Below are 72089 nucleotides of genomic sequence, written 5' to 3'. Positions count from 1 at the left end.
CGCCATCTCAGTAGAAGTAAAAAAAAACTCCAACCAGAATAACCGCAGTAGCACCGCGTGGAGTGCGTTCGTTCTTTTATGTTTGTGCGTTGTCGGAACTGCGCTTAGCAGGTTGTCGAAATCTCACTAGGTCACGGTTGAACCAATCACGTGAAGTAGACGCCGCTGGTAAAATGTTCTTCCGGTAACATTACCTCTCCATGCTTGCTCAAGAGCGGACCTTGTGCCTATGTTTGCTTGAGTTCGGAATGGTGCAGGAGGTGTTCCTACCTTCACCATTGAAAATTAGGCGGCAAGTTGTCGCTGACACGACGCGGCGCGTGGTATTATGTGGTGCTGCCTAGTCGGATAATGCCATTGCCCCGCAGGATTTCCACAAACCTTTCCTTCTGGTTTGCGCTCATGGTCCAAATTCTTAATTTGTAATAGGAAAACCAGTGAGGCGTGCACACAAGACCAACTTGCATTCGATTTATGACAAAAAAGGGAAGGCTTTTAAGCACAGTGCTCATCCAGTCAGAACTATCTGGTAAAGAGGATGATTTGAAATTGAAATGCAGTGCACGTCATCCCTGTGTACGCGACTGCATTACTCACCTGCTTGCAGTAAGTATTTTTTCACAAATACTTACTAACGCACCCAGAAAACACTGTGTTGCTTTATGGGAGGAATACACGAGAGCTTGGGCTTAATTCAATATGCATGTTTGCAGGGTGTTCCTAATGTTTCGGAGACGAGGACATCTATCAGAACTGTAATCGAGCTGAGGTGAAACAGCGCGAAAAAGACGAGGACACAAGGAAACAAATACCACAGACAAGCGCTGTCTGTGGTATTTTTTGTCTGTGATCATTAGATCTTACTAATGTAATCGAGCGTTTTGTGAGGAACGCAAACATTGCTTTCGAGACATGTATGTCTCGAAAGTAATGTAAATATCAAGCAAGCAATGTATGTCATCAATGAACACAGAACAAATGTTTCTAACTTAACTGGTAATGAACCAATATATGCATATCGAAATGTGCAGAAGTCATTGAGAAGTGTTTTATGCTATTCCTTTATTTCTCTAGCATCACTGACTGATATTGTTTATGTTATCGGAATATTTCGAACTGGGAGACTCAATCCGTTTGCTACATTTAAACAATTTTCTTGACGTGATGGTGGACACGCACCCATTTCTTTAGGTGCGTATAAATTACAACAGAACATCCGTTTGACTTTTGCACAGGCGACCTCTGGATTCAGCATATAAACATCAAAGTATTGAGAGTGCTGAAATCTGTGATTTGCAGTGCCTTTCTTGTGAAAATCAGTTTTGCAGGTTTTCACCGAAATGGAAGTGCTCTTATGGAGTACTGCGAATAAATAAGGTCTCAAAAGGCGTGATGGCCTCTTTTAACTGCAAGGAGCGGATACAAAGTGTATGTTGCAGTTACTTCCTTTGTGCAGTGCTATTCGACATCACCCCTACCACGCTCCCCTTCTGCTTTACGAGAGATACAACAAACTAGTAAATGAAGTGAATGAAGTGAATGGTCGCGCGATATTGTGAGAAGTTACTTGTGGATGCTTTATTAGGTCTCTACAAAAGATGGCTGTAAAACTTGCTGGCTAAGGAGCGGGTAATCGGTTTAATGTTTGCATCTTATAGAGGTTTCTTCTCAAATATTTAGCGTAGAACCACAAATGCAATCAAATTCTCCAACCATTTCATCGCCGCCTGCACTGGAGCCGTGCCTCTATTGCCTTTAGCAATATGGCCACCGCGGCTTCAATTGCTCTCGTAGACGCTTGTGGGGACTTCCACTCCACAAGTTTTATATAAACGCCGTGGAAAAATTATAACAGGAAAATGTGCCCGCATTTTCATACTTAGAAAAAGTGCAGCAATGCATGCGCTATTAGAAGGTACCATGATCAGTAACTATTGGGTTTTCATGACTTTGCCACATGGCTCGCCAAACAAAATTTTTCTCTTTTTTTTGCAACGCAGTCTCGTTTTATTCCATACGGTAGGCAGCCGTTCCATCAGTGGGATTTACATGATTCTCATTTTGAGATGTTCTTTCTTCATTTACATATATGTGGTGCTTCCCTTGCATGCATCTCGCATCAAAATTTTTCCCTCAACAAGCATCACGATGTATGTCACGCATTATACTAACATTTATAGGTGACGACACCATGCTTGTGTCGCACACCGCTGCTTCTTCTGCGACAAAATAAATAGCCATTTTGTCATATAGATTCGAACATTGCGTTAGATATGCAACTTCTAAATGAAGCACTTTTTGCCATTCATCATTTGTTGACGTTTTCCTAGCTCAGCCCGTCAGCTGGTGGTGAGGCTCTAGCGGCGTTTATTCCTCCGTACAAGTTAGAAAGAGTACATTGATCCACGAACGAGATTCGTACCTAAGCCCCTTTGCACAGCAGTGCAATGATCTAATAGCTGGGTCATCATCATATGCACGCTTCGCGCAGTGCAACATCGACTTGCTCTTTTATGTGGTCGCCCCGTGTTGACAATGATTTCCGTAGTATGGCACACTCCCACAACTGCGGATTGACCCAGAAACGTAACTGTCGCGAAGCTGCGTAGCTTCGTGTTCAGGGTATTTAGATCAGGATAAAATGCATCATATCCGACGAACTGCTATCTATATACAGCCACAGCCACTGGATAAAAATAAACAGGTGCGGCCTGCCGCGGGCACAGAAAACCACGTGATCCGCCGCAGTGCAGCTAGCCGAGGTCTGCTGTCGCGGCGTGAATACGTGCTTGCATTTCGGTGCGCGTGCACTTGTACGCGCAGGTTAGCGTACGCGTGCGTGCGCTTGCGCGGTTGTGGAGCACCTATGCACTGCGCATGTACGCCTGCATGAATTTGTGCGTGTGCAAATGTGTGTTTTCGTCTTTAGAATACACACATGCAGGCAATGTGTGCACGTTTCTGTGCGCATGGATACATGTGCCTGTGTATTGTGTGTGTGCATGTGTGCGACATAGCGTGTGTGCGCGTGCGAGGGGTGGGGGAGTATGTTTGTGGTTGTGAGTCAACATTTTCCTGATTACATCTACTAGCGGAAACAAAGGCAACGTGGAGATCATTTAAACCCATTATTAAATCCACGACACTGTAACGAATTAGACTGCACTTATAGTATAAGCTTTTTTCGGAAAGCCAAACCGACGGAAAACTGAAGCTCCTCAGACGTCAGTATTGCCGTGCTTGATTGGCACGGCTACGTATGAAGCTGCTAAGCTTCAGCTAAGCTAAGCTAAGCGGTTCCGCTTTGCCATCTTGCTTCCGTCAGCGGCAGGGCAATGTTTTGAGGACAGTGAAGCGCTAAATCTGACCCAAACCTGAACCTTTTACTTCTACCGTTTCTGTGACCAAGCAAGCTTTAGGCAGCGCGTATTCGCTGCTACATTGATATTGCAACTTTAAACAACTTGCCTTCGGAAAAACGATCTGACAGAAAATGAAGCGTCGTGTGGCAGCAAGGAACTTGTTCATGGAGCCGCATCCCTTATGGCCAGCTTACAAATGCCTGCAAGCGTTCAAAGGCTATCTTTTTCCGCATCACTTAAGCTTTCAGCTTAAGCTGAATTGCAATATATTTGTTCTTAGCTCTCACAAGAGCATGTTTCATTGAGATATATTCGGTCACCTATACAATCTCGAAGACAGGCTCCAAATAACTCATTTTCACATTAATTATTTACATGTTTATAACATAGCTTTGTAAATTACGCACACAACTGCTCAACTTGCACCGCATGCGGAGGTTACAATCTGAACACTCGAATGATAACAATAATGTGAGGAATGTTTACGCTCCTCTATTTCCTAAAAATAGGTACAGTTAAAGAGTACCGCCAGTCTATTCATGGTGCAGTAGGTTTATGATAAAGCAGGTGCGAATGTTTGGAGAGGTTTTCTTGGAGCAATTCAGTTTCATGAACTTAAAACGCATGTGCCGAACCATGCACCTCTGTTTTTACAATGTAGTTTCATACATTATACAAGAACCACCTCAGCGCTACGGTACATCACAAAAGGTGCGGGAGAACATTGTGTGGCCTTCCCCTTAGGTTTCTAAGCGTTGGGGCAATCAGGCTTGGTTTACTGGCGTACCTAGGTATGAAATGAGCACATACCTTGAGGCCCAAGCAGGTAGGCTGCTTCGGCCACTGGGTTGGCGTAATATCGTAGATAGATACATAGGAATATAGATGGAAAGGTACACAGACAGACTTGAAATAGCTTTAGTGCGGACAGATAGTGCTATTCCCCTTAATAACATCCACCGGGAAGAAAACAATGAATATTGCTTCAAAATATTTAGTAACAGATGGGGCTGTGCCAACCCGAGTAGATTAGGGTTGGGTCCCTGGCCAATCGTGCCAGTCGCGCGTCTCCGGAGACACGCGGGCGTCGCGCGAACTTGCGTTGGTTGCTCCGGAGGCTATTACTTGCATTTGTCGTCTCCTTGGCGTTGCTCTTTCGGCGTCGACCGCGGTTGGAAGTGCGATATGCGTTCGAATAAATGACGGATAATTATTTTCACCGCCCCTGCCGGTTTTCTAAGCAGACCTTTTGTATACTACGCTGTCTACTGGAAGAGACTCGAGTGCAAGCGGACCAGTGGTCATTCCACGAAGAGGAAGGAATTGCACGCTGCGGCTTATCGCCACCGGCCTGCAGCTTACAGAGGTCGGTCGAAAGCGAAGGATTCATCGGATTGGCCTAGATTTCTGCTGCCGACACTGTCCACGAAGTTGCTCTCGTAATTACTGTGTTGTCCGGTAAAAGGGCTGGGTCATCTGTCGCGTGACCTCCGCTTCAAAGCTAATGCCAAGCGGATATTTCCATGGTGAGATCGAATTCCCAGTGCAGGCGATGCAGGGCCCGTATATCGTAAAGTCTTTAGAACGTTTGTATCGTGAATACTTTAGAACTTATCATATATTATTTAATTTATACTTTCTAGGAAGCAGAATTATTATGCAGCTGCTCGATTAGCTCGTCATTTGATGACGTACACTTCAGAGGTAGCACCCTCTCGTCTATTGCTCGCGTCCTCCCTTTCTTCAACCCCCGCCTTGGGAGTGGCGCGTTTAGAGACGTAATTGTCGAAGTGAATGGTTCGTTTTCCGAACCGTTATCAGATTCAGCCGCTGGTCGTCTTCAAGATAATGCTGATACACAAGCGTGCTCGTTTCCGAGTACTGAGGCGAAGCAAAAGTATCAGAATGTCCTTCGTATTATTGTGTTTTCATTAGTTATGCGTAATGACATAGTCAGTGCGTGATTTTTTATTATTTTATGTCCGTTCATTTATGCCGAAAAAGGAAAGTGAACGTATGTCCAGAATTTCTCGGTAAAGATAAGAACAAGGTCGCAGCGCCCACTGCCACGCAACCCAGCGAGGTTGGCAAAGAAATGTTTTGCTGTTAAAAAAGTGATAAATGTAATCAAAAATGACGAAGGCGTTTGCAAGGGCACAAACCAAACAAACTATCTGAAATGCACACACCCCATAGTGGCATTTGCGTAAACAGGCATTTGGTGTGCTGCGATACCACATCGCAACGCACCAATGGTGCAGCGCTGGCGTAGAGGCAGAGCATCCGCCGCGCATGCAAGAGGACCATGGTTCGAATCCCGGTGCCGCGCAATTTTTCACCGGATTGAAAAGAATCCTCCTGTTGATAACATTGCATAAATAGGTTTGAAGTGCGGCCTGATCCCAGTGACCAGTACCAGTAATGCACTCCCTCACCAGAGCAGGATTGGCCACTCTGTTGCAGTAGCTGTCCACAACCTCCTATATGAATGCAACAATCAATCCCCTGCCTCAGCCCCCAGCAGCGGCGAAGCCGATGACCACGGTGGCGGTCAGACCTGTTACGCAGCAGTGGGTGCTAAAAATCTCTGGGTCCGGACAGGCCGCCATTCGAGTCAGGACCTGGCAACGTTTAACGCTAGAACGTTATCTATTGAGGCGAGTGTAGCAGTGCTATTGGAAGAATTAGAGGGGAGTAAATGGGATATAATAGGACTTAGTGCAGTTAGGAGGACAAAAGAAGCATATACAGTGCTAAAAACGGGCACGTCCAGTGCTACCGGGGCTTAGCGGAGAGACGAGAACTAGGAGTCAGATTCCTGATTAACAAGGGTATAGCTGGTAACATACAGGCATTCTATATAGCATTAAGAAGAGGGTGGCAGGTCTTGTTGTGAAACTTAGTAAGAGATACAAATTGAAGGTCGTACCAGCCTACGCCCCTACATCCAGTCTTGATGCCCAGGAAGTCAAAAGCTTCTATGAAGACGTGGAATCGGTGATGGGTAAAATCATAACAAAATACACTTTACTGATGGGCGACTTCAATGCCAAGGTAGGCAAGAAGCAGGCTGGAGACAAGGCAGTGGGGGAATATGGCATAGGCGCTAGGAATGGCCGGGCAGAGTTATTAGTAGAGTTTGCAGAACAGAATATTATGCGGATAATGAATACCTTTTTCCGCAAGCGGGATAGCCGAAAGTGTACGTGGGAGTCCGAATGCTGAGACTAGAAACGCATATTCTGCGCTAACCCTGGCATCATACAAGATGTGGACGTGCTCGGCAAGCTGCGCTGCAGTGACCATAGGATGGTAAGAACTCGAATTGGCCGAGACTTGAGGTGGGAACGGGAGAAACTGGTACATAAGAAGCCGATCAATAAGTTAGCGGTGAGTGGGAGAATAGGGGGATTCCAGATCAAGCGACGGAGCAGATATTCTGCTTTAACACAGGGAGAGGACCCAAGTGTTGAAGCAACGAACGACAATCTTATGGGCATCCTTATGGAGTGTGCAATAGAAGTCGGTGTTAACTTTCCTAGACAATATACCAGTAAGCTAACGCAGGGGAGGAAAGATCTGATTAAGAAACGCCAATGCATGAAAGCATCTAACCCTACAGTTAGAATAGAACTGGCACAACTTTCCAAGTTAATCAACAAGCGTAAGACAGCTGATATAAGGAAGTACAATATGGATAGAATTGAACGGGCTCTCAGGAACGGAGGAAGCCTAAAAGCAGTGAAGAAGGAACTAAGAATAGGCAAGAATCAGATGTATGCGTTAAGAGATAAAGCCGGCAATATCTATACTCATATAGATGAGCTAGTTCAATGCCGCGGCGCGTGGAGTGCGATGCGTTACTGAGCGGAATCGGGGCGGTACTGTTCCATTGCATTGGCAATGTTGACAAATTTATAGGTTTTTTCTCTCGAAGACTTACCAAAGCGGAAAAGAATTATTCCCACTGGAGCGCGAAGCGCTCCAGTGTTCTGCTATCAGAGTTCAGTGTTCTGCTATCAGTGTTCTGCTATCAGAGACGGTAGTCCCGAAACTGCTATCACGAACACTAGGGCGCGAAGCGCCCTAGTGTTCGTGCTATCAAAGTTTCGGGACTACCTACTGAGAACAACATTCGCCTTGATCACAGATCACAAGCCGCTGTTGGATCTATTTCGCGAAGATCGTCCCACGCCCATCATGGCTGCCACAAAAATTCAGCGTTGGTCCTTGCTGCTGCGAGCATACCAGTACAAGAGAGAGTACAAACCTGGCTGTGACAACCTGAATGCAGACGCACTCAGTCGGCTTCCTCTAGAAGCCACCGAGGACACATCAGAGGAGCTACACGATTACGGACACTCTCTGCAGCAGCTGGATGACAGACAGAGGAGCGCAAAGCACCCACGTTGCGCGGAAGGGTGAGCTAACCGTTTGCGAAGGTCTCATTTACTGGGGTCATAGAGTCGTGATTCCCGAGGCTGATCGTGGTGACATGATGCAATTCCTGCACGAGACGCACCAGGGAATGTCTGCAGTGAAGGCATCGGGCTGTACGGTCGTGTGGTGGTCCGGCATCGACGGAGCTATTGAACAAATCAGTAGGAATTTCACTACATGCATACTAGCAAGTGCAATGCCACCGGCCAAAATACCAGTAAGCTGGCCACTAACACACGAGTATCGTCTCACGGGTACATTTGGATCATGCTGGTCCAGTGAATAACACCATGATCCTAGTGGCCATAGACTCACATTCGAAATGGGCCGAAGGAATTCCAGACTGTCATCCTACAGCGCAATCGACACTCACACCAGTGATAGCGCAGCACGTCATGCCGTATGTGTACTGGGTGGGCTAACTGCCATGATCCATGTGACGTCACATAGCGATATATATATATATATATATATATATATATATATATATATATTGAAATGGGGTTTATGTAGCTCGTTCGAGGGATCGCAGGTAGCTCTAGATCACGAGGCCTAGCGTTTCGCATCCAGAACCCGCGCTCGTGTCTCGCGCCGCAGCGGTGGCAGTCCGCACAGTGCCACATGCATATTACCCACTACAACTACAGTGCCACATGCATATTACCCGCTACAACTTCCCCCGGGGCGAAGAGGAGCCATCCTGGCGACCTAAGGCGATGATACGATAAGGGGGTCGTGGTACGGCTTCAGGCGGCTGACGTGAACAGTCTCGCGGCCACGGCGGCGTTTGTCCGATGATGGCGTCACCGGTTCGACCACACAATTCACGGGCGAAGTACACGCGACGATCCGGTACGCACCTTGATATTTCGGGGCAAGCTTTGGGCGAAGGCCTGGAGCTTGGAAGGGCAGCCGAAGCCAGACGTGAGAGTCCACGGCGAAGGACTGTGTGGGCTGATCGTTGTCGTGGCGATCTTTGCGGATTCCTTGGGTATCCGACGTGAACGAGCGAGCCAGTTGGCGGCACTCTTCAGCATGGCGAGCAACTTCGGAAAGAGGGGTGAATTCAGAGGCATTCGGGTGATATGGTAGTACGGTGTCGAGGGTAGTGGATGGTTCACGCCCATAAAGAAGGAAAAATGGTGAGAAGCCTGTGGTAGCCTGAACGGCGGCATTGTATGCGTACGTCACAAAAGGGAGGACATCGTCCCAATTGGAATGATCCGACGCAACATACATGGTGAGCATGTCCCCAAGGGCGCGGTTGAATCGTTCCGTTAGACCGTTAGTTTGTGGGTGATACGCCGTAGTGGTGCGGTGAATAGTGCGGCACGCGGCGAGTAGCTCATTAATAACTTCGGACAAGAAGACACGGCCTCGGTCACTGAGCAGTTCTCGCGGTGCGCCGTGCCGTAAGACGAAATGCCGTAAGATGAATGCGGCGACGTCGCGAGCAGTAGCCGAAGCAAGTGCAGCAGTTTCAGCATATCTTGTCAGGTGGTCTACTGCGACAATGCTCCAACGATTTCCGGTAGCACTGCATGGAAGAGGCCCATAAAGGTCGATGCCAACCCGATCAAAAGGACGTGCAGGACACGGTTAAGGTTGCAGAGGGCCTGTCGTATGAGAAGATGTCTTGCGTCGCTGACAGGCTGCACATGACCGAATGTATTTGCGGACATAAGAATACATGCCGCGCCAGTAGTACCGCTGCCGGAGCCGCTCGTAGGTTTTCAGGACGCCAGCATGAGCTTGTTGCGGGTCTGCATGGAAATACGTGCATACGTCGGAACGCAAGTGGCGAGGGATGACTAGTAGCCATTTGCGACCGTCGGGCTGATAGTTTCGGCGGTACAAGATGGCGTCCCGTAGCACGAAGTGGGTGGCTTGGCGACGAATGGCTCGAGGGCATGTAGACGTTGAAGAACTGCTAAGAATGTCAATGAGAGACACGATCCACGGATCTTTTCTCTGTTCAGACGGCATGTCAGTAACAGCAAGCGTAGCAACCGGGCACTCTATGCATGAAGGTGGCCTTTCGTCGGATCGCATGGGCGCACGGGAGAGCGCATCTGCATCAGAATGTTGGCGCCCGGATCGATAAATGACCCGAATGTCAAATTCTTGGATCCGAAGAGCCCAACGTCCAAGACGCCCCGACGGGTCTTTCAGTGACGCAAGCCAGCAGAGCGCGTGGTGGTCTGTCACAACGTCGAACGGACGGCCATACAAGTAAGGACGAAATTTGTTTAAGGCCCAAACTATAGCTAAACATTCTTTTTCCGTGACAGAATAATTGGATTCTGCCTTCGTGAGAGCACGACTCGCATATGCAACCGCATATTCTGGAAAGCCAGGCTTCCGTTGTGCAAGGACGGCCCCAAGACCAACGCCGCTGGCGTCGGTATGAACGTCAGTCGGTGCACTCGGGTCGTAGTGGCGTAGAACAGGCGGTGAGGTAAGCCGACGACGCAAAGTGGTGAAGGCTTGGTCACACGCCGGAGTCCAGTCGCGAAGGGCACCAGAGCCAGCCAGGAGCTTCGTCAGGGGAGCGATGATGCAGGCAAAATTGCGCACAAAGCGGCGAAAATAAGAGCAAAGACCGACGAAACTGCGGAGCTCTTTCACTGTAGTCGGCCGCGGAAATTCTGCGACAGCACGAAGTTTGTCAGGGTCGGGAAGGACGCCGTCTTTGGACACGACATGGCCAAGTATGGTCAGCTGGCGGGCTCCGAAGCGGCACTTTTTCAAGTTAAGTTGAAGGCCGGCGGTGGTAAGGCAAGTAAGAACTTCGCGTAAACGAGAGAGGTGAGTGGTGAAATCAGGGGAGAAACCTACCACGTCGTCTAAATAACACAAGCACGTCTTCCATTTGAGGCCTCGTAGAAGATTGTCCATCATCCTTTCGAATGTCGCGGGTGCATTGCAGAGGCCGAATGGCATTACGGTAAACTCATACAGGCCATCAGGCGTAATAAAAGCTGTCTTGGAGCGGTCGGATTCATCCACTGGCACTTGCCAATAGCCCGATTGCAAGTCCAAAGAAGAAAAGAATTCGGCACCATGAAGACAATCTAGGGCGTCATCTATGCGCGGTAGAGGATAGACATCTTTTCGTGTAATCTTGTTGAGGCGACGATAGTCCACACAGAAACTAATCGAGCCATCTTTTTTCTTAATGAGTACAACAGGAGATGACCAAGGGCTGCAGGATGGCTTGATAACACCACGTTCAAGCATGTCTTCAACTTGCTCGGCGATGACACAACGCTCGGTGGATGACACGTGGTACGGACGCTGGCGTAATGGTGCGTGGTGTTCCGTATCAATGTGGTGAGAGACGGTACTTGTGCGGTCTAATGATGCTTGGTTGCAGTCAAAAGAGGCGTGAAAATCATTTAAAAGAGTAATAAGACGCTCACGTTGTGTCGGCTTGAGGTCATCGGCAATAGAGCGACAAAAAACATCCGGTGGTACTCGGTTAGATGGCACATGGGGTGCCAGTGCTGTTACGTTGGCAGTATCCACGTCGTCGGGAACAGGGAAATGCACAATAACGTCAGCGTCCACAGTCTGGATGGTATCAATAGTCTCGCCACAGTGCAAAGCCAAAGTGTACGAATTTGGGTTAGAAATCAGTATTTCTGCAGCCCCATGGTGAACCGTGAGGAGAGCGAAAGGCAACAATATAGGCTGGCGGCGAATGAAGACGGCAGCGGGTGAAAACATGACCGTCGCTTCGGCAAGCGATGCGCATGAAAGAGGGACAAATACCGCGCTGTGAGGGGGAAGGTCAGTATCTGAAGCTACACAGATCCTGGTTACATCATGAACTTGAAAGTCGGGAGATGGCATATCGCACAGAACGGAGAACTGAACCTCAGCACGTGCACAGTCAATGACGGCGTGATGGCGCGACAGAAAATCCCAACCGAGAATCTCATCGTGGGAGCAACAAGTAAGCTCAAAGAAATCAATCGGATACAAAATGTCTCCAATTAACACCCTGGCAGTGCACATAGCGACTGGCTGAACTTGCTGTGCACTGGCTGTTAGAAGCAATAATACCGATGGCATCATGGTCACTTTCCGTAATTCACGGCAGAGTTTCTCACTAATCACAGATACAGCAGCACCTGTATCGACGAGGGCAATACATTTGATGCCATCAACAGACACTTCAATAACGTTAGCGGGGGAAAAACGAGGACTTTGATGTTCCGACGATGACGCAGTTCGTGCCTCAGGAACTGCGGAAATCAGTTTTCCGCCTCAGTAGTACTGGCACTGGGCCTACGACGCATGGGTGAGAGTGAGCGCCGACGAGGGGAAGGTGAGCGACGAGTATTGTAGAGCTGTGACTGCGGTGCTGGTATGTCATCAGCAGCGTAGACTTCCGGTGGTGGTCGCTGAGGCATACGGTATGGTCGGAAGCCGGAGCTGGGTGGTCGCGCGGTGCCCACGAAGGCCGGCAAGCGCCGGCGGCAGAAGCGCGCTACATGTCCCGGTGTACCGCAGGCATAGCATATTGGGCGGTTGTCAGGAGTACGCCAAGGATTTGTGCCTTGCTGCTGTGCGCTGAAAAAGGGAGCGACCTGCTGGCGAGGCGAAGGCGGATGAGACAACACCGGCTGGAGAGGCGCTGAAGGCGGAGGAGAGAATCCCGGCAGACGAGGCGCCCGTGCAGCGGCTTCAGCATACGTCAGAGGCGCGGCCACGGGAGCCGGCTGACACGGAGGTGGAAGAGCTTCGGTCACTTGCTCTTGAATTACCTGTCGGATCGCTGGAGCCAAATATTGAGAAGGCTTCTCCGTGGTCGGCAAAATCGAGAGTTGTCGCGCGACCTCCTCGCGCACAAATTCTTTTATTTGCGTCAGGAAAGTTGTGTGGTTGTCGCCAATTACCAATGCTGCTAACGAATCTTCCGTAGGCGGTGGGCGCCGAGCTAAGATGCGTTGTTTCCGTAGCTCATCAAAACTTTGACACAAGTTGATAACTTCGGCCACGGTACGCGGATCCTTCGCTAGCAACATTTGAAATGCGTCCTCATCAATGCCTTTCATAATGTGTTTTATCTTGTCCTGTTCCGCCATTGACGGATTCACGCGCTTACACAGGTCAATGACATCTTCGATGTAACTTGTGAACGTTTCACCGTGATGTTGCGCGCGCCCCCGTAAGCGTTGTTCTGCGCGAAGCTTGCGCACAGCGGGGCGCCCGAACACTTCTGTGAAACTTGTCTTGAATCTGCTCCATGTTGTGAAATCGTGTTCGTGGTTTCGGAACCAGAGGTTCGCGACTCCGGTTAAGTAAAACAGCAGATTGTGCAACTTTGTGACGTCGTCCCACTTGTTATGCTGGCTCACCCTTTCGTAAGATGACAACCAATCTTCCACGTCATGATCATCGGTGCCGCTAAAGATGGCAGTATCACGCTGGCGCAATGCACCGGAAACGATGACCGTTGGAGGCTGTGGTGCATCTTCCTGGGTGGTTTCGTCAGGCATGGTCGCAGCAGTCGGTAGCGTCCGGCTTCGGAGTTCCAGTTTTCGAGGTTACCCCGCAGCTCCACCAAATGAAATGGGGTTTATGTAGCTCGTTCGAGGGATCGCAGGTAGCTCTAGATCACGAGTCCTAGCACTTCGCATCAACAACCCGCACTCGTGTCTCGCGCCGCAGCGGTGGCAGTCCGCACAGTGCCACATGCATATTACCCGCTACAATATATATATATATATATATATATATATATATATATATATATATATATATATAGTTCCATTTCCGGTTTGGATGCGTGATGACGTTATAACAACTGGCGACGAGGTCTTGCATACCCACGTGAGCGAAGGCCTTTGTCCTGCACGGGTGGACAGGCTCGAACGGAAGCAAGCGAGCGGAGTTTTCGTCCAGTTTCAAGGCGCTGCACGTGCTCCCGGAGTACGGCACCACCCACCGAACACCCCTGCGGAGGAAGTACTCGGCCACAAGGAGCGACAAATGGGCATGTTGCTGGCAGCACGTCCAAGCAAGGAAACGCCAAACTGATGAGTAACGGATATATGTACTGCTGTCGAAATGCCGCCACTGGGAAAGATGTCCGAGTTCGATCCGACAACGCAAAACTTCGAGCCGTACTTAGAGCGCTTTGAACATTTCTTAACGGCTAATGATATCGTCGACGCAAAGCGCCTTCCCGTCTTTTTGACAGTCATAGGACCAGAGGCTTACGAAGTACTGAGAAGTCTTGTTGTGCCGGCAGCCCCGGGAGAAAAGCCGTACGCAGAAGTTAAACGCCTCCTGAAGGAGCACTGCAGCCCCAGGAGTTCCGTAATAGCAGAACGGTGCAAGTTAAACTGGCGCGTACAACAGGAGGGCGAAAGCGTGGAGGGGTTCATCGTGGAACCTAAACATTTAGTGAGGAAGTGTGACTACGGTGACTTTTTGCAAGACGCCATCCGAAATAGGCTGGTTGCTGGTATTCGGAACGAAGAGACCCAGCGTGCTCTGTTTGCTGAACGAGAGCTGACATTTGATGGCGCTTGCAAAATCGCCCTGGATAAAGATCTAGCGGTGCGAGACACTGAACAACTGTGGTCCAGAGAACGAGAGGCACCCGTGCTAGCTGTGAAAAGCCGACCACACCAGTATCAGAGACCAGCTAATCCTAAGCATGTTGAAGCCCGCATGAACGAAAAATGCGCAAGATGCGGCAGGGGACACTCGTCGGAAGAATGTTGGTACAAAAACTTTATTTGTCGCAAGTGTTTGGCTGTAGGTCATTTGAAAAGCATTTGCCCAGTTGCTAGAGCGAAGGCAAAAATCATGCATGCGCTCGAGTGTTCTGACGAGGACTCGGAGCAGGAACTGTACCATGTCATAAACACCAACCAATCATGAAGTGAGGGCGGAAGTAGAGGGCCGTATACTGGATATGCAAATTGGCACGGGAGCGGCTGTCACAATTGTCCCGAGGCACGTGTACCTGTCTGAATTTCCACACGTAAAATGTGAACTATGCAAAATGTCGCTTCGCACGTACACTGTAGAGCAAACACAGCTAAAAGGGCAGTGTGACGTGGTGGTTAAGTACAACAATCAGTGCATGACTCTACCAGTGATTGTTGTAAAAGACAACGGGAGGAAGTCGCCTCTACTCAAGGGGCGAAATTGGTTAGAACGTTTGAAGCTTCACTGGCTAGAAATTGGCCAGATTGCAGTTGAAGACAGAGTTGCGGTGCTAAAACAGAAGTACCGCTCCGTGCTTTCTGAAAAGCTGGGGACAATACAAAACTATGAAGCAAAGATTATTATGAAACCGGGCACAGTTCATGTATTTTGCCGCGCTAGACCAGTTCCGTTTGCGTTGCAGGAATGAGTTGAGCGGCAGCTGCGAGAACATGTGGAAACGGGCATGCTGCGTCCTGTAATGCGAAGTGACTGGGCTACGCCGCTTGTCACAGTTGTGAAGGAAAACGGCAGTGTCCGGTTATGCGGGGATTACAAGACTACAGTAAACCCCTCTCTCAAAACAGATCATTACTCCCTACCCACACCAGAGGACTTGTACACCGCCTTAGCAGGAGGAAAGGTGTCCTGTGTACTAGACCTTTCTTCGGCGTACCAGCAGCTGGCGCTCCCTCCAGAGTCACGACCATTTTTTACAGTAAACACTAGTAGTAGGTTTCCGCGCCTTCCTTACGGGGTGGCAAGTGCACCCGCTATCTTTCAGGCAATGATAGACGAGGTACTACATGGCATACCACATGTAGGCTGTTATATTGACGACGTTGTCGTCACAGGGACAGATATCGGCGACTGCCAGGATACACTAGAACGTGTCTTGCAACGCCTCAATGAATTCAACATCACGCTTAACCTGGATAAATGTTGTTTTTTCTTACAATAGGTTACATATTTGGGTCACACAGTGACTCAGCAAGGCATTTACCCTACCGACACAAAGAAGAGCGCAATCTTACAAGCCCCCGAGCCCACTACAGTTACAGAGCTTAAGGCGTACTTGGGAATGTGGAATTTTTACTCGAAATTTCTCAAGAACGCTCCGACAGTAGCAGAGCCTCTTTATCGGCTACTTAGAAAAGAACAAAAATGGTCGTGGACAAAGGATTGCAGCACCGCATTTAAAGATACGAAGCACTTGCTAAGAAGCAGCAAGGTGCTCACATTCTATGACGTCAAGAAATCGCTCGCAATGCTTTGCGATGCATCGTAATATGGCTTAGGAGCCGTCATCTTTCACGAGACGGCTGAAGGTGAAGAAAAGCCAATTGCTTTTGCTTCGCGTACACTGTCGGAAGCAGAAAAAAAAAATACGCGCAGTGCGAACGCGAGGTCCTGGCGTTGATCTTTGGCCTAAAGAAATTCCACCGGTACCTGTACGGCCGAGAATTCACTACAGACCACTAGCCACTGCTCGGGATACTAGGGCACGATAAGCGTATCCCGACTATCGCTGCCGCGCGTATGCAACGCTGGGCTTTAGCCCTCGCAGCTTACAGGTACCCGCTGAAATTTAGGAAAGGAAAAAATGTTGAAGTGGCTGACGCCTTGTCTAGGCTACCCCAACCAGGACCGGTGAACGATGAGCCATCAGATTGCATGTCAATCTTTCAGTGTCTCCCGCTGACAGCAGAGAAAATTGCAAGACTCTCTAAGCGAAGCTTAACTCTATGCCGCGTGGCACAATATACGCTAAACGGGTGGCCTAGACAGCAGGCAGCTGAATTGAAATCCTACTATGTTGGCCGCGATGAGCTGTCACTAGAGCAGGGCTGTGTGACGTGGGGCGTAAGAGTCGTAATTCCGGAGCTGCTGAGGGACCGCGTGTTAAACATGCTGTACCAGGAGCACCCTGGCACCAGCCGCATGAAAATACTAGCGAGGAGTTTTGTATGGTAGCCAGGAATCGATTTGGCCATTGAACAGTACGTTCAGAGGTGCAAAATTAGCCAAGCAGTTCAGCCAGCTTCTCGGCCGGTTCCTCTTCACCCTTGGCAATACCCCGTGCAGTGTTGGTCACGCGTCCATGTAGATTTTGCACAGAAGGGTACGAACGTGTTTCTGGTATTGGTCGACTTATTCTGGAAGTGGATCGAAGTATGGCCGATGACGTCAACCTCTGCACAAAAAACATTGGAAAAACTTCGGGGTGCTTTTGCCGCTTATGGTTTGCCCGAAATATTTGTGAGTGATAACGGGCCACAGTTCACCTCAGAGGAGTTTGCAGAACTTATGAGCACCACCGGTGTAAAACACGATCCTATTGTTACGTAGGAAGACACCGACGAAAAGCTATTTACAAGTATATTTACAAGGCAATACGCCGCAGTTGACCAAGAGGCAACAGCCCGCGCTAGTTTCCAATCGTCGTCTTCGTCTTCTTCCTGCTCGGCTCATCATCATTGGGAATACTACCCCGTAGCACTACCCCCGGCGACAAAAGCGCCGTCCCGGAGCGACTAAAGGCTGGACTCTGAAGCAGTGTAGTAGCTCTTGAGCCTACTGACGTGCACGATATCACTAGACGCCAGAGTAGATGACGAGGTTGAGCTCACAGGAGCAATTTCATAAGTCACAGGCGTCACCTGGCGGAGCACGCGGTAGGGCCCTGTGTATCGCGAAAGGAGCTTTTCGGAAAGTCCAACGTGACGACAGGGCGACCACAGGAGCACGAGTGCACCAGGCGAAAACTGTACGTCACGGTGGCGGGCGTTGTACTGACGCTGCTGCGTGGTTTGCGAGGCCGTCAGTCGAGCACGGGCAAGCTGGCGTGCATGATCGGCGAGGGCGATGGCGTCGCGCGCATACTCGGTTGTTGAGGTCGCAGCAGGAGGAAGTACCGTGTCAAGGGGCAAGGTCGGTTCGCGACCGTAGAGTAGATAAAATGGAGAAAATCCGGCGGTGTCGTGCCGGGAAAAATTGTAAGCAAAGGTGACGTAAGGAAGGGCAACGTCCCAGTCGTGGTGGTCCTTCGAAACGTACTTGGACAGCATGTCGGTAAGAGTACGGTTTAAGCGCTCTGTCAGGCCATTAGTTTGAGGATGGTATGAGGTAGTCAGCTTGTGTTGAATAGAGCAGGAACGCACAATGCCGGCGATAACTTTCGAGAGGAAGTTACGACCACGGTCAGTAAGCAGCTGTCGCGGGGCGCCATGCACTAAGATAATGTCACGCAAGAGAAAGTCCGCGACGTCAGTGGCGCAACTGGTAGGTAGAGCCCGCGTGATAGCGTAATGGGTGGCGTAATCAGTTGCGACGGCTACCTATTTGTTCTCAGAGGATGACGTGGGAAAGGGACCGAGGAGGTCTAATCCAACACGAAAAAACGGTTCCACAGGGACGGTGAGCGGCTGGAGATGACCGGAAGGTACCACCTGAGGCGTTTTCCGACGCTGGCAGGGAGCACAGGCAGCAACATAGCGTCGGACGGAGCGAGCAAGACCAGGCCAATAGAAGCGGCGGCGGACGCGGTCGTACGTGCGGGTTACGCCAAGATGTCCTGCAGTGGGTGCGTCATGAATGTGAAAGAGCACAGTCTGTCGTAGATGTTTTGGCACGACAAGAAGAAGATCAGGGCCATCAGGGAGGAAGCTCCTTCGGTACAGAATGCCGCCCTGGAGGACATATCGGCGAACGGATGCGTCGGTAGGTGTAGAGCGCAGATGCTCGATGAGTACTCGCAGCGATAGGTCTCGGTACTGCTCATCGGCGATGTTAGCGAAGGCAGACACAGAGAAAATGCCGTCGGCGGTACTACTGTCGGCGTCGTCAGGCTCGTCTACCGGGTAGCGAGAGAGGCAGTCAGCGTCCTTGTGTAGTCGGCCAGATTTGTAGGTGACAGAGAACGAATATTCTTGGAGGCGTAAGGCCCAGCGACCAAGTCTTCCTGAAGGGTCTTTCAATGAGCATAACCAACAAAGCGCGTGATGGTCTGTGATAACGGAAAAGGGTCGGCCATATAAGTATGGGCGGAACTTCGCAACCGCCCAAACTAGGGCCAGACACTCACGCTCAGTGATGGAATAGTTGCGCTCCGCGGGCGAGAAGAGCCTGCTGGCGTAAGCGATAACACGGTCGTGGCCACGCTGGCGTTGTGCCAGTACTGCGCAAATTCCGTGACCGCTGGCATCAGTACGGACTTCGGTAGGCGCAGAAGGATCGAAATGGGCCAGAACGGGAGGCGTTGTGAGAAGATCGATGAGAAGCGAGAATGCAGAGGCCTCGTTATCGCCCCACTGGAAAGGGGCGTCTTTTTTCAAAAGCTCGGTTAGTGGTCGTGCTATGGCCGCGAAATTTTTGACCAAACGGCGGAAGTACGAGCAAAGGCCGATGAAGCTGCGCACATCCTTGACACACTTCGGAACAGGGAAGTGCGTAACAGCAAGGATTGTGCCTGGGTCCGGTTGCACTCCGTTCGCGTCAACGAGATGTCCAAGGACGGTAATCTGGCGACGGCCGAATTGGCAATTCGATGCGTTGAGTTGCAGACCGGCTCGCCGAAAAACGTCCAGGACTGCTGAGAGGCGCTCGAGGTGCGTAGCGAATGTTGGGGAGAATGCTATAACGTCGTCCAAGTAGCACAGGCACGTGGACCATTTGAAACCGTGAAGAAGGGAGTCCATCATGCGTTCAAAAGTGGCAGGAGCGTTACATAGGCCGAACGGCATCACCTTGAATTGATAAAGACCGTCGGGTGTAACAAAGGCAGTCTTCTCGCGGTCGAGATCGTCCACGGCAATCTGCCAATAGCCGGAGCGAAGGTCAATAGAGGAGAAATAGCGAGCACCGTGGAGGCAGTCTAGGACGTCATCAATCCGAGGTAGGGGATACACGTCCTTTTTGGTAACCCTGTTAAGGTGCCGATAATCCACGCAAAAGCGCCATGAGCCATCCTTCTTTTTTACCAGCACAACCGGCGACGCCCATGGACTACATGACGGTTCAATAATGTTCTTGGCAAGCATTTTGCGAACTTCGGTGTGAATCACTTGACGCTCAGCCGGTGATACTCAAAACGGGCGGCGATGAATAGGAGGGGCATCTCCGGTATTAATGCGATGTTTAACAGCTGTTGTTTGGGCCAAAGGACGATCGTTAAAGTAAAAAATATCTTGGTAGGAAATCAGGACGCGGTAGAGCGCACAAGCGTGCTCGGACGGCATGTCGGGTGCAATCATTTTCTGTAAGTTGGCGATGGTACAAGTTGCCGACTGCGATGGTAGAGGAGGATCGGTTGAATTGTCGTCTACTGAAATCGATGCTACAGAGTGATCCTCGAATGAGCAAAGTTGGGCCAGAGACATCCCGCGTGGCAGCACTTGTGTCGTCAAGGCAAAATTGACCACTGGCAGGCAGACGCAATTCGCCGTAATAGATAAAATAGTATGAGGTAGTGTGATCCCGTGTGTAAGAAGGACGTCTTGCATAGGAACCGCGATGTAGTGACCATCGGGCACTGGTGGGGATGACACGAAGTCAACGTAAGTCAGTGCCGAAGGTGGCAAGCGAAGGAAGTCAACGGAACTGAGGCGAGGAAGGTGTTGTTCAGCGGGATGCAGAACAGGCAGGTCGAGGCGGAGAGTACTGGCGGAGCAATCGATGAGAGCAGAATGTGCGGAAAGGAAGTCGAGGCCGAGGATGATGTCGTGGGGACAGTGAGCGATGACTGTGAATAGCACGGTAGTGGAGCGATCGGCGAAGGAGACGCGGGCGGTACACATACCAATTACGGGGGCTGTTCCGCCATCGGCGACACGGATAACAGGCGTCGTGGCGGGCGTGATTATTTTCCTCAGCCGGTTACGAAGATCTGCGCTCATTACCGACAAATGTGCCCCAGTGTCTATGAGAGCTGATACAGGAACACCGTCGACTAGCACGTCAAGAAGGTTCAGATGAGTGGGCAACGTCAGGAGAAGATTTGGCGGCGTAGGGAGCAATGCAGCGTCACCTCGAGGCGCTGCATCGTCTAGTTTTCCGGCTGGGAGCGGCGTCCGAAGGGAGTCGGCGAATAGGAACGACGGGGCTGGGGAGAGCGAGATGGTCGTCGTTGGGGCGAAGGCGAACGAGAATAGGGGCGGTTCGGCACAGGATAATCGGTGGCGGCATTATCTGAGCGGGCAGCATAGGGACGAGAAAGGCCACCTGGGGGGCGAGAGTAGGCAGTATATGTAGACTGGTTCAGGGAACTCCAGCGACTGCGGCAGTGCCGAGAAATGTGCCCAATTCGACGGCAGTGAAAACAAATTGGCTTGTCGTCTGCAGTGCGCCATTCTGAGGGGTTGTGGAAACGTGGCGGGTGAGAAGGTGCGGGACGGGGTGTAATCGAAGATGCCGGGTGGGGATCAGGGCGATGGGCCGAGCAGATGGTGTGAATACCCATGTTGGCGAACTCCTGGCGGACAACTGCCTTTCGCTCAGCGTGCAATGGTGCTGCAGAACGAACAGTACAAACGTGAAAAAGGCGTTACTGAAACAAGTGCTTGAGCGCGAGGCCTTGGGTAAGCAGCCGACAGTACAAGAAAACATTGATAGTTTTCTCATGGCCTACCGGAACACACCGAGCAGTGTGACAAGCAAATCACCAGCTGAGCTATTTTTGAGGCGCCAGCCACGCATAAAGCTTTCACTGCTCAAACCTGATTTTGCAAAATCCATGCGAGACAAACAGGAAAAAGAGCAGTGCAATTTGTTTCGTGGGCAGGAGCGCAGCTTCGTGGTGGGGGACCGGGTGTTGGTGAAAACTGTGCGTGGTGAACGCGTTTCGTGGGAAGAAGGTGTCGTGATCCAAATTGTCAGTACTGTGACATATATGGTGAAAGTGCGCGATCAACTCCGGCTCACACACGCCGATCACCTGCGCCCTGGACATGCTGACCCCGGCGAGACGCCCCCGGATGCGGAGGTAGGTGTGAAACAAACGCCACCAGAAGGGCTACCGGCAGACGACCGCACTCCGACACCAAGACAACCGCAGGCAGACCAGGATGGTCTCAGTTCCCCTGGGACGCCGGCAGACCCCAATCGCAGAACAACACTAGACCATGACAAATCAGTACCGCCACCGACACAGCAGCCTGTGCCGCAAGACTTGGCGGAGTCGCCCGTGCCAGCGGCGCCAGCTGCACCCAACTCGGAGGAACAGCCACCACTACGTCGGGGTGCTCGTGTGCGCCGGCAACCGGACTGGTTTAGCTCTGAGGACTTTAAGTAATTTCCTCTTAATTAGTCAGGTTGTAACGTTGAATTGTTAATTACACATGACCTAATCATACTAGGTGTTATTCTAGTGAGCTAACCCATGTATGTAATTGAGCGGGAAGGAGGTGTGATAGCACAGCACGTCATGCCGCATGTGTACTGGGCGGGCTAACTTCCATGATCCATGTGACGTCACATAGCGATATATGTATATATATATATATATATATATATATATATATATATATATATATATATATATATATATATATATATATATATATATTGTAAGCACTATTAACGTACTTCGTCGTTTTCATTTGTATATAGCCATCATCATCTTCACTCTTCTTCGACTTCTTCGCGCGTGAGCTGCGGGCGTTCCCTTTTGTGGAATAAACAGCGCTGGACAACTTGATCGGTCTCGGTATTATAAAGTGGTGGAGGTACGTCAAGATCCCGACGTCCTCTCGCGTTTCCGTCCTCCCTGGAGCTCCGTTCCGGTCGCCGCCTGCACCCCGCTACCTCTACAACAATGGACACTTCCAACCCCGGCCCTTCCGGCGCCTCTAACCCTACTACACAGACGACCCCACCTGCGGCGCCCGCTTGGACTGTGACGAGCCCTCAGCGCGATCCCCCTGTCTTCGCGGGACTCCGCGGTGATGACGTAGACGATTGGATCGACCACTACGACCGCGTGAGTTCTTGCAACAAGTGGAACGACACCCAGAAATTGAGGCACGTCGCCTTCTACTTGACCGGTGTTGCAAAGACGTGGTATTTCAACCACGAATCCGACATCGCGGATTGGTCCACGTTTACCTCGAAGCTGCGGCAAATCTTCGCTTCCTCGTCTGGCCGTGCAGAAGTCGCCAAACAGAAGCTGGGAACGCGGCGCCAACTTCCCCAAGAGTCTTACACCTCATACATAGAGGATGTCTTGGCTCTGTGCCGCCGTGCGAATCCTAGCATGACGGAAGCCGAACGCGTTCGCCACATCTTAAAAGGCATTGGGCCTGTCGCGTTCAACGCCTTAATCGTGCAAAATCCGGCTTCTGTCCAAGACATCACTTCAACGTGTCAACGCCTCAACGAGCTGCAGTCTATTCGTCTTCCACATGACAGCAGCGATCCTCCGGTTCCCCATTCTCCAGATCTACGTGCTCTTATCCGCACCATCATCCGCGAAGAGCTTCAACTACAAGACCTCAGGCGTCCACCTGCTGCCTGCGCCCCAACCCCCGCCTTCGACTTGCGCGAGGTCGTCAAGCAGGAGTTGACAGCGATGACTACACCCACGACGCATCTTGCACCGGTAGCGCGCTCCACACCTACCTACGCGGATGTTGTTTCGCTACCCACCCCTACCGTGCCTCCAGTGCCTACTGGCGTTTCCTATGACCATGTGGCTTCGATGGGAACCAGAGCACTTGCTGCGACATCGTACCCTCAGTGGCGTCCACCTCGTCCAGTTTGTTTTTACTGCGGTATACGCGGCCATATATCCCGCTTCTGCCGCCGGCGCCAGCAGGATGAAAGGCGAGGCTATGCTGAGCACGAAAGAGACCGCACTCGCCGATCAGACGACTACTATCCCGGACCGTACTCGTCCCCGCAACGTTCTCCGTCTCCACCAGCTGCTCCCAGTCTGCCTCCTAGTTCCCGTTCGGCCAGACGTCGTTCTCCATCCCCTTACCGGCGCTCTACATCACCGCTTCGCCCCACTTCCCATTTTGTCGACCAGCACTCGGAAAACTAACTGTTGCAGTTTTTGGAGGGGAAACTGCTTCTTATCGTTCTTCGAAAATTCCTCCTGTTCACCCGGCCAACATGCTTTCTGTGACTGTCGAAGGTGTTCCCGCGTCAGCTCTCATCGATACCGGTGCCGCCGTTTCTGTTCGGAGTGATCTGTGTTCCCGGCTCCGTAAAGTAAAAACGCCTTATCTTGGACCTATTTTGCGTGGTGCTAATAATGCGTTCATTCACCCTGACGGACAGTGTACTGCTCGTGTTCTCATCGACGGCATACGCCACCACATCGAGTTTATCATCCTTCCAACGTGTATCCATGAACTTATACTGGGTTGGGACTTCCTGCATTCTGCTTCAGCCGTCATTTCCTGTAGAGAGGAAGTTGTCCACATCACGGATACAGAGCTTGAACCTGCTGCGGACTCTTCACTTTCATGCGTGAACTTGACCATCGCTGCCGACTACGTCCTGCGTCCTGGTCACGAAGACGTTGTAGCCGTAACATCCAGTCAGATCGCCGACGGAGACGCCCTAGTCGCCCCTTCTTCCCGCTGTACTTCTCGCGGAATTCTCATTGCCACCTGTCTCGTCCGGTTTTCACGCGGCCGCGCCCTTCTGTCTGCTTGCAACACGACCCCAGATGCTGTGATGCTGCCCAAAGGGATGACTGTGGCAACCCTCGCCGACACTCAACCTATCTCTCTAGTCGCGCTTTGCCCTTCTTCATCGCCAGCCCCAGCCTCAGGTTTGGATAATCCTTTCCCTCCTCCAGCCGTTCTTGGTTCTGACCTAACAGCCGCGCAGTCCGAAGCCGTAATGGTGGTCTTGGCAAAACACAAATCCTGTTTCGACAGCTGTTCCCCTGTGTTGAGCCAAACTCCTGCGGCTACACACCGCATCGAAACCGATGGTTCCGCTATTATACGACGACGCCCCTATCGTGTATCGCCGTCCGATCGAAAGGTCATTGAACAACAGGTTGCTGACATGCTTGCGCGGAAGATAATACGACCTTCATCTAGCCCATGGGCGTCTCCCGTGGTCCTGGTAAAGAAAAAAGATGGCTCAGTTCGCTTTTGCGTGGATTATCGAGCGCTCAATAAGATCACACGCAAGGACGTATATCCAATACCTCGAATTGACGACGCTTTGGACACACTACAAGGGGCGGAGTATTTCTCCAGCCTTGATCTTCGATCAGGGTATTGGCAAATTCCGATGAACGAGACTGACAAAGAAAAGACCGCATTCGCTACACCGGATGGCCTTTATGAATTCAACGTGATGCCTTTTGGCCTTTGTAATGCTCCTGCCACATTTGAGCGCATGATAGACAACGTCCTTCGTGGTCTAAAATGGAAGACATGCCTCTGTTATCTGGACGATATTGTCATCTTTTCTTCTGACTTCAGCCAACATCTTCATCGATTAGACGAAGTTCTCAGGTGCCTTGCGAATGCTGGTCTCCAAATCAATACAAAAAAATGCAAATTTGCAAGCAAAACAATAAAAGTATTGGGTCACGTCGTCTCAAAAGCTGGCATCCAGCCTGACCCCGAAAAGATTAGTGCCGTTCTTCAGTTTCCTCGCCCCCAGCAACAGAAAGATCTACGTAGTTTCCTCGGCTTGGCGTCATATTTTCGTAGATTTATACGCAACTTCGCAGCAATAGCAGCTCCTCTACACAAGCTCCTGGTTACCGGTGCCTCTTTCACGTGGACTAGCGACTGCGAGTCGGCTTTTCAAGCTCTTAAGCGGCATCTTACTTCCGGACCAGTGCTTCGCCACTTCGATAATCGTGCCCCCACCATACTCCATACTGACGCAAGCGCACAAGGTATTGGCGCAGTACTTCTGCAACTTAATACAGAATCTACAGAGCAAGTCATAGCATATGCCAACCGAACACTTTCTCCAGCTGAGCGTAACTACACCATTACAGAGCAAGAGTGCCTGGCTATCGTTTGGTCGATTCAGAAATTTCGCCCATACCTTTACGGCCGCCACTTCACCATCGTCACCGACCATCATGCTCTGTGTTGGCTGTCATCAATGAAAAACATGTCAGGACGCTTAGGACGCTGGATACTGCGCTTGCAGGAATATGACTACACTATAACATACAAGTCTGGAAAACGCCATCATGATGCAGACGCATTGTCTCGCTGCCCACTCTCACTCTCTCCCGGTAACGCGCCGTCGTCTTCCCAACCACGTCGTTCCGATGATACGCTTGCCTCCCACCAACTCTCGATAACGCCCCTGGACCAAGTTATGCTTTCATCACGCTCTGATTTCGTCTCGCTTCAGCGGGCCGACTCCTACTGTCGAGCTCTCATGGATCGCCTTAGTGGGTTCACCGAACCACCCAACAGCCGCTTGCGACGCCAACTTCGAGAATTCCGCCTTCAAGATGGCGTGCTACACCGCTACGTTTACCACCCAACAGGTCACCGGTGGGTCCCAGTTTTACCTCGCTGCCTTCGCTTGCGGGTATTAGAGGCACTTCACGACGATGTATCGGCTGGCCACTTAGGCTTCCACAAGACTTACGACCGCATAAAGACCCGCTGCTTCTGCCCTGGCCTATCCACAACAGTGGCCAAATACATTGCCTCTTGTGCGTCATGTCAGCACCGCAAACGCTCGACATCCCCTCCTGCCGGTTTACTACAACCTCTCCCTTGCCCGGACGCACCTTTTGAATTTGTTGGCATTGATTTATATGATCCCTTGCCGTTGACACCCTCCGGTCACCGTTGGATTGTCACTTCGGTCGACCATTTAACAAGGTATGCCGAGACTGCCCCTCTGCGTTCCAGCACCGCTTCTGAGGTCGCCGACTTTTTCTTGCGCGCCATCGTCTTGCGCCACGGGGCTCCTCGCGTTCTTCTCAGTGACCGTGGCAAGGCGTTCATTTCACAAGTTCTCGAGGAAGTTTTTCGAACCACTAATACCGTCCACAAATCTACTTCTACTTATCATCCGCAAACCAATGGCCTTACTGAGCGCTACCACCGTACGCTGTCGGACATGATTTCCATGTACATCCGTCCTGACCACACTGACTGGGATAAAATTCTTCCTTTTGTGACATTCGCATATAATACTGCTATTCAACGGACTACCGACTACAGCCCTTTCTTCCTTGTGTATGGACGATCTCCTTCCACCATATTCGACAGAGAACTATTTTTCGCACCTTCTTCGCCTAACGCGTCGCTTCCAGAAGATTTTGCTGCCCGAGTTGCACATTGCCGTCAAATCGCCCGGCAAAGCACAGAAGCGACCCAAGCGGAGCGCAAGCGTTACTGCGACAACAAACGCCGTGACCTACGTTTTCACCCAGGAGACCAAGTCCTGCTTTGGACTCCAGTCCGCACCCCAGGCCTCTGTGAGAAGTTCCTTCCACGCTACATTGGTCCATACACCGTTGTGCAGCAAACATCTGCAGTGAACTATCTCGTCCGCCCAGTACACTCCGTCACTGACCGGCGCCGCCGGAATGCCGAAATTGTTCATGTGTCGCGGATGAAGCCGTTCACTCCCCGTTTAGATAATCTCTAATCTGCGGCCAGGCTGGCCGCTTCCATGACGGGGGGAAGTTAGTGTAAGCACTATTAACGTACTTCGTCGTTTTCATTTGTATATAGCCATAATCATCTTCCCTCTTCTTCGACTTCTTCGCGCGTGAGCTGCGGGCGTTCCCTTTTGTGGAATAAATAGCGCTGGACAACTTGATCGGTCTCGGTATTATAATATATATATATATATATATATATATATATATATATATATACAGTGAAAGCTCGTTAATTCGAACTTCAATAATTCGAATTTATGGATAATTCGAACTGTACGATTTGGTCCGGCCAAGCTCCATAGAAGTCTATGTATAAAAAAGTCCGTTAATTCGAACGCGAGAAGGTTTCCTCACGGATAATTCGAACTACGCTCGCCTGGCACACGGCCAGAGAAACGCGCCTACTGCCCACACACAAGGCTGTATTGCCTCCGAAACGGAGAGAACGGTGAGAGAAGGCAAAATCGGACAAAAATCTAACCGTCGCGGGGTCAGCCAGAAGGCAGCGGCGGCTGCCGCCTCTCCGTTCTACGTAACCTCGGAGACTTCTTGCCCGTTGCGAATCTCGGAGGCTTTGCAAATCTTGTACAGCTGCTAATATTGTGCGGAGATGGCACGGAAAGCTCCAAAACACAGCGAATCAAGTACGTCGCAGCTGCGCTTGCAATCAAGAACCAACGAATCAGGGCCTTCGCCACCTTCACATGTTCAGCGTCTTTGTCTCGGCAGTCTTCATCAGTTGTGCACCTCTGTTTTCAGCTTAGGAGGTATCGGCCGTCGCGATTCATTGGGATGGTGTTAAGCCTCGGCTAACGTTCGTTTCGGTGGACATCGGTGGTGTGGCACAGTCGGACCCAGAGCTTCGACTTGAAGATGGCGTGTGCCCGCGGCACACGCCATCACTTTCTGACATGCCCTACTGCTTCCAAATCGCAGTGTACTGTTGCCCTCCTTCACTTTCGTTAGTTCGAACTTTCGTTAATTCGAACTGAAGCGGCTTCCCCTTGCGATTCGAATTAACGAGATTTTACTGTATATATATATATATATATATATATATATATATATATATATATATATATATATATATATATATATATTTATATATATGTATATATGTATGTGTGTACGTATGTGCGCCGGCACTGAATAAACTGATTCCATTCCCGGTTTGGCTGCGTGATGACGTTATAAAACACCCTTGCGTGAAATCTTCAGCAGGCTGGGCATACCCAGAACCATTGTGACAGAAAGCGGAACTCCGTTCCTGTCAGAGACTTTCCCAAAGTTTGTGATAGGAAATACCCCCCCCCCCCCAAAGAGCACTTTCGTGCAGCACCATATCACCCCTAATTGAACGGGCTTGCTGAACGCGCCGTGCGGACGCTGAAAGATGGCCTCAAGAAGGTTCGGTCATGCGACTTGGCTGAGCGATTGGCTAAACTGCTCTTTAGCTACCGTGGAACATCGGTGAATTATGGATGATCACCGTCTCAACGTCTTTTGCGTTATCAGATCCGTTCTTCGTTATGTGATGATAATCTATCTCTCTTGTGCTAAGAGTTACGGTAATGAATTCATCAATGCCACTTCTAGCTTCGCCTTTTTGATCTAAGCAATCTGTAATTCATAATTACTTAGCTTAATTAGATAAACCCTGCTTGTGTCTGTATACGAGGACGCGTAATTTGACGTTTCTTAGGAACTGTTCGGGTCAACGACCTCATTGTGTGTCAAGATTTTCTTTTAGATATGTGGTTAGATATTCTTCAATTTGTAGTCTGGCGATGAGAGTGGCTTACATATGGCGGCAATGTGTGGGGCTGACAAAGTTTGCTCATTGTAACTTGTCACCTTGCACTTATGCAGTCCAGTTGTCGCACACCTATCAACAGGCCTTTGGCCAGATCTTCATCCTTGGAAGTGGCAGCCCCGTGGCTTTGAGCAATACAAGAACTCGACATCCTGATGCAATATATGGCAATATGATCCAGTATCCCATAAAACCAACCTTCACCGGCAGACGTGCAGCTGTCTCGGGTGCTATTCACGCTTCATCATTTACTCAAGGCGAGTCAATGAGCGTCACATGAGTCTTACGTACAAGCTATTGTGTTGCGTATCACTGGCTTTTCGATTGCCTGGAGCAGACAGGCAAGACGAGTGCTCGCATCGACTGCGACCGGACCTAGCGCGAACGCTAATATGTAAACAGTGACAGCGCAATTGAAGGCGACAACGCCACCCTCCGAGTACCGCGAACGCCGTCTCCCGATTTTGATAGATCGACCGTCCCGAAGTGGCCACTAATTGATGAAGCCGTCATTTTAAAGACTCCCATGGAACGGCATTGACGACGGGTTCGCAGTTGTTCGCGTGGTTACCTCGTATTGTACAACGTTAGTAAGAAAAGCCAGTAAATGGGTGGCAGTTCGGCAAAAAAGGTTGCACGCTGGCGCCGGGATATATTGTGATTGGTTCGGCGTTTCTGAGTGGCTAGGGAGTTCCCTTATTGAGTGAAAGAGGGAAATAGGCGGCATAAAGAGCTTAAAAGCGAATCTGGACTGCTGTGAAAGAGAGGTTCGAACATACAAAGGCTTTATAGCTGCAGCCGTGTTAGTAAAATTTGTTCATGTTGATTTGAAAATATACCTTTGCAAGCAAAGCTTGCATTGGCTCACAAATTGCTTTGTCGTGGTCACGCGAAAAATCCAGTTGCTCCCAGAGCAGACCAACTGCGTGAAAGGGCTGTTTGATGCGTTGGCAGTTGCGCCGGCGCCGGAGCTTGAGTCGTTAGCAAGGATTCCAACTGTACAGGCACGCGCTGGCGCTACCGTCGCAAGGAATTAGAGCCGTTTCAATTCCACCGGGTGAAAAAAAGCTCCATGGAATCATATCGCGCTCGCTGCGTCGGCTTCGTTTCCATGGAGTTCAGTCTCGGAAAACGGATGGGACGGCCACGCATTGTGCTTTCCCCCGAGGAACGAGCGGCCTTCGACGAGCACCATTGAGAACTCGCTTGGGAAAGGGCTTGTTCTCGGCGCGCCGATCCAGCCGTTAGAACCGCGTGAGCTCAGGCAATCCCACAGCAACGAGAAAAAGATCCCGAACTTTGGGGGCGGGAGGCTGAAGCCATAAAGCACCATTACCTGTACTTCATTTAACTGCGACGAAGGTGATCTGCACGCAGTAGAACCTTCACTTACCCTAATTTCTGGGTGCTGGAAGGGTTGGTCATTTTTTTTTCATCTCTTAAATGTCGCTCTGGGCCTTTTTTTCTCTTGGCACCTGACACGGCACGTTCTTTGAAGCCTTCCTGGCACCACGGAATCTCGACTTCACAATAGCGCTATGAAGCCCGCGTGCAACCTTACTGTTGCAGCGGGGTGGCGCTTGAGTGTACGGTTCTTTCCATCATGGGTGACAAATTTTATTATTATATGCGTCTTCATGCGCCGACGACAGAAAAATTTTGTTGTCATTATTACATAACCATGTGAAGTGTCCATTTTTATGTATATTGTGTTGATGGGTAAAGGTTAAGACTGCGAGAGTTGCATAAGAGCTTATGAAACCTGAAACACTTAAGCTTACAATTTATCAGTCATTGAAGCAATCAATTAAACAAGCAATGAAGTGGATCTCATACACAAAATATTTTACAGGTCGAGAATACAGCAAGAGTTCCTTTCGTATTTGGCTGACTGGCGACCTCCTTTGCAGACTGAGTGGAAGCGCTCACGGAAACAGTTCCGTATTGTCCATGGGTGTGTGTGCTTTCTTATTCTTTTCTTGTCGTATTCTTTGCCAATGGAGATATCTGCTTACCATCCCTGACTCTCCTTCGCCTTTCTCTCTCCATTTCTTTCTCTTCTTCTGCGACTTCATGTAACTAGTAAGCCTGCAATAGTACTCTGATAGCTACAGTGAGAAGTGAATGAAGGCAATTAAAAAATGGATGATATTGAGAATCAAATAATTAAAGTGTCATGATGGATACAGTTCAGTGTATCAGATGGTAGCTGTACTATTATACAAAACGATGTTTAAAACAGCACAATAAAATGTTTACCAAGAACGTGTAGTACTCGAGAGAAGTACGTAAATCGTGACGCATCAATCGTCTAACTCAACTGTTATTGCGATAGTAATTATGTGGTCGCTTCAAGCGCGTTTTCGCCGTTGGCGTCGCCGTCCCCGTAAGGGCGGCAGCATTGTCGCTGCATGCCTAACGTTTTATGTGCGAGTGAAGGCATGCGAGGAGAGCCGTGATCGCAGCACAATCTCGCCCTCGCGAAAGAGATTTAAGCATACACGCACCGCGCAGTCTCCCGTCGTGCGGTGGTCACGTAACGCTGTGAGGCACCAGGGCGAGCGGGGGGAGGGGGGAGTCGGTGTTGTTTTCCGGCTGCAACTGCGCATGTGGCGACTGCGCGCAATCGATTGGCTGCATCGTGAGAGCAATGTGCGTTGGGGGCAGAAAGTAAGTGCGTCGGCGCCTCGCATCGACGCTAAATTTTCGTTGAAGAGATAGACAACACGAAAGCCAGTTCAGTCGCTGCTGATTTCGCGCTTTCTCAAGCCAACGTGTTGACAGCGAGTTCCCGAGGCCATCAAGTCAGGTCTGTTGATGTTAGTTTGTGCGCGCGTGACAGCACGCTTGGTAATTTAGTTCGTGTGCATATGTTTCCAAGTTTACACCACCGATAAAACTACTATCATTACTTCGTACAGCTGCCCACTTCTTTGTTATTGGGATTGATGCTTCGCCTTTCGGGCGAAACTGCAAATTTCTTTATATTCTAGAATGCATTCCACAGTAGTGGGGAGTTTGCCTGCAGATGTTAACGTATTTTATATTGAGATGCCTGCCATGTGAACAGTGTGTTTACCGTAATAAGCACAATGTTTTGCCAAAGGGAAATTATTTAGCGCGGACACCGTTAAGGTGTTGTTGATTAGAGACGATAAAGAGGGTTTCAGAGCAATTAAAGAGTCTCAAAAAGAAATCAGCTAATTTCAAGTTTAGGAGTGAGACGTCCTAAAATACACGGACTTGAAATGACGCGACGGGTCTCACAGTAACACTTCGTAAGAAAACCTATGCCAAAATAAACATCAGGGGGCACAATTCACTAATCTGCGCGGTCCATGCCCAATTCTCCAGCGAAAATGTTTTTACGCTGAAATAAGACTGCAAACGAAGGGCAAATCATTTAACTTACTGCATGAGAATGCAGAGCAACCAAAGCTGGGATTAAACAACAAGAAATGAAAGTGCGCTAAACTGATAGCGTGATCACGCGTCATGCATATGTACTTGAAGCTGTGTTCTCATAGCAAATCACAGCACACTCCTATTCGACAGATTCTTTTTTCCCGGCATCTCCTACGGCGCCGGCAAACGCATCCGCGCTGGCCCGTTCACCTCACTGCCGTCAAAATAATTACAGTGGAAGTATTACCCATTCTTCTCACACTTCTGCGAGAGACTAGTCTGATCAACAGATTGTGCCATATTCGACGCTGAAACAGGCGTTAAGTCGGAGCAATTGCCTTCAGGTCTGTTAGGCTGACCCCGCCTGCATACATCATCCCCACCATCACCACTATCACCGTATTACAAAGCGAATAAATATCTTTATTTGATACTAAATATGGAATTGAAGAAAAAAAGCTTCATAATATATCGTTTGTATGGCCTCAAGGCAAGGGGCCCACCACTCGTACATTCAATGATATGGTATATGTTTGGCCTTCATACGGTTAAAATGAAATTATGGGGTTTTACGTGTAAAACCATGATATGCATATAGGGTACGCCGTATTGGCGAACACAGGAGATAACATGTCCCTATGGGTGGGAAGCGCAACACGGACGAAAGACGAGAGGACGTACACACTGCGAGCGCAGACTAACAACTTGTATAATTTTTCAATCAGGGAACCAAACATACAGAAACCCGCCGCGGTTGCTCAGTGGCTATGGTGTTATGCTACTGAGCACGAGGCCGTGGGATCGAATCCCGGCCACGGCGGCCGCATTTCGATGGGGGCGAAATGCGAAAACACCCGTGTGCTTCGATTTAGGTGCACGTTAAAGAACCACAGGTGGTCGAAATTTCCGGAGTCCTCCACTACGGCGTGCCTCATAATCAAAAAGTGGTTTTGGCACGTAAAACCCCATAATTTAATTTTTTTTAAATATACAGAAAACGTAAACATGTGTAAAGTGAGATTTACAAAGGTGTTCGCCTATCTTGCCGTTTTTTTTTCATTACATCACTTGTTTGAGCGGCCCTTACCTTATTCACAAGTTTCATTGTTAACTCTCCAAGTTTCTGCCCCAGATGATAGTAGTTGAATATTGGAATGAGTCTACACTTTTCATGTCAACGACAGTGGTCAGCCTCCTGTAACTATTTGGGAACGTTTGCCGTATGCAATCTGTTTCATTTTCAATGTTCTGTAAATTTGCGTCCCATGATCATGCTTTGAGTAAATGACCTAATCTTGCTTCTCCACACACTCTAGAGGTTGACTCGCTAACATGAATTATTGTTCTCTTGAAAAGGTATTAATAATTACCTTTGCCTTCGCTATATTATTATTCTGCATAATATTCTTTAACCTACGCTCAGTTTTATCGGTTCAAGTCCTCAAATGATTGTTGGAATGTGTCCCCAGCGCTGTGGAACTGCACAAAGTCATCAGAAAGCTGGAAGTTGTTGAGAATATGGCCACTGAGGACCACCATTATTCCTTCTTAATATAAGCATTCACTGAAAATAATTGGAAACATTCTGTCTTCTTACCAGAGTGCTCTCACGAGAAGTATTTTTCCACTTTTCATTAGGGTAGTAAAACGTGTGAAGCAAGAAATATCACTGAGGGAGAGTCGAAGCCTACGTAGTCGCAGATACGTGCGCTGTGGTTGAACGTCAATATGGAAGTTCGGCATAAAATAATTATTGATTCTTTAGCCATACGCTGCAAGCACCACGGCCATGTTGTGAATAAAGCAGGTTCACTCATACAGTAGAATCCGCGTGATAGGAACACACACAGCTAATTACACACAGATGCTGTAGCATCGTGCAAACGCACTGATTTACAAGGGAGCGGACTGTGCCCCACCGGGAAAGCACACGAGATAGCACAATTCGAGGAACGTAAATGCTGATCGTGTTGATGCGGCGCGCTTTACTGACTGCGCTTATCTTCGTACACGCTTTACATAAAACCTCTTTTGAGATGCCAGGCCACCGTGACCGGCTTGTTCAAGCCGTAATGCGGACGTGACTACTGTGCAGTAGACGCGGAGCACCGTAAGACTGTCGTCACTCGATCAGCTTCCAACAAAGTTGAAAAGAAAGACAACAAATGTCCTGTCTGACACGGACCAGGAAACTACGTTCATTGATCTTGCTAAACCTCTGTCACCTTCGGTTCCGCTTGTCAGCATTTATAACATTCGACAGTCTGTTTGCATCACGTTGCTATTCAAGTCTGCAATAGTACATAGTGATGTATAAATTCAGTACAGCAGCCATTATGTGCGCCCTATAAACTAAGACCACAGCAAGGGCGCCCGTTCGTGAAAAACTAGGCCATTCTTGTGGAGTGCAAGCGTAGTGTGATAAAGTAATAATGTGGCGAAACCCATGGCGACAAGAAATGTGAAGTCGCTGTCAAATATACACATAGCTCCAGTAGACAATCAGTGGATTTCCCGAAGAATATAACATAAAAGAATGTTGATCTAGAAATTATTCAAGGCCATTCTACAGTCGGATAATCGGCCATGTTTCTTCGCCACCATGGGCGTGATTCAGAATAGCGCCACCGAAGGTACGTACATTATCTCAACCCGATGAACCTTGCAGACCAACCTACATATTCTGTGCGCTTTTGTCCAAGAGGCATAAAAAATTTAATCGAGTTCTATACAATCACGCACTGAGAGAACGCAATGAGCTCATATGTCATACTAGGCCTCATTCAATGTAGCTGCCGTATAGAGTACAGCGCACCTCCTCACATGACGCCGTTTCTCTACAAAAGGACAAACAAGGTAACAATTATAGGGTTGCTCTGTTTAAAAAAAAGAGTGTATTTAACCCTAAGGAAAATATGCAATGTCAGATGAAATCTGTGAGGTTAAATGCGCCTTTTTTGTTGCTTTTCAATAATAAATGCGAACTGCTGAGCCGATAGTACGGCTGCTTCAGTACAATTGACCATCACTGAGATTCCTAAGCAACAGCTTTCGTAGAAGGAATTTTATTTGCCCCATCTAGTATTCAAAATATGTGCCAGTCACCACTATCCTTTGGTGCTACAGATCTACAGATCACTACAGGCATACCTTTGCACTAAAACTGTCTGTGAAGTGCTACTGGAATTTTTGCCGAAGTGAAGCGGGTGACGCCAATAAATGTTCTAAAATGTTACACATCTTTTCAAGATGTATTTGTCCTCATGCGGAATAGTAGGTGGGCCTCTCTACCATTCCTTGAATAATATCCCTGTGTGGAGCTCTGCGTCCATTTCTTTCGAGATTGCTGCAAGGTACGTAAAGCAAAAAAGAATTACATGTCGAATATCCTGAGCCAGCTATCTAAACCATGCGTAAGCATGTGTTACTAATCACCCGCTGTTTGGTTTCACTATGCTGCTGTGTTTCGAAAGAATCTTAACTTCGAAAGAATCGTTAAACCAAGAAGCGCGGTTTAATTAAACACCGAAAAGTTAACTGAGACAAGCATTAGACGACGGGGAAGAGGCGAGTAGTAGCAGTAGTTACTCATAATATATGAAGGTTCGTTTGGATGATGCCGCTGCCTCTGTGAAGATTAGCACTGGCCGATGCGTGCTGTTATACGCGACGTAATTTAACGGTGTCATGGTTTGTAGACTTTTACGTAGATGTAGTCGATAACGCTGTCTCCTCTCGATGCAACCCGATACCAACCGTGATGAACCGTACTCCAGCAGAGGCTGCATGTGGGACGGTCAAGCAGACCATATCTTCGAAGCGACTTGGGATGGGCAGAGTGCGCGGAGTGCTGATAGCTCCATGTGCGCTGTGTTCTGAGCCCTTATTTCGTGTTGAAGCGAGATGCAGCACGCGGCTGCGGGCTCTATGTTGAACGCGATCGTCTTACGTAAAGGACGGACGGGCGGCTTTTCTCCATGAGTAGCCGTAGAAATGCTTCCACGTTAGGGACATATCTTAGGGCTTTACCTGGAAGAACCACGATTGTGAAAAAGATAAATTCCATAGAGGGCATCCCTACTAACATAGACCACCTCCGGTTAATTATTCTTCACCTATACGTAGCCCTCTGTGTTTTTGGTTTTACCCACATCGAAACGCGGCCATTGCTGCCAAAGTTTAATCCGCCGCCCTCCTGCAATAAATCGCAGCACCAGAGCTACTAAGCGACTACGGTGGTTTCACATTATTTAGCAATTAATGCTCTCGGCAGGTTGACGTGAAGCAAAGTTCAGCTTTATTCGCATCAGTGTATTGTGCGTAGATCACCGAAAGAAGCTAGTGCATGTGAACCACATAAAAGAAGGAGAGGAGGGTGCAACACATTCACAAATAAGTCAAGCAGGCGAAGTAGGTAGCATATGCTGGTTCGCAAAAACCGAAGTGGTAGCTCCCGCTTATGCAGCTACGGCTGCACATATCGTGATAAAGACTACCACGTCTTTCGTCCTCGGTCCTGGAAAACAGAATGCACCATTAGCGTACACATTTATTGCCCCTACTAAAGAGAAAAGTCATAGTATTGCCCAAAGCGCCAATCACTAATTGCGATAGCAAATTGTTAGACAGCTATGCACAAAGAGGATGGAGGCTTTATCAGCTGTATGGAGTGCTGTAAACAGTTTCTTACTAATTTAGTTAGCAAGCACGTTCTCACGCATGCTCAGGCACAGAAATATATTTCAATCAATGACCCCGGACCCTCGCTGTCAGATCACTCGCGGTTTGAAGAGCGCCAACAGAAGCGAGCGAATTTCTCTTCGTGTTGCCTCCTGCTTCAACGTGAACTGGCCGCCCGAGAACAAAGCGTAATAAAGCAATCAGCTATGTCGGATTGGCTAGCCTTCGAAGCCGCCACAGATTACGTGGCGTGAGAGAGAGAGAAAACTTTATTTTTGTTGTGCAAGGAGTGGGGTCATCCAGGCGGTGGCGGCGCCTTCAGTCCAGGGACGCAGTGCCGGTGCAAGCACTTTCGGCTGTAGCAATCCGCTTTCGCTAATCCTTCAATGGCGAAGTGGTCAGCACTATCCGGCACTACTCGTGCGTTGAGTTTCGGTTAGGCGAATTATTAGGAGTTGTTTTCAGGCCTATAGTTGAACGGCATATTGTAGCTCGCTGTGTACAGAAAGCACAGCGTTATTGATAAACGGAGGGTACGCCGCGTGAAGGAGCCTGGTTTGAGGATAGCTGTTGGTCTCTGGTTGCCTCCGGGCTGTGACTTGAACTCTGGTAAGTGTTGGCTGCACTAGGTGTCTAGTACTATTGAGGCACTAGGTGTCTAGTACTATTGGATTGGGGCCATCAGGAGCCTTGCAATTATTGACTGTGGTGGCGTCCGCTATCGCGTGTGCTCCGAGGGTTTGCGCTGACTACTTCTTGTGCCTTTATTAGATTTTTAGGTGTGAGGTGTTTCGTTGGTGCGATGGAGGATATCGGATGGTAGATTATGCAGATGGCCATTTGCCTAGGTTCGATACGCTGTTTGACAGTCTATACGAAAATAGATTTCCTCATCCGTCTCGTTTCCGTGGGCGATGGCAGCCTCCTCTGCTGCCAGGACGTTGTACGTGCGAACAGAGGCGGATAACGGTTCGTACTGTCGCTGTCGTGCCACGCTAACTAATAAGCCGTCCCCTCTGCGGTACTTGTCCGCATATGTCCAGCATGCAGTGAAAGGGTGGCATATTCTTTTTATATCGGGTTGGCTCGTGCTTTTCTCCTGCCCAATTGATATTCCTGGTGGATGTCACACGGTATAGGAGGCACCCTTATTTGCCTAGGTACGGACTTTACGCGTGTTGTTGACTGTTCTTTGTCGTCATGACATATAGCAATCTTCTAAGAGCTGCTATGCATGCTCTTGTGTGGTCGACGCTTGGTTTGCGCATGTCGGTTTGCTTCAATTATTTCGTCTCTAGTGCTGTGGATGCCAATGGATAATAGAATCTTCGTTTCCGCGCCTGGAGGAAGGAGAAGAACTTGTCTGGACGCTCTACATAAAATAGGTTCATTAGCGTTCTTTCTGCTGATCACACGAGCTAGGCTCGAATATCACCATAGTTTCTGTTTGTGCGTTTGTAGCGTGCTTATTGCGACCATTATCTTTCATGTGAATGCGTTATACGCAGGGTATTGGGACTCTGGGTAAAGGTTTTTGTTAATGATCACCTAAATGGCCTCTCTTCCTATGCTTCTTCCTACGGATTTGTATTTGAGCGCGAGGAGCTCGGATAGTTTGGGCGAGTAGTCCAAGCGGTACTCGTCAGAGTATACGGGGACATAGGGTAGCTCCGCTTGCAGGGAGAGCGTATATTGCGGGATATATTGCATAACGAACGCATAGGATCATCTCTCGTCTTTCTGGTAGCCTTTTCATGGCGGCGCAAAAAAGAAGATGAGATAAGACCAATCCTTGAGGAGTGGCTCAGATATACGCCAGGCACGTGGCTCGCATGATGGTGAGGCTTGCAGGCACGCAGGGTGTTCGTAACAGTAAAACGTTTCCGCGATTTTATTCCTTGGATAATGTTCCCACTTTGCAATGGCTATAATAAATCCCCGTTTGGAATACTATCGAGTCGTCCTTCAGTTGTCTGATTATTTCATTTGGGAGTCTGTCTTGTCCGGGCGCTGTGCTTTCAGTTAGGGAATAGAACGCTGTCCAGACTTTGGGCGTTTCGAATAGGCGATCTGGATCGTCATTCAGATAACGTCTATAGTTCGGTATGGATGTATGTTGCCATGCGTGGTCGGCGACGTGTATTGTCTATAGCTTTCGCCGAATCTCTTCGTCGCACTGCGGTTGGTTTCGAAGCATGCTTGTGATTGTGACATTGACATTGACGTCAATGACATTCGTCCAACATTGAGTTACAAGCTCACTTCAAAGGAAAGAAACGCCATCAGCTCGCTCGATGAAAACGCGCACTGACACTACTGGCTGACCCACACTTTCCAAATGGAGCGGGGAATAGCGCATCAAGGGACGCGTGTCTAGAACTTACCATCTTCAAGAACCACGAGGAGGCCACATGTAGATGTACGGAAGAAGGGCTGTATTAGGATCACGGCATCCTGGAGGTTGCTACTTCGCTGAAGTATACACGCGCACACATGAATTGGATCCTGCTGTGAGACTGGACGGCATTTGGGAAACCGAGAGTGCAACAAAAAATGATGCAGTTTCGGCTGAAACGCGAAGCATTGATTGCGGTAGCAAATTAGTAGAGAGCTAGTAACGATACTAACGATAGTTGTTTTATCGTCGGCTTAAACATGAAAAGATTCGCTTACTAAGTGACCTAACAAGCATGGTGTGAACGCGCAAAGGCGAACATGAACACATCGACGCGATGAGGGCGGACAATCGCTGCAATACGCTGGACGCCTGCGTGAGCAGGCGCAGCAGCGTCAACTAGCGAAGTGACCTTCGTGCGGCCCATCGCTTCAATGCGAGAGCGGCGAGAACATAGGGCGCAGAAAAGTATGAGCTGTCTGCAGCTCCATTTCAAGGTGCGGAGCGCGCGGTCGTGCAATGTACGCCCTTGTAAGGGGAGTTGCAACCCCCTCCCCTCCCTCCCACGCTGCCAGCCCGCTGTCTTCTATATGAGGCGCACGAATTTGAGCCGCGACCGTCCGATTACCTTACGCCCAGTCGCGGAAAACACAGTTGCTGCAGGAGCTCACCGCCTCCTTCCTCCCTCTCTCCCTCCCTCCCACCGCGACGCGATCGAGCCGCGATCGCCAGCTTCCCTCGTGTGCTTCCACTTCCCCATACAGCATATACGACGTGCGGCGACGGTTGTATCGCCCTTGGACTTAAGTGGAATATCAAAGTTACGCTGACTGTGACGGAGAAAATGCGCCTGGAGTGTTCATTTATTTGCTATCGCAGTAATAAAACGAGGACATGAAATAGCTACAACAATGGACGAGTGAGCTCGAAAATTTGATTGGACAACACTCACCTCTATTTGTTCAGTCGATAGCCAATAGGATAAGGATAAGATGAAGGAAAACGATAAGGATAAGGATAAAACCGCTGTGGATCATATTTGCCATAGTTGGCGAAGTCTTCTGAAAAAATGGGAGAAACAAAAACATCATACACAGCAAAATTTGCACATAGCGGCACTTACACAACAGGCGGAAGAATGGGCTGCGGTCCCCTTCACGAAAATTGCCAAAAGTATTAAGAATAGAGCATGCACCCTGCCAGGCTTATCCTGCCATGCACCACGGTGACCGCGGTAGAAAGGGACTCATGCTGCCCTGCCCCCTTCAAGCCCACCCCTAACGCTCCCACATCTCCATGTTTTCATTTTTTAAGCACGCGAGAAGGCACAGGTGCACCAAGCAGCCATCTTTCCAGGCTCACCCTCCCATGTTTTCTCTCATACCAGCAGCATACTGTACGCGGTGGCGATGTTATCACACTTGCACTTTATGCGATACCTCATGGCTACGCCAACATTCATGATGACGGCAGAAATTCGAGTGTCCAAAATAACATATCGCATTATTTCTTGGCATTTTATATTGAAAGGGTATCGCTGTTTGGTTTGGGGAACCAGACGTGAAATGCGCCAGTTGCAGCATATATTGAGAGAGACAACACTGACTTCCGTAATAACAGGCGAGCGCTTAGCACTTTCCGATTAAAAGGCTTTGCAGTTAGGTACGAAAATAAACGCGCCACTCAAGGTGAAGGAAAAGGTGCGTTGCATTACCGGCTATAGAGAAAAAATAACAGCGTGGTCATTTTGCTTTCCTGCCTTGGCATGAATTGAATTTTTACAATGAAGCTGTACACGGCTAGTTGTAGCGGATCGATGTCCGTAGATCAAAAAGCAAGGGCCGATCCCGTATGCAATACCTGGGCGACTCGACGTGGTGGTTAAGCAGGCTTCAAGCACAGCGCCCAACTTGCGAAAATAGGTTTATTACGTTGGGTCCAAACAGAAGCCCTATCAGATATAAAGCTGAGAAGAAACACATGGGACACTTTGACTACCGCCGGCCGTGTCTACTTTCACGCCGCCCTCCCTTTGTCGGCGTTCCAAGCGTTTGCGTATTTCCTTTTCTTCTGCTCTCTCTTGTTGGAGGTCCCGTCGAAAGGTCACGCGTATCTGTTGTCCGCGGTCCCGTCTTCCGCGCGAATGTAAATAAAGAGTCACGGTAGGTGACTTCGTACCAATGTTCAAAATTCAACAGAAATCAGGACTGAGGAAAATATTGAAGCTATGTACAGCAGGCTGGCGCATCTGATTGAGGCCAAACAGGCTATATTACAGAGATGGAAAACGCAGAGACTTACCAGGAAAAAAATAGCGCAATCAAACAGAGAAATCGATGATCATTCGAAGACCCTCGTGAAGCAACAGTGGTATGAGATCTGTAATTCGGGTGATGGTAGACTCAAACATGGAGGTAGCTGGAACCTCCTCAAGCACTTGCTCAACGAGAATGAAACAAGGACAAGCAAGAGAGTAGCTATAGCTAAGTTGGTTCATCAGGAAAGCCAAGATAAAATAGAGAGGGATATCATGGACAGTCTCGCAGCCAAATATCTCCCACTTAAACAACCAAACGAAGGAGACGAGAGCCCCGAGTATACGGGAGGCATATGTGAAGAACTTGACCGGAACTTCACTGAGAGTGAAGTGAGCGCAGCTCTTCACGGTCCTAATGGTAGATCGGTGGCTGGACCTGACGGAATAACTAACAAGATATTAACAAATCTAGACGATGAATCAATCTCTTATCTAACTGCACACTTCAATGAATGTTGGAGAAAAGGGGTATACTCAGAGGAATGGAGGGTCGCCAATACTATCCTCATGCCAATGCCAGGCAAACAACTCACTGTAGACAACCTCCGTCCTATTTCCTTAACGTCATGTCTAGGCAAAGCTATGGAACATGACATCCTAAATCGACTCACGAAATACGTTGAGCAGAACGACATCCTCCCATACAACTTGATCGGCTTTTGTCCAGGGCTGACATCTCAGGGTGTTATGCTGCTGATCAAACATCACCTTATACAGGCCAGCCCAGCGCATACGAAAGCTCTTTTGGGATTGGATGTGGAAAAAGCTTTTGATCGTATAAAGCATAAGGTAATACTTGACGTTTTCTCGGAGATGGGTTTAGGCAAGAGACTTTTTAACATGACTAAGGACTTTCTTAGAAATAGAACTGCACAACTCATGCTGGGTGAGCTTAAATCAGAAGCTAAGAATTTGTCAATTAGGGGCTCTCCACAAGAGGCTGTGCTCTCACCCATGCTATTCAATTAACAATGTTGAAGGTTGCAAGAAATCTGGAGAAAATTGCGGGTATACATTATCTGATATATGCCGACGACATAACCATATGGACTGCCAAGGGCAATGTAGGACAGACAGAGACCAGATTACAGGAAAGTTTATATGTAGTAGAGAAACCACTGAAAGACATGGGGTTGAAATGCTCGGCAGCCAAATCAGAACTCTTAGTAAAAAAAACATGGCAGAAAAGGTCATAAACTAAAAGGTTACATTCCGCAAGATGAGCCAAGAGTGTGTTTATACACTCATGAACGATCCGCAATTAGGCTAGTTGAAAAAATCAAGGTTCTTGGGTATCATATTGATGGAAACAATGCTAACTATAGAACAATATAACATATCTCGAAGAAAGCAGATGAATTCATCAGGTTACTAAGGAGAATTACCAATAGACACAGAGGCGTAGAAGAAGACATCTTTGAGGCTAATACACGCCTTTGCTATCTGTAACTTCCCTTATGTGGCCGGATTATTCAAATGGAAGTAGGCAGAACTTAACAAACTTAATGTGATGCTCAGGAAGCTCGTTAAAGTAGCCCTAGAGATACCCAGTAACGCTGCAACCGAAAAACACATGAGTATAGGGGAGCACAATACAATGGAAGAAATCGCGGAGGCCCAACAGCTAGCGCAACACGACAGATTGACAAAGTCACGCGCTGGCAGGAACATATTACAGGCAATAGGTGCAGAACTGGATACATCAAGGTGCCCAATAGAGGCTGAAGTAAAATTAAGGACTGAGGTTAGGAACAAGATCAATACCAACCCTCTCCCCAGAAACATGCATCCAGAATATGATGTCGTAAAGGGGAAAGGCAAGAGCTAAAGCACTCTTGCAGGAAATAGAGTGGCAGAACCAACTGGCAGCTGTGGTTGATGCTGCCTTGCTGAAAGGTAAAGAAGCATATACGGCCATTGTATCAAATTATCAAGGGAAGGTGCAAGACGCTCTCACTATTTTTACCAAGGGCTCCATGGTGGCAGAACAAGCGGCAATTGCTGTAGCCATCAGGAGTAATAAGTGGGTCTGCATTTACAGTGATTTGAAATCCGCTGTAAAGTGTTTTGATAAAGGCTACGTAGCTGGAGTTGCAGCTAAACTTTTTGAAAACATTGGGATTATGACAGCTGAAATCCGATGGTTTCCTCCGCATACGGGGAAATTGGACGAGACTCGGGTAAACCTCAATGAGGTTGCTCATGACTTAGCACGAGGGCTTGCTAACCGTGACAGTCACAACCAAGCCGTTCACCATTAAGCCAGGGAATCTAGAGATCATTTAATAACATACAACGACGTTACCAAACATTACTATTTAGGGCGCAGACAATTCCCATTGCCACATTCAAAACTGAACAGGGCTCAGGCAGTCTCACTGCGCTTATTGCAAACGGATACATATCCCACACCGTAGACTATTAATAAAATATATACGGAGAGGCAAATTCAGATGGACGGCAATGACTGTAATGGTGTCATTGGAATCAGACATATGCTGGCGGGGTGTCCCGCGACTCTCCCAAACCTCGTTGAAGAATGTACACAGTGGGAGAAACGGATTCAAAGCCCACTGTTTCACGACCAACTAAGGGCAGTCCAGACGGCCAATGATGTCGCTAAAAGGCTTGGCCTGACAGTGCCAACGTGGGAGCGGCCCGCCTTGGCTTGAGGATTCGAGCCTCCGGACCTCATGACAATAAAAGTTTTCACACACACACACACCTCTGTGTCATATGCTAAACAGCTTCGCAGGACACTTTCACAGAATGGAAGGGCTCATGAATATAAAGACAATTTCCTCTGATTCCTAACATAACCTACCTACGCCAATGACTAAAAGTGTTTTGCACGGCAGCCCGTACATGTTGCTTATTGAGAAAAAAATAGCCCCTGTTTATTGGCGACTATCCAAGTGATGCTTGCCTTAGGCGCAGCTAGTCCAGGCCGTCTTTAAATTTGCTTTCGTCATATATACCTCTCTCTCTCTCTCTCTCTCTCTCTCTCTATATATATATATATATATATATATATATATATATATATATATATATATATATATATATATATATAGAGGTATGAGTCCATCTCATCGCTTATAAATGTCTCTACCTCTGCACAGCGTCTTGAATACGTCAGCAGAAACCCATGAATATGTCATACACCGGCGCATTCTGCAGGTTGTCATTTCACGAGCGCGCGCCTACAATCATGGTTAGAATATAAAGCAGCCATTTCGCATGGTGCACTTCACGGCTTTCTAGCATATAGCGCAAGCTGCTTTTTCAAGACATTCAAGAAGGCGCATTCGGAGTTGCAATTACTCACCAGATTCATCATCTGTTGTCACATCACCCGGCGAGCTTTCGTAGCTGATACCCACGAAGACTGCGTGCATGACACAACGAAGACTTGACGAAACTCAAATAAATCAGGCATTCTTCAATTCTATGCCTCATGAAGTGGAAGCATGTACACGAATGATTGCACAATTGTCACAAAGACCATATTCTTTTGCAAAAGAGTTTGTGATGGGTAGTGTGAGTTTGGGTAGTTTGTGATCTAAAAATAGTTTGTGCACTTAACCAGACGCATGCTTAAGGCCATGCCCTGGGAAAAAAGTAATGCACATAATGGTCGGCAGAATTAACGCGTCCACGATCTCTTCCAGGAATCTGGAGGGGCCGCTGCATGTCGGGTGAACATTCCTCGCTCTTCCACTGTCAGTGAGATTCGGCACGTAGATATCAGCAGCAGGGAGCTGACACAAATACGGAATCAAATGAATAAAGAATCTGATTGCTCGTAGCGTAAATTCTTACATTTTTAACGGTAGACTGACGTGGTACGCTTCTTTACTCCTAGTTTCATTAGCATTCTCGGGTGCTCATCTCAGGTGAACGTTTGTGAAGCGTAATGTAATAATTGGACTGTTTCTTTACCGATGATAAAGGTATTGTCAATAGTCGATAATCAAGTATGCAAAATGCTTCACCAAGCATAGAATACTACAGTGCGTGGTTTGTGCAGAACATTAAGGAGAACCCGCCGTGGTTGCTCAGTGGCTATGGTGTTGGGCTGCTGAGCACGAGGTCGTGGGATCGAATCCCGGCCATGGCGGCCGCATTTCGATGGGGGCGAAATGCGAAAACACCCGTGTGCTTAGATTTAGGCGCACGTTAAAGAACCCCAGGTGGTCAAAATTTCCGGAGTCCTCCACTACGGCGTGCCTCATAATCAGAAAGTGGTTTTGGCACGTAAAAACCCCAAATATTAAAAAAAAACATTAAGGAGATTGTATGCACAACGAAATACAGTGCAACAGAACCTGGCTCCTACTTGCAAATGAATAGCCCACCTTATATCATTTGTCAGTGTGTTCCTTCAGTCCTAACGTCGTGAGTAGGAGACGTACAGATCATTTCGTTTCAAAAAAAGGACCCACACACACACGTATATATATATATATTGTCACGTGGTAGTGACGGTGAAGAAAGAACACAGTAGCAGTACTGTGAAAGACAAAACTAGTTTTTATTGGGTGAACCTGTGCCCACAAAACAGGCTACACTTAAAGCACAACGATAGCGGCGAACACAGTCGGCGATCGTCGAAAATCTCATCAGCGGGTCAAGCGCGTCGGCTTTTATAGAGCAGTCATCGAATGTTCCAGACTAATCGTTCGGACCCGCGTGCCTTCCACAAAGTTCTACACCATTCGCGTCAGGTGATGAAATCAGATAACATAACGTTCAGCGACAACAGAGAGCAGATAGAAGCATCGATAACGTTCCAGAAACTTCGGATATATACAGGCGCGTCCCACGCCGTGCGATTACTTTTGTTAGGCTGCGAAACGTGGTTGCCCGATAAAGATAAGTATACGTGTCAATACCCCCCTCTTAAAGAGCATCGACCCGATGCTACATACAAGCGAAATAAAAACACCCGTAGCAAATAAAACAACAACAAACAATAACGAATTTCGTCAGCGTCCGTAAAAGGGTTTAAGGCGCACCACGTGGACCACTTCAGATCGTGCGCGGCGCCGCTGTGAATGCGAAATGCCGTCTGGCACGACCTCATAGTCCAGAGCGCCAATACGTCGGATGACTCTGTAGGGTCCGAAATAGTGTCGGAGTAGTTTCTCACTGAGTCCTCGTCGGCGTATCGGTGTCCAAATCCAAACACGGTCGCCAGGCTGGTACTCGACGAAGCGTCGTCGGAGGTTGTAGTATCGGCTGTCGGTCCTCTGTTGGTCCTTGATCCGCAGGCGGGCGAGCTGTCGGGCTTCTTCGGCGCGCTGGAGATAGCTAGCGACGTCAACATTCTCTTCGTCAATGACGTGGGGCAGCATGGCGTCGAGCGTCGTCGTCGGGTTCCTGCCGTAAACCAGCTTAAACGGCGTGATCTGTGTTGTTTCTTGCACCGCCGTGTTGTAAGCGAAGGTTACATACGGGAGGACCGCGTCCCACGTCTTGTGCTCAACGTCGACGTACATCGCTAGCATGTCGGCGAGGGTCTTATTCAGGCGCTCCGTGAGACCATTCGTTTGCGGATGGTAGGCAGTTGTCCTCCTGTGGCTTGTCTGGCTATATTGCAGAATGGCTTGGGTGAGCTCTGCTGTAAAAGCCGTGCCTCTGTCGGTGATGAGGACTTTTGGGGCGCCATGTCGCAGCAGGATGTTCTCGACGAAAAATTTCGCCACCTCGGCTGCGCTGCCTTTCGGTAGAGCTTTTGTTTCAGCGAAGCGGATGAGATAGTCCGTCGCCACGACGATCCACTTATTCGCGGATGTTGACGTCGGAAACGGCCCCAACAAATCCATCCCAATCTGCTCGAATGGTCGACGAGGGGGTTCGATCGGTTGTAGTAACCCTGCTGGCCTTGTCGGTGGTGTCTTGCGTCGTTGACAGTCTCGGCATGTCTTGACGTAACGGGCGACGTCGGCGGTCAGACGCGGCCAGTAATACCTTTCCTGTATTCTCGACAGCGTCCGGGAGAATCCGAGGTGCCCAGCAGTTGGATCGTCGTGTAAGGCGTGCAGTACTTCTGGACGCAGCGCCGACGGAACAACAAGAAGGTAGTTGGCGCGGACTGGTGAAAAGTTTTTCTTCACGAGTAGGTTGTTTTGAAGCGTGAACGAAGATAGTCCACGCTTAAATGCCCTAGGGACAACGTCGGTGTGCCCTTCGAAATACACAGTAAAATAATTTACACCCTTGATGGTGAGAATTGCGAATCATAACACCCTTGAAGGGTGTTTTCATTCAAGAAACATCCCATCATCATGACTTTTTGCGAAGCATAGGGCAGTTCTAGATGCCATAACGCCCTTTTACCCACCGAAAGGGTGCACTGACTAAGAATATTGGGGGTGGGTGCAAGGGTGTTTTTGTTTGTTTTTATCACATTCACAAACATACAATTGCACGAAGAGACGGCGTGTCCCACGGCACTAAAAACCAGTGGCGGATCCAGAAATGGGCCCTGCCTTACCCCAAGCCCTTCCCCCCCACCCCATGTCGGGCTTTTAAAGCCGACAAAACTCCTGAAGAGAGTCCCCCTCCGTTTCACTGTCTGTTTTGATAAGCCACTTTAAATATGTCCTGGGAAAAACCTGTTGCTGAAGCACAACTATTTATTATGTCACAGTGTTCTAGGTGGCACACAGTTCCTAAATTTCGTCACGCACAAATTCCGCGGAATCCAAAAGCACGCACCTACTTTTTTTAGTATTGAATACTTAACCAAAAGAAAAATGTTCAAAATGTCTTCAGCAAGGCAGAACTAGTGCAGCTCTTGCTTTTGGGACGCCAGGAATCTAGCAAAATGAATAGGCCACGTGACAGCATGCAGCTGGACGCGCCACAATTGCTCTAAAGCAGTGCGGTCGTCTAGGTTTCTTTCAAGCATGACAAAACAGGCAGAAAAGGGTGCGACGAACCATACGCGGACAAAAGATACGCCGATTCGAGAAGCTTTGACCCCACCTGACCTTCTTTCGCCGAATCAATAACCCCAATTCGTTCTGCTTCTCTCAAGTTTATAAACAAGGTAGGTTCGTTGGCAAACTTGAGCCTTCTCACCCACCACAATGCTTTGCTCAAGCAGCATCTGCAGAAAGAGCCGTGCAAAACGCTCATGGCTTCGCGTCTGCGTCAATTTACGAAGCTGGCTGTACAAAAAGAAACTATTAAGTTTGTAGTTGTATAGTAAAGGAACGTTCTACTGGCTTACAAACAGCTGCCTGAACGGAGTGCTCAAAAAGAAAGGGAGAATAATCTAAGAAAGTATAGAGAACCAACGTACAACTTGCGATGCATAAAGTATTTACAACACCGACTAACAATGGTATTTAATGAAATATTTCCCCTCCCAATTTGGAGACAGTATTAGTGCATGCATGAATAGGATATCAAGCCAATCATTGTAGATATAACGAGATTCCAGAAATTGGCGGGGCATTTGCAGACCAATCTTTGTTCACGGAACAGTGGTGAGGCATTTTTCAAGTGTGCGCGCTACTGCCCACCTGCCAAGTACGTTCGCGATGTCTTGGCATATGTAGACCTGCGCGAGACTCGCCCGTCTCCCCTCGCGAGACGGGTAGGACAGGTGCACATGCTGAATACGGGAAAGAAATACTTTGCAGAATGAAATTGAATTTTGTCAAAACACCAGAGCTCTGGATTGCAGGTTACAGCGTGCACAGGGGCGCTCTGCCAGATTTTAAAGCGAAGCTTTCTATGCCTCCTCCCTCACTTTTTCCAATTCTGCTGCAGCTGCTGTCACTGGCTTGCCAGCCGCGTCGGTGGGTGGTTTGAGAGCGTGCATAATGAACATGAGAGGGACGCGGGGAAGGCGTGTGCGAGTCCTTTTAGCGAGAACTTCGTAGGCATCGCTACAATACTCTTTGTACCTCTTTGGCCGTCACAATGCCCACTGAAACACCCTGGCCATCGACACAATGCCCTCTGGAAGACTAATTACGCGTTAGCCCCCTTCTGCCCACCCCCACCCACCGCAAAAGTAGTGCAGAAGGTGCAGCACTTACTTTTTTGTACTCACATGAAACAGCGCAGAGGAGAGACAGTATGGTACTAAGGGGAGACAAGAGAATGCTTAAAGCCAACACCCAGACGAAATGTCATCACAGTTCCCACACTTTGCCAGGAAATAGTTGTTGTCATTCAATAGCCTTTACCACAGCTGCACCCTCGCCGAGCAAAGGGGTTCGGCGATGGTATAGGCACAGCTATTGAATGGGAACAATACTAAATTGCTCTGCTCGTGGTAGTTTGAGGGCGAGCGTAGTTGGGTCGAAAATGACTTGTCTACCGCATGCACAAAATACCTCGATTTTGAATATATCTTCCTCATTACCCGTCAAACTGCTATTATAAGCAACTGCAGTAAGACAAAGGCCGACATCAGATTATGACAACGACAACTCACGGTGCTGTCCACCAGAGGGGAATCGTTGTTATATTTGTTCTTTCTTTTGAGCGGTCATAGGCCCCACTGGCTCACCTGCTCATAAAAACAAAGAAAAAAAAACCCCCGACATCTGGAATCGCTTCGGTTGCACTTTCACGACAGCAGGCAAAGAAAGGCTTTTCGTACTTGGAAACTTAAGGTTTTCGTGTAATTCTGCACATGTGAAATTTTGTGGTGTCGCCTCTACGTTTAGAAAGCTATTATGCAAGTACTTTTATATCTGCCGTTAATCCAAGCTATTTAAAATTTGAGTGAGCACTCCAGTTCAGAAATATGAGCATTGTGAACTTCTTGAAAATGCCAATTAAAGCTTTTTTTCTCTCTGTTTCTCTGTGCATAAAAGAAAAGACAGACTCGCAAGTACCTCTGTATCTTATACAATCAGGAAGGGCCACGTCTCTTTACAAATGAACGTCCAAGCAAACAAACAAAAAAGAAAGCATCGACAAATAAATTCACTTACACGCAGTTACCAGCCCACCTTTGCCCCATTTGATTTGATATCAGCTCATGTTTCTGGAAATAAATTTCCAGTGAAACTACCCGTAAACACAGAAAATGGCTAAGAGGTAGCGTAAAATAAATAGCTTTGAAAGTAATACACACACATAGTTTAAAAAAATATTTGTTTTTATGCCTTGAAAACGAAACCGAAATCGAAATAACTTCCCCCGACGGATGTCGCCGCTATCGCCGCTACGTCATTTCCTGCGTCTCGCGGCGGGCCGCCGGGATCACATGTGTGTGTTCTCCGTGACATTCTTGAAGTTGTGAGTAATTAGATTATTTTTTGCTGCGTTTAGGTTGTACCATCTCGTTGTTTTCGTGTACTTTTGTGCGCATCGACGCGAAGTGAGCGTCCGGAGTGAAGGCGACGCGATTATGCGTGAGAAAGAAGGGCACCAGCGGCCTACGACATCGGTGTTTCTTTGTGACAGTGTGTTTACTACGCCTACGACGGCCGTCATTCGTGGCGAAGGAGAAAACATCTTCAATTCGGCCTCAACAGTGATGAAGTGGACGTTTTGTTTTTCGGCGGAATGCATCGTCAACATGGTCCATCCACTACGTAAATGAAACGGCGTGCCCAGAGTACAGATCGTGACAGCGCTCCGCCTTCAAACCTAGGGCCTTTTGCAAGGCGCATGAACTGCTCATATAAAAGGTACGTACGTAGCCACGTTCAGCGTCGCTTTTTTTATGGTGCGTCATTGTCGTAGTAATTTTCGCGTAATTTATTTAAAGGACAGCGCAAGGTGTGTTGGATGCGAGTGTAGTATATGTACTCCAGGCGTAGCCTATGGGCACCGAATGTGAAACAGAAAAAAAATGAATGTTTCATTGTTCACATGTCCTCAACTAGAGTTGTAGAGAATTAAGTACTGCTACGCGTCAGTATTCGGCGCAGGCAGGGAAGTAATACTTTGGTTTGACTAATTGGTTCCTTCTGTTACCAAAGATGGGCGCAGACTTATACCGGTGTCACACGGCCACTTTCGAGCACGATTGAGCGCGTTCTGGATCGAAATTTTCGACCGCGATTGGCTCCCGTCCAGCGATTGTGCAACGAGGCCAAACGCGTCCAGAAATTCGATTCCAGTCAGGATCGATCGCGGCCAACAGTGTGCAGTGTGACAACCGTATTAAATGTCGCTTGTGTACTTTCACTCAATTGTTATTATTTATTATTTTTTTTTGTCGGAGGTCCCGTGGTAGGTAATGGTGCAGGCAGCTTGCAATGCTTGTGGTTTCATGACTAGAACTAATGCAAAACAAAAGAACCACGACCGTCCCGGCTATGTACTTATCAACCGATTTAAGTTGTGCTCGTTTGTTATAGAAGCTGTCGTGCTGTTGCGGATGAATGCGTGGTTGCGCTATTTGTTTATAAATTTATCTTTTTGTATAAATAAGCACACCGAGCCTAATCAATTTTTTTCTCGTCCTTGTACTCGTTTCTTGGTTTCACGCAGGCGTGCTTATTATTACTACTATTTGTTTTCTTGTTGTGTGACGGAACCCTGCCTAAGGCGTCCTGTCAGTTGTCAACAGTATTTCTGAAATGAATTGCACTTAGCGTCCTACGGTTATTGTACGCTTCACTACCTTATTTTAATGTCTAGTTATAAAGTGTATGGTTATTGTAACTATTCTTGGCCTTTATATATGTATTTATTAAGCTGGTAAATGCTTAATTGTATTTGCAGTTTTGAGAGGTTCTTTTATGGAGTCGTCAATCTCGAATGGTATTAATGGTGGGTTGTTTTCTTGTGCCCTTCTTGTGCCCATGCAGTTGCAGTCAGCATGAAGCAATTGCATGGGAACCGACTGGCTGTCTTGGGCCTACACGTTGCTGAAAAGACAGTGAAGACGTCTGACCCGACAGGTATACTTTTTTCATCACAATTGGCCTACATATTTTTTTCACCGGAGGATGATGACCTCCCCCAGTGAGCTCCAATTACCCCTGTCTTGCGCTAGCTGATTCGAAGTGAAGCCTGCAAAATTTTTGGACTTCATCGTAGTCTACTTCTCTACCGTCCTTGACTACCGTTCTCTTCTCTTGGCATCCATTCTGTAACTCAAATGTGCCACCGGTTATCTGCCCTATGCATTACATGGTTGAAGAAGGCACTTGGGCTAGTTGGTGCTCATTGCAGACTTGAGACATCAATAACTAGCGTGAAAAAGACAACATCAAGAAGCACATAAGAAAGAAGCCTAGACTTCAACTGAAATTTTTGCTACACAGAAACATGGAATGCACAGAATGTCGACGGACAGAAACAACACAGGAGCTATCGGAACAAATTTATGAACAGGTTAATTTCACTTACGAACATTCTTGGTAAGAGCCAGAGACAGGTGCTTGCACACCTATTCCCCACTTTTTTGATGCAAAGTGGTTCGTATATTTCCCTATGTACCTGCTTCTGGAGCTGCCTGAGCACAAGATTGCTTTGAAACTGCTCGGTGCATGAGCACGTATGGCGATGATTGGCCATGTGGCTACCAGCCACCAAGGCACTCAAAGCTGCCCTATGTGCCCTCAAGCCAAACAGGTCGGTGTTTAAACGACCGCTTGGGGGAACAAAGGGCATCTGTCATGGCTGGTGGCCATCTGGCCAATCATTGCTGTAAGTGCTCATGCACTGAGCAGTTTCAAAGCACTCATCTGCCCACGCGGCTCTAGAGGCAGGTCGACAAGAAAATATTCGAAGCACTTTGCATCGAAAAGCGGGTGATAAGTGTGTAAGCACCCCTCCGTTGCTCTCGCCAAAAAAGAGTGTTCGTATCTCGAAATGAACCTGCCCATCGATTGGCTGCAATACCTCCTGTGTCAGGCAGGGAAAAGGAAAGATAAATGTTGCTTCCATGCGTTGAGGTCGCATCCCCTGAATCCTATGTTTCTGTGTAGCCAAAATTTCAGTTGAAGCCTAGAGTTCTGTCCTGTGTGCTTCTAGCTGTCGTCCGTTGTCTTTTTCGCGCTAGTTAATGATGTCTCACGTCTGCACTACATGGCCTGACCAGCTCCCTTTTTTTACTCTTTATGTCAGCTAGGATATCAGCTCCTTCATCTACTTTCTGAACCACGCTGCTGTCTTACTGTTTCTGCTGCCATCAGGATAGGAGTGGACATGACAAATGAAACTGAATGTCATTTAGACAGAGGAGCAGTGAGACTTCCTGTGCTTTACCTTTTGCTGTTGTACATAATAGTTGAAATTGCACCAACACATCTTTTCCACCTTGTGATTTTCCCATAGCTGTGGCAAATAAATATATAGGCTTTAAGAAACTAGAAATGCAGTTTGCCTAAGAAAGAGAATACTCTTGCACCTAAAGTTAATGTGTATGATGCTCTGACTCCTTTGATGCATGTGCCTTGAGAGGTGTTGACGTTGTTCTTCATTTCTTTCTCAGTAAGCTTTACTTGATGGGTCTGACTTTGCATAAAGAAATAAGTTCTAAAGAAACCATAATACCTAACAGGCAGAATTGTCGAGGTTGAAAGTCAAGTTTTCTTTCATGACATATTTTTTTCAGGCTGTACTAGTTGATCCATGATGTTCGACAGACAGCGCAGACTTGTACAAGGGACGTCAAAAGTGCCGAGAAATGGAACAAATGCTATCGCCTCTTTCTCCATCTTTTGTCGAGTTCACATTGTCTAACGTCATCGACCAATACCAACTAGCCCGTTTGCGTACCTGTACTAGTTGAGCCATTTATACTATGGTACTCTAAACCAAATGTGATAAATTCAAAATTGGTGCCTTTTCTATCTTTGTACAAATACCTGTTTCATAAAATAGTTTAAAGTGTTATGGTTGATGTCATGTTTCGACACCACCATAACCTCATAAAATATCTTCATGGATGCAAAAGGTGCCTCTTGTGCAAGTTCCGTTCTAGCCTGACACGGAAAACAAACCTGGCAGAAGGTAGAGTACATGCTCTTTTGTAAACAAAACGCATGATTGCATTTCCTTGGCAGTTATTGCAATGTTTTCTGATGTTTATCTGCATGAACATTAATTATCTCAGCTGCTAAAGACACATCACTAGACACTGTGAGCAGAAAAAAGTGATTGTGCAGTACTGTTGAAGTCATGCAACATTATGTTTAAGCAAACTGGCACGGATGCTAGCCGTTAAAAAGAAAAAGCTGACTTCTAGAAAAATTTGCACTCCTAAATGTGGAATTGAAATTCACTATGCTTATAAGCTACAAAAGATTTCCAGGATGATCAGACTAGTTACACTGGCCATTTGCTGATTCAATAAGGTTCACTGAAGCTTGTTTTTAAATTCACACTGTTTTTATGCAGGGCGATGATTTTCAGTCTTGTGGAATTTTTAAATATAGTCCTGTTGCATATAGCATAATTCTAGTCCTTGAGCAGGAATATTCAAACACACAGATATATCTAGCACAAGAAATCGAAACATATTAAACTAATTAAAACAATTTATTATCTTTCAAATGAATTACATTATAGCTAATATAACCGAAAAGAAAGGGGCTTAACCAAGAAACCCGATGTTTATTAATCATATCCTAAGAAGCCAGCAAACACTGACACCAAGGACAAGTTAGGGTAAATTACTTGTGATTAACAAATGAAATAAAGAAATGATAAATTAATGGAAATGAAAGTGGATGAAAAAACAGCTTGCTGCAGGTGGGGAACGAACCCACGTCTTTGCATTACGCGTTAGATGCTTTACCAATTGAGCTACTGCGGGCGCCGTTTCCCCATCACTTTCTTGGGTATTTATGCTTCCTAGTAGAACGCTGGGAGTGTTTGCCAGCGCCACCACATATCTGGGGCACATATTGTAATTTACGAATCATAGCCAGTGAGATTACAAGGTGTATCTACTTGGAATTGATTTCCAGAATGGCGTCAGTTTGGAGATATGCACCATCAAACTTGCCGGAAAAATGCACTGTTGTTCCACTTACTTTTTTAACAAAATGTTCTTTTATGCACTGAGGCACAAAAGTGGGTTGTGCACTGATGCACAACCCACTACTTTACCAGTAGTACTGAAAACATTTTGGCTCTTTATCTTTAATGCACTGATGTTTAAGCTATAGAATGTCACTTGCCCCATCTTCCTTCCTCTTCACGTTCCAAAGTAATCGAGCAATGCATGGCATCGAGTGGTGATGTCCGGTTGAAACAGTGGGCTGTAATTGAATTTTTCACTGCGGATGGTTCTGCGCCCTTCAACATTCTTTGCCATCTGAAAGCAGTTTACGGGGATGCCTGTGTTGAAATCAGCACTGTGCGTAGGTGGGCAAGTACTGAGAAACATCAAAATCCAGCCGCATCAAATGTCCAGGATCAGCACCGAACTGGACAGCCCACAATGGCTTCTTATGAGGATCATCAACATCAGGCAGACGAGTTGAATCGGATCAATCGTAAGATCAAGCAACACCAGATTGCAGCAACACTCGCTATTTCCATTGGTTCAGTGAACCACATAATTAAAAACCTCTTGGGTTACAAGAATTGAACTTGTTGGCTATGCTTCGACTTTTTCATGTCAGTCGTCAGTTACCGTGACACCCAACAAGCGCAAGTCTTCTTGTAACGCAGGTCTTTAATGATGTGGTTCACTGAGGCAATGGAAATGGCGAGTGTTGCAATCTGGTGTTGCTTGATCCTGCGATTGCACCGAGTCAACTCATCTGCTGATGTTCATGACCCTCATCAGAAGCCATTGTGGGCCATCCATTTCGGTGCTGATCCGGGAGATTTGATGTGGTAGGATTTTGGTCTTTCACAGTCCTTGCCCACCTCTGCACAGTGCTGACGTCAACACAGGCATTCCTGTAAACTGCAGTCAAATGGCCATGAATGTTGATATGCGCACAACCTTCCACAGTCAGAAATTCAATTACAGCCTGTTGTTTCAGCTGGACGTCACCACTGGATGCCATGAATTGCTCGATTACTCTGGAACGAGAAGAGATAGGAAGTCAAGGCAAGTGACATTCGATAGCTTAAGCATAAGTGCATCAATGATAAAAAGTTCAAAATGTTTGCTGTAATATTGGCAAAGTAGTGGGCTTGGAGGCAATAATTTCTGAATTGCCCTCATATAGTTGTGTAGCCTGTCTCTCCTACATTCATGATGTGGCAGATTAAATGCCTTATTCTTTCGAAATAACGATTTCCTGGAAGTAAGCACTATCTGTGCTTGTTTTCTTTAACCTGCTCTTCATGTGATCTTGAAATATTAAAGTGAATGATGCAGGGAAGTGCTGCTAGTCATGTTTCGTGTACTTTTCCTGACATTAAATTGCAACAAATCATTTTGCAGGGAGAAAAGAAGCAGATGGCTACAGTGATCAATGAAGAAATGGCTTCATCTATGATGGCTCACCTTAGGACATTGGAATGGAGCTACAAAAAGGCATCATCATCCTCGCCTGTGCCCTGGAACTTTGGTTTGAATGAGACTGTTCTTCAATGTAGAACGGCCGCAAGACTTGTCACCACAAGGCATAGTGCAAGCTCAAAATATTGTACAGGAGGCTAGAATAAATGACCCTCCATGCAGTCACTCTGTATCTGTGATAAATGGGACCATTTCACGCAGAACACTCACAAGTGATAATGAGTTTTCTCTCAAAGTTGCTATGCAGTGCGTTTGTAAACACATTACCTATTGTATGCACACCATACATAACATTTCTGTGTGCTAGCCTAACTGTAGACTTAGAAACAAACAATGAAGTGCATATGTACCCGCTTCCACATGCCGTACTTCAAGGGCTATTATATTGCTCATTACACCCGATAGGTGAAGGGGTAATATATTCCTGATCACACCCTCACACCCCATGGGTCGAAGGGTAATATGTTGTTCAAAACACCCTCAAGGGATAGGGTGTTATTGGAATATAAAATAACCATCATAAGGGTGTAATTCCCTATAAAACCCAGCTTTTTCAAGGGTGCTAGGGGGTTAGTTATAGACACCGAAAAAAACCCTTAGGGGTGTAAATTATTTTACAGTGTACTCGACAAGGGCTTTTAGCTCCGGGTCCCCTCGTTGTTGATCAGCTAAGTCTTCCGCGCTTATTATTCCAAGGAAGGCGTCGTCATCCTCGTTATCTTGCGGCGGTGGGTCAATGGGGGCGCGTGATAGGCAATCGGCATCTGAGTGTTTTCGTCCGGAGTTGTATGTTACAGTAATGTCGTATTCTTGTAGTCTGAGGCTCCACCGTGCCAGCCCTCCTGAAGGGTCCTTTAAGTTAGCTAGCCAACACAACGCGTGATGGTCGCTGACCACTCTGAATGGCCTGCCATATAGGTAGGGGCGAAATTTCGCTGTAGCCCAAACGATGGCGAGGCATTCCTTTTCCGTTGTGGTATAATTGCCTTCCGCTTTTGACAACGACCGGCTAGCGTAAGCTATCACGTGTTCATGTCCATCTTTTCTCTGGACTAGGACGGCACCGAGGCCTAGGCTACTGGCGTCAGTGTGAATTTCGGTATCGGCGTGCTCGTCGAAGTGCGCAAGTACGGGCGGCGACTGCATGCGTCGTTTGAGTTCTTCAAATGCGTCGGCCTGCGGCGTTTCCCACTTGAACTCAACGTCACATTTAGTTAGCTGTGTCAGCGGCTCAGCGATGCGTGAAAAGTTCTTGACAAATCGCCTGTAGTAGGCACACATGCCAAGAAATCTACGCACTGCCTTCTTGTCGATGGGCTGCGGGAACTTTGCGATGGCAGCTGTCTTCTGCGGGTCGGGGCGGACTCCAGACTTGCTGATGACGTGGCCTAGGAACAGAAGCTCATCGTAGGCGAAGCGGCACTTTTCTGGCTTCAGAGTGAGCCCTGATGACTTGATGGCCTCGAGTACTGTTGCAAGCCGCCTAAGGTGATCGTGGAAATTTTCGGCGAAGACAACGACGTCATCCAAGTAAACGAGACAGGTCTGCCACTTCAATCCTGCTAAAACCGTGTCCATGACACGCTGGAACGTTGCAGGCGCCGAGCACAGTCCAAAAGGCATAACCTTGAACTCGTAGAGGCCGTCTGGGGTGATGAAGGCGGTCTTTTCGCGATCTCTTTCGTCGACTTCTATTTGCCAATAGCCAGACTTGAGGTCCATCGACGAGAAGTACTTGGCGTTGCAGAGCCGATCCAATGCGTCGTCTATCCGTGGGAGGGGGTATACATCCTTCTTCGTGATCTTGTTCAGTCGACGATAATCGACACAGTAACGCAGGGTTCCGTCCTTTTTCTTTACCAGGACAACAGGGGATGCCCACGGGCTTTTCGACGGCTGGATGATGTCGTCGCGCAGCATTTCGTCGACTTGTTCTCTTATAGCTTCACGTTCCCGCGTCGAAACTCGGTAAGGGCTCTGGCGTAGTGGTCGAGCGCATTCTTCGGTTATTATGCGATGCTTTGCGACTGGTGTTTGTCGAATCCTCGATGACGTCGAAAAGCAGCCTTTGTATCGTCGAAGCAGACTTCTGAGCTGTTGCTGCTTAATCACTGGAAGACTTGGACTTATGTCGAAGTCTGGCTCGGGAACTACAGTCGTCGGGGTAGATGCGACAGAATCCGAGAGGACAAAGGCATCGCTGGTTTCCACAATTTCCTCGATGTATGCAATGGTCGTGCCCTTGTTGATGTGCTTGAACTCCTTGCTGAAGTTTGTCAGCAACACTTTCGTGTTTCCTCCGTGCAGTCGAGCGATCCCCCTTGCGACGCAAATTTCACGGTCGAGCAGAAGACGTTGGTCGCCTTCGATGACGCCTTCTACGTCAGCGGCTGTTTCGGCGCCGACCAAAATAACAATGCTGGAGTGAGGCGGGATGCTCACTTGATCTTCGAGCACACTCAAGGCATGGTGACTGCGAGGGCTCTCCGGCGGTATCGCTTTATCTTCCGACAGCGTTATTGACTGCGACTTCAGGTCGATGATTGCGCCGTGTGGGTTCAGGAAGTCCATACCGAGAATGACGTCTCGTGAACACTGTTGGAGGATAACGAAAGTGGCAGGGTAAGTTCGGTCATGAATGGTTATTCTTTCCGTGCAGATTCCAGTCGGCGTGATGAGGTGTCCTCCTGCGGTGCGAATTTGAGGACCTTCCCATGCAGTCTTAACCTTCTTCAACTGGGCGGCGATGTGTCCACTCATGACGGAATAATCAGCCCCTGTGTCCACTAAGGCGGTAACCGCGTGTCCGTCGAGAAGCACGTCGAGGTCGGTGGTTCTTTGTCTGGCGTTGCAGTTGGGTCTTGGCGTCGGATCACGGCTGCGTCGTGTTAAACTGAAGCTTGAACGTCGTGTCGTCAAGTCGTCTTTCGTCGGTGTAGTCTTGGCTTCCTGACTTCGTCGGGACGGCGGCGTGTCGTCATTAGGTCGTCGAGATGGTTGCTTCGTCGTCTTCGTCGGCGGCGGAGGATCTTCGTCAGTTCGACGAACAGCAACCGCACCTCCATCGGTTGCTGCTTTTAGTTTTCCGGATATGGGCTGACGGACCGGCCGCGGGCTGGGCCAGTGTATGGTCGGCGCTGCGGCGACAGGTAGCGGCCTGGTGACGGCGAACGGGAAGCTCGTCGATGGCTCCACTGAGTGGCGGCGAGGTAGTCGGCGATATCGCGAGGTCGTTCGCCAATCTGTGGCCGCGGCGCGTTAACGGCGAAACCTCGCAGTCCCATCTCCCGGTATGGGCATCGGCGGTACACATGGCTGGCTTCCCCGCAGTGGTAGCAGAGCGGGCGGTGGTCAGAAGCGCGCCAAACGTCTGTCTTCCTCGGGTAGGTGCGCTGGGCGACGGCTGGTCGTGCTGGCGGCGGCGGCGGCGGCGGCGGCGGCGGACGACGAAACTGCGGCGTGACAGGGCCCCTGCGCGGTCGCGGAGGGGGGCCTTGACGGCGTGCGACGGCGGCATAGGTCATTGCTTGCGGCTCGGGCTGCGGCGATTCAGGGGCTACTCCAAGTTGTTGTTGGAGTTCCTCACGCACGGCATCGGCAATCGAAGCCACTTGAGGCTGTGATGATGGGAACAGCTTTTGTAGCTCCTCCCGCACGACAGCTCGGATAGTCTCGCGTAGGTCGTCGGTGGCCAGTGACTGAAGTCCGGCGTAGTTTGTCGCGTTCGTGCGGCGGTCGAATTGCCGGTTTCGCATCTCGAGTGTCTTTTCGATGCTGGTGGCCTCGAGAAGAAACTCGTCGACGGTCTTCGGTGGGCTTCGTACCATCCCGGCAAAAAGTTCCTCCTTCACACCACGCATGAGTAGGCGAACTTTCTTTTCCTCGGCCATATCAGGGTCGGCGTGGCGGAACAGACGGGTCATTTCTTCCGTAAAGATGGCAACGTTCTCGTTTGGTAGCTGCACTCGGGCGTCCAGCATGGCTTCGGCCCTCTCCTTGCGCACGACACTTGTAAAGGTGCGCAGGAAGCCGCTACGGAACAGGGCCCACGTAGTCAAGGTCGACTCCCTGTTCTCAAACCACGTTCTGGCGGTGTCTTCTAAGGCGAAGTAGACATGCCGCAGCTTGTCATCGGAGTCCCAGTTGTTGAATGTCGCGATTCGCTCGTATGTCTCCAGCCAGGATTCCGGGTCTTCAGTCGCTGCTCCATGGAAGGTCGGTGGGTCCCGGGGTTGTTGTAGGATAACGGGGGACGCTGGGGCAGCCATTGAGGTTGTCTTGACCGCGATCTTCTTTGTCGCCTCAGGTAGAAGTCCGTGTTCTGGGGGCAGTCCTTGCAGTCTGCGGCTAGCACGCTGGTCTTGGGCGGTGTCGGTTTTGTCCTCGGGCTTCGGGCTTGGATCGCGGCTTTGCAGGGGGCGTTCGGTACATGAACGCACTAGCACCTCCACCAGATGTCACGTGGTAGTGACGGTGAAGGAAGAACACAGTAGCAGTACTGTGAAAGACAAAACTAGTTTTTATTGGGCGAACCTGTGCCCACAAAACAGGCTACACTTAAAGCACAACGATAGCGGCGAACACAGTCGGCGATCGTCGAAAATCTCATCAGCGGGTCAAGCGCGTGGGCTTTTATAGAGCAGTCATCGAATGTTTCAGACTAATCGTTCGGACCCGCGTGCCTTCCACAAAGTTCTACACCATTCGCGTCAGGTGATGAAATCAGATAACATAACGTTCAGCGACAACAGACAGCAGATAGAAGCATCGATAACGTTTCAGAAACTTCGGATATATACAGGCGCGTCCCACGCCGTGCGATTACTTTTGTTAGGCTGCGAAACGTGGTTGCCCGATAAAGATAAGTATACGTGTCAATATATATATATATATATTTATGGAGAGGGACCCGCCGTGGTTGCTCAGTGGCTATGGTGTTGGGCTGCTGAGCACGAGGTCGCGGGATCGAATCCCGGCCACGGCGGCCGCATTTCGATGGGGGCGAAATGCGAAAACACCCGTGTGCTTAGATTTAGGTGCACGTTAAAGAACCCCAGGTGGTCAAAATTTCCGGAGTCCTCCACTACGGCGTGCCTCATAATCAGAAAGTGGTTTTGGCACGTAAAACCCCAAATATTATTTTTATTATATATGGAGAGGGAGTGAGAGAGAGAAAGAGATAGAGAGAGATTGGAAATGACGGAAATTATGCGTTCACTGTTTCTTTTGCAACCTCAAATCCGCAGCGCAGAATAACCAAGCTTCAATAAGACTAGGACTCATGTATAAAAAAACGGCATCAAAGATGTTTTGAAATTTGGCTCGTGCACAATAGCGCTTTGGGACGCCTTGCACGAAAGGTGCATCGCATAGCAGGAATTTACTAATAAATATTGAGCATGCGCCATGTTCCAGATGACAATAAAGATAGACGTTGTGGGACGCGCCCTTCGCCGAACAGCGTCTCTGTGCCTCATTTATCGTTTCGGCACGTTTGTCACAGGGGTAGCGCGTCGTGTCTTGCGACGCAGCATGTTTATTTGCGGTATAAATAATCCACCTTATGTGTATTTTCGAAGTGAACTGTTCAAGATGTTCCGATGAAGTCGTATCACCTACATTGCCTCTGTGGGGCATGAAAAATTCGCAAACGTACTCTGATGCCCACACGACGTGTGCTTTCTCAGATGTGTAGACTATCTCAGCTTTATATTCTCGTGAAGGAGGGCAATAAGGGACAAATCTAATTGGAACGCTAAAAAAAGAACAACATTTCAATCCTATTGTATTGAACCCAACAGTAACAGCACGAGGCTTCCAAGCTGGGTATTTACGAGCAGGGCTCTATGAAGTGTAAGGCGAGCTCCAGAATTTGATTTTAAAAATTTCATACCTGAAATCACGAACAGCAAGGCGATGACTGAAGAGAAGTACTTCATCTTGGCAGCAGCCTAAGTCTGGAAACTGCGTAGACAAGAGCGGTGTTAGAAATGTGTGGCGCAATACGCATGTCTAAGAAGGAACCAAATTTGCAGAATTAACCAGCCATTTCAACAGGATGTCTAGCTTACCACACGCAGTGGTTCTTCGTAGCGGTCAACGAAAATGCGCTCTCCTCGATTTTGCTAAGAGAATATATAGTACCAACTAACGATTCTCGTTGCGCTTGGCGAATACGTATTCGTAGAGCCAGGAGTAAATCATGCATTTAATAAATAACATGTTATGTTAGAATGAGCTTCCAACGTTGTTTGTCATTCTAAGCCGTCTACCCATTATTCAACACTGACGTTTCAGAGGGAAATCCACGTCATATATTCATTTGCGCGGACAGGCCTAATTAAAGAAGACATTGAAGTTAAAGCATAATTTAGTTCCGTTGCTCTCGCGCACGTCAGATGACAGAAACTGTCAAACTGTCCAACAGCACACAAACATGTCACTCAAGCACGTGCGCCTGCGTGACAAATATTACGGCGCGACAAATGACGCAGCTTTGTGCAGCGGCTGAAAAGTTGGACGAATATTTTACCCATTTGTCATATTTTACCATAAATTTGTGCAAATGTCATATCACGTTCACTTCACGAATTTGCACTCTAGACAGCTTGATATCCGCGTGCTGTGGAATTAGTACAGTGAAAGCTCGTTAATTCGAACTTCAATAATTCGAATTTATGGATAATTCGAACTCTGCGATTTGGTCCGGCCAAGCTCCATAGAAGTCTATGTATAAAAAAGTCCGTTCATTCGAACGCGAGAAGGTTCCCTCACGGATAATTCGAACTACGCTCGCCTGGCACACAGCCAGAGAAACGCGCCTACTGCCTACACACAACGCTGTATTGCCTCCGAAACGGAGAGAACGGCGAGAGAAGGCAACAAACGAGGGGTCAGCCAGAAGGCAGCGGCGGCTGCCGCCTCTCCGTTCTACGTAACCTCCGAGACTTCTTGCCCGTTGCGAATCTCGGAGGCTTTGCAAATCTTGTACAGCTGCTAATGTTGTGCGGAGATGGCACAGCAAGCGCAAAAACACAGCGAATCAAGTACGTCGCAGCTGCGCTTGCAATCAAGAACCAACGAATCAGGACCTTCGCCACCTTCACATGTTCAGCGTCTTTGTCTCGGCAGTTTTCATCGGTTGTGCACCTTTGTTTTCAGCTAGGAGGTATCGGCCGTCGCGATTCATTGTGATGGTGTTAAGCCTCGGCTAACGTTCATTTCGGTGGACATCGGTGGTGTGGCACAGTCGGACCCAGAGCTTCGACTTGAAGATGGCGTGTGCCCGCGGCACAGGCCATCACTTTCTGACACGCCAAATTCCTGACATGCCCTACTGCTTCCAAATCGCAGTTTACTGTTGCTCTCCTTCACTTTCGTTAGTTCGAACTTTCATTAATTCGAACTGAAGCGGCTTCCCCTTGCGGTTCGAATTAACGAGCTTTTACTGTATTGCTTGCCAGTTGTAATGGCAACCTGCACTCCAGGTTTGCACCAGCTCAGTGAGATTTAATCATATATGAATACAATGGTTTGCACAGAACCCTAAGGGAAACAAGCACAAAGGCATAGATACACATCCCTAAGGAAGTAAGGGAAAGACTTCTGTGAAATCTTGCAAACAGGAATAGTTCTTGTGCACGCGGTGATGAACCGTGTGAGAAATATCATTCTTTAACAGCACAACAGACAAATTTATGAATACGTAGATAACTTTCTCCGCAAAAATATGTGGTAATAATAATGAATAGGTAGGAGTAACTGAAGTAACTGAGCAAGTGGAGTAACTGAAGGGTTTCGGAAAGGGTGAAATGACTCTCAATCAATATTCAAAGACCTAGTTAATTATGGCGCCACAAAACGCTCGAGAATGTAGTGCTTACGCCTGCGACTGGTACTTCCAAAAGTGTGTGGATATGTTATAGGCTGTACTTTATGATGTGCGCAGATTTTAAAAAGAAATAGTCCCGCCTCCAGCAATACTGAGAAGCGAGAGCGGTGCCGACAGCCTGCATCTTAACTAGCGATAGCCGCCTATCGTTGTGCTTGCACACAAGTACAACTGCGGTTATTCACCTACATAGTGACATTTTCAACCAAGTTAAAAATAAAGAGCTGGTACAATAGGTTTGCGTTGTTGTGCAGGCCTTTAGTAAATTTCCACCGCGTTTTCCCCTAACAACACAAATACATTACCAAGACGAATACAGCGCCAGCTTTCTACTCACTGCAGACGAAGGCTTATCTGCACCTTTTTAGCAAAAAGAACAAGTGGGTTCTATACTTAGAGTTCTGGACTGAAGGGTGCTCTCCAAAAGTGAAGTCGAGTGCCGCCATCTTGCTAGAGGCAAAAAAGCCGGAACCAGAGTAGCTGCAGTAGCACAGCTTGGAGTGCGTACGTCGTGTTTATGGTTGTGCTTAATCGGTACTGCGTTTAGCTGATTGTGGCATGCTTTCCGAGCGCATTACGATTTCGAGCGGCTGCAACAACCCCGTGAAGTGGACGCGGTTGGTATATCGTTCTCGCGGTAATATAAGCTATTGTTGCTTGCACAAGAACACATCTTGTGGGAACATTTCCTTCAGTTCGGAACGGCTCAGAAGGTAGTCCTACTTTCACCCGTGAAAATTAGGCGGCAAGTAGATGCTGATACATCACTGCATGTTCAAATATGTAGAGCAGCCGAGTCCAATTACGTCGTGGCAGTGCGAATTTTCTGCGAACTGCTTACTTGGTTTGCACAAAGCGCTCGATTTCTTGGTTTGTAATAGGAAAATGAGTGAGGATGCTAGAGAAGAAGACCTTGCCTTTGATTTATGAGAAAAAAGGGAAGGGCTTCAGGTGCAGCGGTCATCCAGTCGGAACAATATGATAAATAGGGTTATTCAAGATTGAAATGAAGTCCACTTCTTCCCTTGCATACGCCTATGCATTCCTCACCGTCTTGGATCTTGATCTTCCACAAATACGTAGTAACGCGCCCAGAGAACATTGTGTTGTGTTATGACTCGAACACACGAGTGTATGACCCCAATTCAACTTGAACGATTAAAGAGAGATTTTAATGTTTCGGACAGAGGACAGCCCTCAGAACTCTAACCGAGCGTTTTGTGACGGGTGCGAACATTGCTTTCGAGATATGTATTACTTTAACAGCAATATACACCGCACCAATGTTTAACACTAAACTTGTAGTGACCGAACATCTGCATTTCCAAATGTGCAAGAGTTATTGAGAAGTATTTAGTGCTGTCTCTTTCTTTGTGTAGAGTCACTGAGTGATTTGCTTATGTTGTCTGATTATTTCAAACTGGGCCAGCAAATCCTTTTGTTACCTCAACAAAGGCCCTTGGCGTGATGGATGACAGGCATTCATTTATTTAGGTGTATATAAATTATAACAAAATGTCCATTATCAAGTTCAATCACGGGACCACTGGATTCCGCATGTAAACATCAATGGTTTCAGCATGCTGAAATCTATCATTTGCAGTGGCTTTCATGAAAAAAATCTGTCTTGTAGTTTTGGACTAAAATAAACGCGCTCGTATGAAGTATTGCGAAGAAAATAAGGTCTCCAATGACGCGAGTAGCAGATAAAAGATGCATATTGCAGTTTCTTTCTTAGCCTAGGGCTTTGCTATACCACTTCATCCCTCCCCCCGGCCCTTCACGAGAGAACCAACAAACCAGTTAATGAAGTGTGTAGTCGCGCGATGCGCGATATAATGAGAAGTTACTAGTAAATGCTTTATTAGGTGTCTACACGAGGTGGCTGTAAAATCTATAAGCTAAGCAGCGGGTAATCGGTGGTCAATATTATGCAGTGACAGCACTACGGGCGAACAATTCCGATTGGCAATGCGGCACGACGGCATATTTCCTCGACGCTTGCAACAAGAAATGGATGGCGATTTCATTTTTTTGCATTAACAACAGACATTTGCGAAACAATATACATCCTAAAGAGGTTTGTTCTCAACATTGAAGCGCTGAAACACAAATGCAATTTTATTCTGCACCGACTTCGCGGCGGCTTGTGCGGAGGACGCGCTTGTTTTGCCTCTAACAATATGGTCGTCATTGCTGTCATCGCTTTCGTAGGCGCCAGTGGATACTTCCACTCCAGAAGTGTTATATAACCTGCTTGAAAAAAACTATAACACAAAAAAGTGCCCATAATTCAATACTTAAAATAAGGCTACCGACGGCGTACACTAGTAGAAGGTACACATGTAGCTTTGAGATTTGAGAGAATGAGGAAGGGCGTTGTGACGAGGCTGGTAAAATCCGGACAATTATTTCTTAACGAAGGAGCGTTGAGAATTTCTGCACTCTCCTGGTGGTAGTAATAACGACGGGCAAGATAGTGACCCGAGGTTTGCTATTCCTGTCGCCTGAACTCTCCGTAGTACAAGTGAGCTGATGGTGAGAGCGTATGTTAGTGTTTTTTGATGGTCACTGTATCGGATAATAATTTGTTTTAAACAAAGAATTTGAATTTTAACGAAGCGTGAACGTTTCTGGCAAACAACATCGCTAAGGAAAAGCCTAAATTTCTGGACGCCCTTCTAATTTTTCCAGAGTTGGGCATTTCCGCCGCCTCAGGAAAAATAAAAGAAGCAGTCCTCGACGTCATCAAGGCAGAAAATGGGACTGTTGAGGAAGCTGACGAGGCTTGAGAAAACATTGTTGAAAGAAAGCGAAAATCCCAGCAATTCAAGAGGCGTGAGCGTGAGGAAGTGCCGAGGCACGTGCGGTGCGACCATGAAGAAGCAGAATAGTACGAGCGGAAATATAAGAAGCACGACAGGTGCGGGAAGGAGCGAGCACAAAGCCACGCTCTTAGGACGTAAGAGTTTGAGCGAAAAAGTCATACGCTTAGATGGCAGACTGCACGACTCCAGGTCCGCACTGTCAGAATAGGCTAAGATATACGTAATTTATTCGCTGCTTTTCAACGATTCTGTGAAAAAGACGGTGTCAGCCGGGACTCGTGGACCGATAGATTACCAGCGCTGATCCCGCTTTGTTTCGTTGGGTGTATCACAAACTACATTTCCGATAAAAATCCACTAGACTACGACAGGGATAAGAAGGGTTTGTTGAGACACTTCGGTCTAACTTAACGCCGAGATTTAAAGCAAAAAAGAGAGAGCGGCAGAACTCGCTGAGGATTACTGAAGGTGCCGAAGTTTACGCAGTATGCCGCGACAATCAGAGACGTGACAATGCTGTATTTGGCTCCGGTAAGCCTGAGGGTAAGGAGTGTTTCAGTAGGAATTTCAAAGCTGAGACTTTAAATTACCTCGGCACACCTAAGGAGAAAGAGGATAACAACCCTTTTCATAGGAACTTCAAACCGTAGGGGCTAAAATTTCCCTGGCACGCATAAGGAGAATGAAGCTAACTTGGCTTTTCGTAGGAATTTTAAACCGGAGATTTCAAATTCCCCGGGCACACATCAGGAGAAAGAAGGCGACGCTCCTGAAGTAGCGCATGAAACGAAGGTGCCCGCTAACGGTGTTGTGAATTGGAGGCGCGGAAAAGATTTGCTAGTTATAACTACAGAGAAAAAAGCTACGCAGCCAGGAGCTCCCAGAAGCGGGTGGTATTTACCACAATGCAGGACTCCGATAAGAACCTGCAGCTGTAGAAGCCGTATATGCGACAGGTTTCAGCCAACAGTCAGGTGTATACACAGGCGGCCATTTAGGCCAGCCTGCCTGAGCAAGTGAGCAATTGCTCTTCGAATAGGTCGGAGCAAACGCTGATGGAACGAGTAGAATCCTTCTTCGTTATGCGAGATTTCAAGGCAATAACACGGGAGGAGACTCGGGGTCTGATAGGCGTATCCCCTATTTAGCAGCGGTAAGGAGACCATGCAATGATTCCTAAGTTAGCTACACGTAGTGATGAGACAAACGTGTTTGTAGCCGGAAACGAGGGGAACGCCATTGCATAAGAAAACGACGGTTTTCTCGCGGAAGAAATGCAGGGCTCTTCAGGCAAAGTGTGCACAAACGCGGCCATTTCAGCCAACCTGCCAGAGTGTTGCCTCTTTATTTTCAAATAGGTCGTAGAAGGATTCTGATGGCAGACAAGGTAACTAAATTTCAAATACATGTGTGAATAATGCCCAAAAGACAAGGCCTAGGCACAAGAATAGAAAGGCGGTCGAGGTCGAGGCGTCTAGTATCAAACGTGTGAAGCGCTCTGGCGACAGATGCAAATGCGCTCAGATCAAGGTCCGCTCGACCAGTGTGAAAAGGCGAAGCAGGTTAAATTCAAAGCTTGTGTGCTTGTTGAAATTGAGGATCGGCGTGACGGGCACGTTGCGAATAGCGTATTCTCGCGAATATTAGGGCGTAATAACAGTCACCTATCCGCATTGCGTACATGTTATTGTAGGTCATGTACATGACATTGTACATGTCATCACAAGGGGAGACGTTCTTTACGCTTCTACAAGAGCCGGTTACTCGCGGGGCCCAAGAAAGGCAACTGCACATGGGGACAGTGCCCTCGCGGGTCTCCGAACGTACTCTTCCCCTAGTATATGGAGGCTGCTGTTCTAAAGTTGAAGCTACGAGGTCCGTGAGGCAAATAAACGGCTTTTGCCTTCCTCGAGACCGCACCTTGCGAAAACTCTGGAAGGCTCGACCGTCCCGAGCTAGTCCGAAAGAGTACGTTTGAGGCCCGAGAACAAAGAAATTGTTTTGTCCTTTTGTGATCAATTTGTATTCATCTTAGTTGCGCGTTGAACGCTTGGTAGGCGTAAGGGATACAGTAATTTTTTAGGCGCTTAACCTTTTCGAGTCTGGTTAGATCCACAACTTGAAGTGGAACGTTTACGTGGCGGTGCGTATAGAATTGTAAGGCAAACTGGGTCAGCGTTGCATTCGGTATGGAAGGCCAGGCGCCGTTTGATGTGCTACGTTTTTTTTAGAGCGAAGCAGTTTACCTCTACCAACCGGCGATTCTTTCGTGGCGGACCACAGTCAACAGGGCTTTCTAGAAATCGACGTTCTTTACGGTGGAAATGCGCGACAAGTAGTCGAGCAACCACAGGCAGTCGCACACAGCGCAGGAGAATTCCAATTCAACGTCGAGGAACTTACGCTTCAACTTCGAAGTCCTCCCTTGAACGTGGCAATCTTGTGGGCATGGTACTTGCTCCGCTTCGCCTCGCTCTCCGCTTCGCCTCGCTCTCCGCTTCTCCCTTTACTCCGGAAGAGCTACGGGAATATGATGCGCGTAGAAAGCAGCAATATAGGCTCTCGAAGCAACGTCGCAGGCAAAACCCCTTGGATCCAGGAGGCCGAGCATCGGGCGAGAGTCAAAGAAGCGGACCGCAAGCTACGCGCTCGCAAGAGCTACGACAAGAAACGAGAAGCGGAGAACGAAGCGAAACGCCGCAAGTACCACGCCGACAAGATCGCCACGTTCAATGGAGCGACGTCGAAATTCAAGCGCAAGTTCCTCGATGTGAAATTCGGATTCTCCTGCGCCCTGTGCGACCACCTGTGGTTCCGCGACGACTTGTCGCGAATCTCCACCGTAAAGAACGCCGTAATGAAACGCAGTGCCCTCGACGACCTCGCTCGTGCATTCCTTGAAGGCTGAGAAAAGTACGGGAAGCTACGGGAGTGGTCGAACTAGGACGGCCAAGACGCCGACTATGTTCGAGACAACTGCGATCAAGACATGGACATCCTCCACGATCCGGAATATGTGGCCACCATGAAGAAACGTTAAGAAACTACCAACCACCATCCGCGACTCCTGTGTCGAGATAACGTTGGCGAAGAAGGTGGCAACTGTTTAAACCAAAAGCCTCTGTGTGTACCACAGCGATCATGAAGCCATCGTGAACGCCGTTGTGCAATAAATGGTTATACAGAGCATTTTATGGCGTACTCATATAATTCGTTAGACTAGATTATGTTAAGTGGATGGTAACAGTTTCGCTGGAAATCCACCTTCACAGAGTGGATTTGGCCTTAACTTTTTAGAGCGCAGCTCTTTGGCGTCCGTTCCTGGGTTTCGCGTCGTCGTCGGCGTTGTCGTCGGCGTTGTCGTCGGCCTCGTAACCAGCTCCGCCCCCCTTTCATCCCCCCAGCGCTAGCAGCGACCGACTGATACCGCTGGATGCCGCTGACGCCGCTAGAGAGTCAAGATAACGTGACTGCATAGAACACCGTCGCCGCCATGCAGAAAGAGGAGGAAAGGGCCCCCCCCCCCTGGTTCTTAGCGCTGCGGAAGCGAGGGTATCATATTGTTTGTGTCGGCATCGGCGGCGTTGTCCCTGAAACCAACTCCGCAGCTGGGGTTGACTCACTATCGGCGTCAGCGGCATCAGTCAGTCGCTGCTATCTCTTCCCTCCTCCCTTTATCGTGTTGTCCGCTTGCTGCACGCGCTTCTGCCCCCATCGTTTGCCGCTGGGTGTACACGCCGCCCCCCTCCCACCTCTTCCTGCGAGTCTCCGGTTGTCAAAGCGCCGGCTCGAACTTTGAAGTTGGCGAACTGTGCGCCTCAAAGTTGCCCAACGGCTTGCTGGTAGTAGCTGCCTACTTCGCCCCTACCGCACTCACGAAAGACGTCGTGCACTTCCTGCAACTCGCATTAACCGTCCATCGATCCACACCGATGTTAGTAGTGGGGGACTTTAATGTTGACATAAAGACAAACAGCAA

The 72089-nt window shown here is 48.3% G+C and overlaps 1 long non-coding RNA gene across 1 annotated transcript; it reads right to left on the bottom strand.

Annotated features, from left to right (window-relative positions):
• Nucleotides 1–36870: 36870 nt before the first annotated feature.
• Nucleotides 36871–63502, bottom strand: LOC135918160 (uncharacterized). The gene is made up of 5 exons (XR_010569583.1): nt 63463–63502; nt 63285–63355; nt 45302–45361; nt 40609–40717; nt 36871–37097 (listed from the first exon to the last, which is right to left on the bottom strand). It is a non-coding gene; the product is annotated as an uncharacterized lncRNA (long non-coding RNA).
• Between the last annotated feature and the right edge of the window lie 8587 nt (nt 63503–72089).

The sequence above is a fragment of the Dermacentor albipictus genome, chromosome 10 (genome assembly GCF_038994185.2).
Source record: "Dermacentor albipictus isolate Rhodes 1998 colony chromosome 10, USDA_Dalb.pri_finalv2, whole genome shotgun sequence".
Taxonomy (NCBI): domain Eukaryota; kingdom Metazoa; phylum Arthropoda; class Arachnida; order Ixodida; family Ixodidae; genus Dermacentor; species Dermacentor albipictus.
This window is presented reverse-complemented; position numbering and strand designations above follow the sequence as displayed.